Source organism: Thunnus thynnus, chromosome 3 (genome assembly GCF_963924715.1).
Source record: "Thunnus thynnus chromosome 3, fThuThy2.1, whole genome shotgun sequence".
In the NCBI taxonomy this organism is placed as follows: domain Eukaryota; kingdom Metazoa; phylum Chordata; class Actinopteri; order Scombriformes; family Scombridae; genus Thunnus; species Thunnus thynnus.
In genome coordinates, this window is record NC_089519.1 from 3684307 (window position 1) to 3756126 (window position 71820).

Sequence of the window (71820 nt, forward strand, 5' to 3'; positions counted from 1 at the left end):
CATGTCATTTCTGAACTCCTTTTAGATCCAAAGGTTATGAGTTCGAGTCCTGCTTAGGGCAGAACTCAGTAGCGATGAAGGAGTCCAGGTGATGTCAATCTGTTTAATGAGCTGAGCTGAACTGCTTTTTTGGCAATTTCATGCAATTGACAAACTAAACACCAAAATCTGGCCTGACATTACTGTGTGACATATTAGCTCAGTTCATGGCATGTCTGTCTTACAAACATGAGGGTGTAGGTTCAATTCCACCCATTGCTGATTTTAATCTTGGTAGATTTTTCAATACTCTTCAGCTTCCAGTTATGCAATCTAAATTCACTTTCAGCAATCACACGCAATTTCTACGGAAACTGCATTTTCTAGTTTTTATTGTTCTGCCCCATTTTGCTGATATGATTGTTGTTGTTTTATGATCCTATCCAGATGATTAACTAATCAGCAGTCAAATAAAATAACCAGGTCAAAAGCCCACAGGGGTTTTGGCCAGGGGGTTCGGGGGTCCACTCTCAAGAAAATTTGATGTTATTTGACTAAAAACTTTTCACATAATTTGGGACTGTTATCATTACAATATTCAGTAAAAAAACGCACTGTGTACCATAAAAATATTAATCACAAAACATTGGTAAAACAGGCTTATAGTGAATGTATTTGAACTGTGATTTTCTCATCCTCCCATAATCAGACTGTAGCCACTAGCCAGCTGTAGGGACGGCTGTGGTTAGAATTTTATCTTTATCTTATCCACAAACAATTTATTTGTCCCGTTTTGCACAGATCACAGAGAAGCATTAGACTGCATGAATGCCATCTCACCACTTTTTATTTCCTTGTTGGAATAAAACGCACATCAATTATGACCAAACTGATAAAGATTTATACCGTCTGTTAATATCTGACTTTTGTCCCAGATTCTTTGTTCTAAAGTTCAGAGCTGCTGTTCTGTGATCAGATTTCCTTAAAGAAAAGGTTAAGGTTAGGGGACGATCATAGTTGCGTTGTTTTTAATAAACAGTCTTGACTTGCGGTTGGAAAAAGGAAACAAACAGCAGTCTTGAACTGGATACCAGACTCAGAGATGGCGCCCGCTGCATTCAATCAAATGAGAATCGATCGCCTGGCGTAATACTCCCCCAATAATACACTCAGTAGTTATTGGCTATTACCTGCAGAAGAAGTATATATTTCCATCGGGACCCCCGTCCCATGCCACCCTGCCAAAACCTCTTGCTACCCCATTGCCACCCCACGTAAAATTTTCTAAATCTGCCACTGCGGATGTAAAATGGTGGAATTATTGCAACTATGTGTAATATTAGCCATGCCATATATTTTGAAAAATGTAATGTGTAATATTATTGTCATGTTCTTTGTAAAATGCTCACCTTATATACTTATATACCTTAATACTTTGAAAAAAGTGAAGACTGTGATAATTAGTCTTGTGACCCAGATGTAGTTATCATACCTGTGAGTACTCATTTTGCTGAGCGAACCTGAAGAAGCTACAGGCGAAATGCGTTGTTTGCTCCTAGTAAAGTCATTGTGTGTTGGAAAGTTGTAACTTTATATAAACATTATCTGAACTGCGCAACTTCTCTGGGTCATAATTACCACGGTCGCTAGTTGGCTTCTGTCACTCAAATGTAACTATAGGTTGTTTATGGGGACTGACATCACGACCTGTTGTGTTGTTTTTCTTGGGAGGACAGGCTCCATATTTGTAGTGCCAATATGAAGCTATGGCCAGCAGCTGGTTAGCTTGGCACTGGAAACAGGGAAGTAGCTGACCTGGCTATATCCAAAGGTAACTAAATTTACTTTAGAGTCACTGGCTTCAGCTACATATTTACCATACAGACATGAAGGCAGTATCAGTAACCTCATCTAACTCTTGGCAAGAAAATAAGTGTATTTTTCAAAATGTTGAAATGAAAATCATTGAATTTTCACTCACCAATGTGATTTTGTAATTCATCTCTCTCTTTGGTGAGGTTGTTATTAACGGCCTGTAAGTGGACGTTCTCGTTCTCTAACTGGCTTGTCTTTTGCGTCAGGTTGTGATTGAGACTTTTCACGTCACTGTAACTGCTCTGCAGCTTGTCTCGCTCGCTGGTCAGTTGATTTCTTTCCATGATCCAGTTGCTTTTGTCATGACTGGCTGCCATAGCAAGGGATTAACATAGATTTATTGTGGATTTATCACTCACATCATATATGTAATGTAATGCATCATAGTTGTCTAGGTGAATTTAGAAAACTTACATAGGACCAGCAGGATAATGACTGCAGTGAGGAGAAGACACAGCAGCCCCAGAAACACTGCAGCAGCCCTGAGAAGGTTTCTCTCTCTTGAACTTTCATTGACTGGAGTGACTGTGGAAACAAATGACCTGTGCTGATTTGAGTGAATTTGAGCCCAACTGTAATTTAGGATTTGCAGTTAAAGGATAGACTCACAATTTACAGGTGCCCAAATGAACATTGAAGCAGGTTTTTCTTGCTGTAATTGTTCCTCCTGTTCATACTGACCATTAGAGGATCTCTTCCAAATGTGTCTAAAATGTCAGTGATGGGGGGCAAAATCCACAGTCCTTTCTTGAGTAAAAAGTATTTAAAAGTTATATAATAAGATAATATGAGGCTTCAGTTTTCTGACTTAATCGAATAAAGTTGATATCGTCCACAGTTACAGTGTGGCTGTGCCATCAGTGTATGAATGTGTGTGAATGGTTAGCTTCCTCTGATGGGCAGGTTGGGACCTTGCATGGTAGCCCCTGTACCCATTCAGTGTATGAATGTGTGTGAATGGGTGAATGTGATTCGTAGTGTAAAAAGCGCTTTGAGTGGTCGGAAGACTAGAGAGGCGCTATACAAGTACAGTCCATTTACCATTTACCATTTGTTTTTAGAAAAAAATTCCCTCTTTGTGTCTCAACAGACAGTGTTTTCCTGTTAAGCTGCAGTGGAAGAATTGTAACAACAAGACTTGATTGACTTGATTAATGAAACCTCATATTATCTTCAAATAAACTTAAAGAAAACTGCACAGAATAAGGAGAATAATAGCCAGCATGAACAAGGAATGATTACAGCAAGAAAAACGTGCAAATGTTCAATTGGTTACCTGACTATTATTTTAAGACCAGCTTGAAAAACTGTGAACCTATCCTTTAATAAGTAGTTATATTATGGAGTTCTGCTTTATTAAAAATGAATCATTAGTGTACTTTTATGCATATTTAAAAATGTCATGGCCCTGTGGCCAGACTGTGGTTTTTATATCCACTTTTTAGTTGTAACTCATAATTGAAAAGCAAAATGCATTAACATAAAATGTAATGGTACAAATACTGTTAACAAATAGTTAATCTTACAGTTATGTTATCCAATGTACAGTATGTATGACATATGAGACAGACAGATAGACAGATTGATACTTTGCCGTTGGTCCTTAGTAGCGTCGTCCTGTAATTTCGGTGGCGCTGGACTGCCCTCTGTCCGGTAGTTTTCATAAATCATCACATTGTCTGTATTATCACAGAAGTCTGTGTTTCTGTCCTTCTTCTCCCTTGTCTGAAATCTAACTTTTCTGTTGAGGTCAGACATCACTGCACAGTCTCACTACACTACAGAAAATGTTTGGCTGCCAGATGTACTCTGTTCTGCTTGGACCTATCCCACAAGAACACCAACTGTATTTTAGCATTTATATAAATATACTGTAGCTTTTAGAAATAAGGAAGTAACTTGAGATTAAATTTGAGTAAAGGGAAGAAAACAGAGGAAATCAATGAGCCATAAAGTAGGACCATTAATCAACCTGGATTGACTGCAGTGAGTAAAACTGGGAGGAGGTGACAATTCAAAGCACAAAGCCAGCATGCTGTCTCATCATCAACCAGTTTCTTTTCTTTTTATACTACAAACAAAACGCCTGTTAATTCACTTTATTTATCCACTTTTTACTTTATCTCTAACTAGTTGAATCGAGCGCTGTCTAACACGTCAATCCAAAATCTCCCATAGGTGTTCAACGAGGTCGATATCTGGTGACTGCAAAGGCCATAACATATGATTCACATCATTTTCATACATATCAAACCATTCAGTGACCCCTTGTGTCCTGTGAATTGGGGCATTGTCATCTTGAATGAGACCACTCCCATCAGGATAGAAATGTTTCATCAAAGAATGAAGGTGATCACTCACAACAACGTCCCTCTAAGGGGACAAGTGGACCCAAACCATGCTAGCAAAATGCCCCCCACAGTGTAACAGAGCCACCAGATCCCCTCACTTTAGGGGTCAAACATTCAGAGCTGTACCAGTTTTTCCTTTGTCACCCGTCTGTATGGGCACCTGAGTATTGTTTAAAGACAGATATTAAAGAATGTTAACCTGTATTGACAGTAACTTGTAGTAGTGTGGACATTTCAACTTACTTGCAGAAGGTTATCCATCAGCAGCAGCAAGGTTTAATAAAAAACTGATGAAAACTAACAGTGAAAATCATTTTTATTTAATCTCTTTAAGACTTACTGCCCCAATGCTAATGGCATCAGACTTCTGTGGTCACTTCTCACAGGTCCTGGCAGGATATGACTGATAGTTTATCAATGTAGAGCAGGCTTTTGATATTAAAATGTACCAGCCCAAGGTGCTTCAAGTGTAACATAATCTTTGGAGATAGCAATGGCTACAACAGACAAGAGAGGACACAATGGATATTTATTTGAGACACCGTCAGGTCTACTACTATCGGCACATACTCAGTATTATGGATAATGGTGTTTAAGATGACTGGGCCAGGACTGATGTATTTGATTTCCCTCTGAGCAACAAACACAAGTTCTGCCTTCTACATTCAGGCGCTGGAGATGAGAGGAAACATTTCTGCAGAGGTGCTTCAGTGTTTCTGGGTCTGCTGTGTCTTCTCCTCCTGACTGGACGTGTAGTTCTGGTTTTCCTGTGTGAGTACTTAATTCACATGCTGCTCAAGGGCTGGAAGTGATGATGGTTAACGATGTTTATTCATTTATTGTTTATGCACCAAACACAGTCACCAAGGGAAACTCTGAGAGGAAAATGGAGATGGCCCTGTTACACAACAGTTACAACAACGTGACCAGAGAAAGAAATGACTTACAGATCAGTTACAGCAATCTGATGAAAGTACTGGATCAGCTACAGACCAGATACAACAATCTGGCTGAAGAACAAGCGCAGCTCCAGAAAAGGTTTGTGAACGTGACCAAAGAGACAAATGATCCTCCGAAAAAGCTCCAAGGTAAAAATGTAAAGAAATGTGGGGTGGATTAAATTATTATCATTCCACAATATGACAAAGAGCCTCAATGTGAAATGCAAAGAAATGTGATTTGCACCCACACATCGTTTCTTATCAGTCTGTTTACAGATGTGCAGACATGACAGGAAGTTAGTGGTTTTTGGTGGTTATGGTGTACGTCCCACCACCCTGAAGATCACCTTTGTGAAGGCTGGAGAGCAGCAGCCAAGAACCACAGGAGCCATGAAGCCGGCAGGTATCCTGGCAACTGTGCAGGATTGACAGCTTTCTGTGGGCCTCATGAACCAGCTGAAGGTCATCGACTGCCGGAAGCAGGGCTGCAAGCCTTGAGTGCACTGGGCATTACTGGAATGGAGAGGAGGAGAGCCATCAGGAACAGCGCAGAGGCAGTGGAAAGAGCCTCGAGGTGGCTCTGGATTAGGAGGGGAGAACCACCTGAACACAAGCCGAGGCCTGATCAACCTCGACTGAGTTGCCTTGGTAAGGGTGTCTGATAGTTGAAAGACCCGAAAGACCTGATGAGCCCAGGTTACTGATTACTGATGATGTGTTCATGTGTACTGTCAGAGGAAACATAAAAGGAAAATCTGAACAAAAATGACCGTAACTTTGGAGGATACCCACATGATTTGATTAACTCAGACTACTGAAGCCTCATAGTAACCTCAGTTAATCTTTGGATGAACAAGGATTTTGTCCCCCATCACGTACATTGGAAACATGCTAGGAAGGTATCTTTAAATGGCCAGTATGAACAGGAGGAAAGATTACGGTAAGTACAAACTTTCACTGTACATATGGGCACCTGAATATTGTTTTAAGACATATATTAAAAAATGTGAATCTCTATGGACAGTAACTTGTAGTACTGTGGATATCTTAACTTAAGAAGGTTATCCATCAGCAGCAGCAAGATTTCATAAAAAAGTGATAATATTAGTTATTTCTGTATTAATAACACCGAGGTTCATTTGTGATTTTCAAAAGCAAGTTTGATAAAAGCTACTGTTTTATATGCAAAAACTCCAGTGTTCACTGATGTTATGTTTTATGTATTAAAAACTATTAAATTATTGGCATAGTATTATTATTATTTTTTAATAATATCCCAACATGTGAATTCATATAAAATAATTGTTATTGTACTGAGTGTGTATAAATATTAACGCTTCATTAATTCATAATTTTTGGTAACAATGGATTAAATTACTCAGTGTAGTTTGAAAGAAGTTACTTTTAGTAAAGTACCTGCAGAGAATTATCACTGAACTCTGCGGTTCAACTCAGCTCCATCTCTGTTTAGCCTCTCATTTCACTTTGTTTTGGTTGTCTGTACTCTACTTGCTCAGCACTAAAGGCAGACAGAGAAAGTTATCAACTATGATGAAAACAGTAACACACTTTGCAGATAAACACCCAGATTTGATTTTTCTAAAAGGAGAGTGAATTTTAGACTAATATTCATATTGTTGGGCTGTGGCTACAAGTTTGGCTATCAGCAATAATTAATGATTATCAAAGATAATCGTTAATTATTAAAATCAATAAAATTATTAATAAGAATCAATAATAACGGGGCACCACCCTGGACTCAGGGAAAATGATAGCCAATTCAGTCTCAAAGTGTACTAATCTATGAATTTGGGACTTTGATTAATAATTAATTTAATAACTATAAACAAAATCACCATATCAATAGCTAGTTAAGGTTGAAGGATTTGGAGTTCTTTACAGAGCAGGGGTTGGCAAAACTCATTATTGTGCAACATTAAAACAGACAACAGGTATATCCAAAAGCATTTATTTAACAAAAGGGTAAAAGCAACACACAATACTAATCTAGCTAAATGTACCTGTATACAAGTGTGAGTGTGTGTGTGTGTGTGTAGGGAAGACAATAGCAAGATGGCTGCAGTCACCTGGTGACTGAGCACATGGCATGCGGACAATTTGGCTGATAAAGGGAACTACAGAGATAAAAGGCCAGACCATGTGGTGTCTTGAACCACATGTGCTGCCTGAACCAAAGTTCGCCAAACTAGGTTTTAACCTCTTATCTGTGTGGTTCTCTATTCAAGGTCAATTGGTGTATGCTAAAGGTGCCAGGTTAAAATGAGGTTAGTTGCATGCAAGGCCTAGTTACTGGACATAACATGTGTTAAGCATGCTAACATTAACCTAGCGGTGTGGCTATGCAGTAACCTGACTATAGGCAACAAGGACATCACAACAACAGTTCAATGTATAACTTTAACCAAATCAATACACGTACAGTACATTGTTTGAGTTAAACATTCTTGCTTAGCCGTACTATGCTTCACTGTGTTGCTAGGCTATGCCCAGTTGTTACCAGTCCATGAAGGAAGAGATGCTTTGTGGCGTTCTGCTTTGTAGCCGGTGAATCCGTGGGTGAGTCAGACTGAGAAGGCTTTGGCTCTGAAGCTGAAATATGCAGGTGTTGCTGGGGAGACAGCACTCCAGTCGTGCAGAGGGCCCAGGTCACTCCTTTGTGTAGAGTTAGCGGCAAGCTGTACTCCTGTACATGTTAAACTGGCCAGCAGACTTGTGTGTTAGCTGCTGGCACAAGGAAACTTAGTTTCTGAGTCTTAGGCAGGCTCTTGCGTGGATCCATGGGTGGAGCTTCACACTTTGGGTGTGAACCCCCAGGGCTCAGGTTTCTTGGAGTCTTGAAACATGTGGTAAACTGTGGTCCACATGTAGTCCCAATAATAAGACATACAAAAACATGGCTCTAATATAATGTTAATGTTCTTTGTGTCTGCTGGGTGTGTGTAGGCAATTGTTTGCTAACATGTTAGTGGTTGAATAATCAATACAAGAAATGAGCAACTGCATAAACTATATCTGGTTATCAGGCACAAGCCACAGTATCTCAATGACCTGCTCATTCAATATGAACCAATCAGAACTATGTGGTCCTCTGACTCAGGCCTTCTAGTTGTTCTGAGAGTTAAAACAAAACGTGGTGAAGCAGCTTTTGGTTTCTATGGTCCCATAGACCTTACTAGATGTGATTAAATGTGGTCCAACATTAACAGTGTTTAAAATCAGACTAAACTTTCCTGTTTTCCTGTGCATTTGATTAGTTTGATTGTGTTTGAAGCATGTGTTTGTTCTACTTGGACGCTTGGCTTGTGTGTTTTTTTTTTTTTTTGAGTGTGTGTCTTTTGAGGGAAAATGATCAAAACCTGTGTTAATATAGATTTGGGCACCTGACTGTTGTTTTAAGACTGACTTGAAAAATTGTCAACCCGTCCTTTAACCAGGAAAACCTCACTGAGATTAAAAATCTCTTTTTCAACTCTCTACTTTATCTATAGTAGATTATAAGTGACAGTGTCATTGTCAGTAATTTATATGTGGCACAACAAGGCCTCCTTACTAAATGACTAACTAACTAAATGACTACATTTTTTGTCAGTGAAACGTTCTGTATCAAGAGTCATATTAACAACAACAAATGAAACAAGTAAATAGACAGAAAAGTGGGACCAAAAACACAACCCCAAGAGGAAGACTTGAAGATAGTTATGTTTTAGAATCCTTTTCTGCAGGTAAATTTGTACATGGCTTGGAGGACTAAACATATGCTACACAATATAGGCCTTCTTCACAAAAGACATTTTTGACACATCACAATATTTGAAGCACAAGTGTAAATACATGAATTAACGATGGTTGAATTCCATTTTTAGCTGCTTCACTGTCACACTGTCATAGCTTACTGGGTCAAAATGTCTGACCTATTGTGGTAATGCAGGCAAGAGTAGCAGAATGAGCTTTCCTCATCACAACAGTCAAGGGTGTAAATGCCAAAGCGTAATTTCTCTTTTCCTCTCTTGCCGTGTTCTGAAGCTTTGCAGAAGTCATTGTGAGGCACTCTTCCCTTTTTTATACATTTCAGGAAGACTGAACCTGTTTCCCCAAACGGAAATCTGTGAGGGAAATTATTGTATGAAAATGTATAAATGCGTGTGTGAACTTGTGAAAGGTAAAATGCTTAGCAATAGTCACAGAAATCATGTTTGTGGATCTGAACAGTATGTTCCTGTGTGAAAGAAAAACAAAGAACATGTTTATTCTGAAACACATCCTGCCATGTCTGCACAGCACTAGAGTGAGTATTATTCAAACCTGTAACTCCTCATTATGAAGCATTCATAACTGACGTATAAACAATTAATGAAAACACTGTATAACATAGTTGTAATCATGTATCATCAGCAGTTTTAAATACATTTATAGACAGTAAGGATTTTGACCACACACTCCTGACAAGTAATCTGTAGTTAACATTTTCTAACATTAATAAAGCATACATAGCGCACACAGCACTTTAGTTCCCTTTCTCAGGGAAATAAATAGCTAACATCTGTGTTAACAAAGTATTTATTAGTTCATGATTCAAGTTAACTGAGTTATCAGGATAACTTGGAGTCGTCCTTTGAACAAATCCTTTTTTTTTTTTTACATGAGTCCATGTTTCAGTTTTGCTGGTGTTTTACTCAACAAAGTTATCCAGATGACTCAGTAAACCTGCTTCTTTTAAAAGACCTTTAAATATACAGTTTGGTACATTTGGTATCGATGGTGTGTCTTCCTCCTTACACTCAGTATGTACTGTAAACAGTGTGGTTTTCTGTTTTATCTCCAATATCTATGACACATTTGTGGTTTTCAGTCTGTAATTAGAGAACTTTCAGGTTGGCTCATTTTTGGGGTTATGATCTGTTTTGTTGGATTCTGTTATAATCTGCATGTATTTCATGTCTATAAAAAGTGTTTTGGTGGCATTTGTCAATATCAATCAAGATCCTTTTTAACATATCAATAACTGATGGTGATCACCCAGAAGTCTGAGGACACTCAGGTTAGAAGATGCGGTTGTTTAAAACACATGTAGGAAAAGTATTTATTCATATAAAGAGGAATACAAGGGTAAAACGATCATAGAGGCTGTAATGTTAACAGAAATTAGTACATTTGACAAGCTTTGGAAATAATAATATTACATATAATATAATAAGTATAATATATAATAAGTATTATAGTATATATATATTATATAATAAGTATAATAAGTACCACATAAAAGGAGTGAACACAACAATGTTTAGACACAAAGAAATAAAACTGGATCTGTATCAACAGATTAAAAATAGATAAAAGCAATAGAAGGTAGATTATGAGATAGCAAGCACCAGCAAAAATTCAGTCACCCTTTGAGCTTAACCTGGAGTCTGGACTGTGGGAAGATACCAGAGACCCAAAGAAACCCACACAGACACACTGAGAATGTACAAAGTCCAAAATGAAAGACGACAGTGTTTAAAACTGAATCAACCTTGTACGAAATTAGCAAGATTTTAAAAATGGATTCTGAAAGAAAACGACAACCAGTGCAAAGAAGTTAAAGTCACATTGTCCTCTACATTTTTATCAACGATGGTAGACTAAATATTACAAACACTTTTCACAATAATGCAATACAATTCAACAGGGACACAACCTACAAAATGACCATGACGTTGAGTCAACACCTCTCAAAAACAGCTTCAACACAAACTAAACATTATAACCTTCATGAAGGGTGGATTTGTTGCTGGGCTGCTGTATTACTGTATAAGTTTCAGCTCTAGGTGGACCTAATACACTTTTAGCCATGATCGTGGTTCCTGGATTTTATGGCACATGGACTCCTGCATCAATACTGTCTTTACATCAGGGACCACAATGGAAACAAGTTTCCTCCTGTCCGCACTGACTGTGAAAAGATCCCTTCTTGACACATTTCCAATGTAAGCAATGGGAGACAAAATCCACACGTCCTCGTACTTTGTAAAAATTCATTCTTAAATTCAGCTGAAGTTAATATGAGCCACTGATCCTTTGCTAATCTGCAGTTTAGGGACAGTAACACAAAGAAAGAATGTCGTACTAAAAGATTGTAACTTTGGAAGATACTCACTTGCTGCAGATTACACAGGATTTTGTGGATTTTGTCCCCTATTTTCTTACATTTAAATCACATTAGGAAGAGATCTCCTTGGGGCCGTTACAGACAGGAGGACAGGAGGATGACGGCAAGTAAAAACTGTTTCAACGTAGCCACACACACACACCTGACTACTGTTTTAAGATAGGCTTGAAAAATTGGTGGTTGGTTTCCCATCTGAAATAATTATTTTTAATTCTCTTTTTTAATCTATAGAGTCAGATTGAGTGAGATGGAGAAATGTATCAATATCTTTTTCTGGTAGAAAATCGATTATAACATGGAACATCTTCTCAGGATAAATTTCTTTAGTTCAATGCTTTTTTATCCGCCTTCTGTTGGAGAAACTTCATTGCATAATCTCACTATATTTATGGAAAGAGAAAAGGTCAAGAATTATAATATTATTATTATATTAATTATACTTTCAGGCCTTCCAGTTTGGATAATAAACTGGTTCAATTCTTTTAAGTTTATATATGTGAGACTAAGCACATATGTTTCACATGTACACATATTCTTTCTTCTCTTTATCAAAATTGAAAAAAAGAAAAGAGATTTTAAAAATTGTGGACCTATCCTTTAAGATATAGTGCAGTGTGGGAGGTGACAGAATGAAGTTTAACCTGGTGAGACTCTGCGCTGTCTGTCCCATTCTTATGATGACGACAAAACACTTTTATTTAGCGATAACATGTATTAGAAATTAATCAAAGTATGGATACATTACAGTCTATCATTTTCTAAACCAAGTTAGATATTTGTGTCTAATGCCACTTTGCCTGCAGCTTAGCAATGATCATGTTTCAGTTCTGTCTTTAGCTGAAAGTGGTAAATGAATTTTATCTTCATGTCTTAAACATACAGTAGTTATATATAGTAATAGATGCCATGGTGGTATGTAAGCTGAGTTAGAGACACATTTTCTTTTCACACATCCAGAAGTTTCTTTGTCCACATATTGAATCATTCCAGCCGTTTTCCTCATTGTCGAACCTTGTTTCTACACAGTCTTCATTTTGTCCTAAATAATTGTTAGGCTCCCCAGAGTGCCAGAAGCTGAAAACAAACCCAAAGGAAATGAGGTTTTAATAAAGAACACAAACCATCAAACATTTAATGAACAGCAACACACAGAATGTGGCCAAGTTAAACTTAAAACGATGACAAATCAATAATATTTCCCTAAAAACTGTTGACAATGTAGTCAGCTTATAAAAATCTAAAGTCTACTCAGCTGCTATTGTGATTTGAAAGAGGCTTTAGTTTCACTACAAAGATTGATTTAGTTTGAATGAATATTAATGTGTGAACCTTGTTGTCAGTGGAGTCCCATCCACCCATTTCCACGTCCCCTCTCTCTCGCTGTCAGCCAGTCCAATCCATATCCTCTCTTGGTATCGATTTATGAATTCCTTGTTTTTAAAGAGAAACATACAATAATCAATAAATATTTAACCAATTTCCGTCACCCTGTACCTTGATGAACTTGCATTCAATCAGTATTTCATTCTTTCTGTGTCTGTGATAAACACTGATTCATCCATTAGTACACACACACACACACACACACACAGACACAGACCTGTTCTTCTTCGCTGTTGACAACCACTAGGTCCGCCCCTCTTTGCAGACAGTCAGTTCTACTCTCATTCCAGGTTTTCATGTTCGAAGAAATATAATAGAAACTACCGTTGATATACTTCCATCCTTGTTGGGAGTAGTGAACTGTGAGCAAAAAAACCAAAACAAAACAAATCCTTAATACGCCAGTAACGAGAATTAACAAATACATTTCCACTGAGGTATCAAAACTGATTTATAATATTAGAAAATATGCAAACAGGGATAATAAAGAAATCTATGCAAGAACAGAAAGATGATATATTACAGGCTTGAAGTCAAAGTGTTATAAATGTTTTATACAGTAGTAGAAATCTACAGAGTCATAACAAAAAAAGATAAGTTCTTAACTTTTCAAGTCTGTCCTAAAACAATAGTCAGGTGTCAGAATGAACATTGAAACATGTTTTTCTTGCTGTAATCATTCCTCCTGTTCATATGGGCAATTAAGAGATCTCTTCATAATGCACTTTCAATGTAAGTGATGGGGACAACATCCACAGTCCTCCTTCCATGAGGATCTTTATTTAAAAATGTATGATATGAGGCTGCAGCTGCACAAATTAGTCAAATCAAGTCAAAATCTTTCAAATTTACCGTTTTTTCAGTGCCAAGTTCCCTCTTTTTGTTAAGATCCTTCCGCTGCAGTTGAACAGGAAAACACTGTCCATCGAGACCCAAAGAGGGAAACTTTTAATTAAAAAAGACTGAAACTGTGGAAGATATCTGCTTCATTTGACTAACTCAGGTGACTGAAGCATCATATTATCTTCAGATACACTTTTAAATACATCTTTGCTCAAACAAGGACTGTGGATTTTGTCCCCATCACTTACACTGTAAACACGTTTGGAGGGGATCTTCTAATAGTCAGTATGAACAGGAGGAATGATTACAGCGAGCAAAACCTGCTTCAATGTTCATTTGGGTTCCTGGCTGTTGTTTTAAGAGAGACTTGAAAAACTGTGAACCCGTCCTTTAACATCTAACTTTGACAAATATGTAACACCCTAAATAAACAATGATTACATGATCAGTTAATAACAGATTTGAAGATAATCAATCAGTTCAAATGTATATTATTGTCACTTGTTTATCAGCTATATCCCAATAAATAGACAACAGTCCATCATTACTAATGACATTGGTTTATTTTTTTAACATTAACAGTCAATATTAGGATTTTTACCATATAAATAATACAAATAGTTGTCAATCATTCAAAATAAGATTCACACCACTTTCACACTAGATGATGATGAGTCAAATGATTTTTTTATCAATCAAATCAGATTTTTTCCCTTTACATCACACAACACATAATACTGACATTGTTTCCAGAGCACGAGTAGTCAGCTAGGACAACATCACATAACATGGCCGCATATCAATCGTCTCTGCCGCTTATGTTGTCAAGTGTGACAAATGGACTGCAAAACTTTTTGTGATTGCTTAGTGCAGTTTAATTTTCACACTTACCAAAGTCAGGCAGCTTCTTCTTCAGCTCATCTCTCTCCTCAGTGAGGGTTTTAAAGCTGGCCTCAAAGTCCAGTGTCTTGTTATCTGAGAGCAGAAAGAGTAATATGAAGCTGTCATGCAACAGCATCAAAGCACGTCCACAAATAAAGAGATGATGTGAACTGTTGATAAAAGCAAGAGTCTAAATATCTCAATAATCAGCAAAGAAAGCCAAGAAAAAGACAGATTGGATAATAAAGTGGCTGTATCCTGTATATAATTTACTAACTATCAAAGTGTTGTTACTCTAACCCAATGGTGTGATTGCTGAAAACAATCACACATTGTTCTTCTCACTCTTTATTCTTATTCTGTCTTCTGTACATTTTTTTGCCGCGTTTCAACTGCTGCATACTTTGTGCTATAAAAACCATTTGTCAATCTGTCAACTGTCGATCTGTGCAACTCATTCAGCAGATGTGTGCTTGTATTTTTCTGAAATGTAACATGTTTCAGTGATTTTATATAACTTTTTAAAACATTAAAGTTTATAATGGCAGTCTATGGGACGAACCATCCAACTGAGTTGGAACCTTGGTCACTTTGACACTCAACTGCTCGGAAGAAATACATTGTCATCGTCAAAATGGAGATTTTTTCCTCTCATTTTTGTGAATGTCTGTTGGCTCAGTGGTTTAGAGTACTGTTCTCATGATCAGTTACCACTTAGATGACAAGGTTGTGTGTTCTATACCTGCTCACTGCCATGCTCCTCATAATATTGCTCTCATGTACAAAGTTGCTTCACATCTTTATCCTGTACCATAATTCAATTCCACTCTAGCGCACCTTAACATTATTACCTAAAATGTGGATTGATATGCTTGTTAAAGACATCTTTTCCTGTACTACATAGCATGTGTGAGTAGTTCAGTGGTCCAATTTCATGGCATTTCTGAACTCCTTTTAGATCCAAAGGTTGTGAGTTCGAGCCCTGCTTAGGGCAGAACTCAGTAGAGATGAAGGAGTCCAGGTGATGTCAATCTGCTTGCTGAGCTGAACTGCTTTTTTGTCAATTTCATGCAATTGACAGGCTAAATATCAGAATCTGGCCTGATATTACTGTGTGACATGTTAGCTCAGTGCATAGCATGTCTTTCTTACAAACATGAAGGTGTAGGTTCAATTCCAGCCTAACTTTTTAAAACATTAAAATTTATAATGGCAGTCTATGGGACGAACCATCCAACTGAGTTGGAACCTTGGTCACTTTGACACTCAACTGCTTGGAAGTCCCTTATCGTACAGACGCCATTCAAACTGTAAAATGTTCACAAAACTTTGAACTTTCAAAGTTATCAGATTGTTCAGTGATATCTTTTGTAGTTTTTCAGCAATTTAAACCCAAAGTCAGGGGTTTTTCAGACTTTTTCAGGTCTCACCAGTGTGTCATGTGATCAGGCACAGAGGAGAGCACAGATCATTTTAGATCGGAAATGTTTTTCTAAACTGCTGTCACTCCCACAATTTTAACTCCTCAAGCACATATCTTGCTTCAGTATGTTGCCACAAGCCTCCTCTCTCTCAAAATGTAAATACATTTCACATAGGACTTACAGTTTTTGAGATCTGAACCTTAATTGATAGAGAGTCACTGTCATGTTCTCACTGACTGCAATACAGTCTGCAGGATGTGTGTCTCCTCTCACTGCAGTTTCTTAAACTTACAGATTCTCTCTTCCTTCAAACACTTCTTACACATATCCTTCATTCTCATGTTAAACTAGTCTTGCTTTCACTAATGATGTACAAATCTCTGGGCTTCAAGCTCTTGTTTGAGACAAATACATTTTCCTCATCAAAATGGAGATTTTTTCCCCTCATTTTTGTGAGTGACTGTTGGCTCAGTGGTTTAGAGTACTGTTCTCATGATCAGCTACCACTTAGATAACAAGGTTGTGTGTTCTATACCTGCTCACTGCCATGCTCCTCATAATATTGCTCTCATGTACAAAGTTGCGTCACATCTTTATCCTGTACCAGAATTCAATTCCTGTCTAGCTTACCATACACAGCGTGTCTGAGTAGTCCAGTGGTTTAAGATCATGTCATTTCTGAACTCCTTTTAGATCCAAAGGTTGTGAGTTCGAGTCCTGCTTAGGGCAGAACTCAGTAGCGATGAAGGAGTCCAGGTGATGTCAATCTGTTTAATGAGCTGAGCTGAACTGCTTTTTTGGCAATTTCATGCAATTGACAAACTAAACACCAAAATCTGGCCTGACATTACTGTGTGACATATTAGCTCAGTTCATGGCATGTCTGTCTTACAAACATGAGGGTGTAGGTTCAATTCCACCCATTGCTGATTTTAATCTTGGTAGATTTTTCAATACTCTTCAGCTTCCAGTTATGCAATCTAAATTCACTTTCAGCAATCACACGCAATTTCTACGGAAACTGCATTTTCTAGTTTTTATTGTTCTGCCCCATTTTGCTGATATGATTGTTGTTGTTTTATGATCCTATCCAGATGATTAACTAATCAGCAGTCAAATAAAATAACCAGGTCAAAAGCCCACAGGGGTTTTGGCCAGGGGGTTCGGGGGTCCACTCTCAAGAAAATTTGATGTTATTTGACTAAAAACTTTTCACATAATTTGGGACTGTTATCATTACAATATTCAGTAAAAAAACGCACTGTGTACCATAAAAATATTAATCACAAAACATTGGTAAAACAGGCTTATAGTGAATGTATTTGAACTGTGATTTTCTCATCCTCCCATAATCAGACTGTAGCCACTAGCCAGCTGTAGGGACGGCTGTGGTTAGAATTTTATCTTTATCTTATCCACAAACAATTTATTTGTCCCGTTTTGCACAGATCACAGAGAAGCATTAGACTGCATGAATGCCATCTCACCACTTTTTATTTCCTTGTTGGAATAAAACGCACATCAATTATGACCAAACTGATAAAGATTTATACCGTCTGTTAATATCTGACTTTTGTCCCAGATTCTTTGTTCTAAAGTTCAGAGCTGCTGTTCTGTGATCAGATTTCCTTAAAGAAAAGGTTAAGGTTAGGGGACGATCATAGTTGCGTTGTTTTTAATAAACAGTCTTGACTTGCGGTTGGAAAAAGGAAACAAACAGCAGTCTTGAACTGGATACCAGACTCAGAGATGGCGCCCGCTGCATTCAATCAAATGAGAATCGATCACCTGGCGTAATACTCCCCCAATAATACACTCAGTAGTTATTGGCTATTACCTGCAGAAGAAGTATATATTTCCATCGGGACCCCCGTCCCATGCCACCCTGCCAAAACCTCTTGCTACCCCATTGCCACCCCACGTAAAATTTTCTAAATCTGCCACTGCGGATGTAAAATGGTGGAATTATTGCAACTATGTGTAATATTAGCCATGCCATATATTTTGAAAAATGTAATGTGTAATATTATTGTCATGTTCTTTGTAAAATGCTCACCTTATATACTTATATACCTTAATACTTTGAAAAAAGTGAAGACTGTGATAATTAGTCTTGTGACCCAGATGTAGTTATCATACCTGTGAGTACTCATTTTGCTGAGCGAACCTGAAGAAGCTACAGGCGAAATGCGTTGTTTGCTCCTAGTAAAGTCATTGTGTGTTGGAAAGTTGTAACTTTATATAAACATTATCTGAACTGCGCAACTTCTCTGGGTCATAATTACCACGGTCGCTAGTTGGCTTCTGTCACTCAAATGTAACTATAGGTTGTTTATGGGGACTGACATCACGACCTGTTGTGTTGTTTTTCTTGGGAGGACAGGCTCCATATTTGTAGTGCCAATATGAAGCTATGGCCAGCAGCTGGTTAGCTTGGCACTGGAAACAGGGAAGTAGCTGACCTGGCTATATCCAAAGGTAACTAAATTTACTTTAGAGTCACTGGCTTCAGCTACATATTTACCATACAGACATGAAGGCAGTATCAGTAACCTCATCTAACTCTTGGCAAGAAAATAAGTGTATTTTTCAAAATGTTGAAATGAAAATCATTGAATTTTCACTCACCAATGTGATTTTGTAATTCATCTCTCTCTTTGGTGAGGTTGTTATTAACGGCCTGTAAGTGGACGTTCTCGTTCTCTAACTGGCTTGTCTTTTGCGTCAGGTTGTGATTGAGACTTTTCACGTCACTGTAACTGCTCTGCAGCTTGTCTCGCTCGCTGGTCAGTTGATTTCTTTCCATGATCCAGTTGCTTTTGTCATGACTGGCTGCCATAGCAAGGGATTAACATAGATTTATTGTGGATTTATCACTCACATCATATATATATAATGTAATGCATCATAGTTGTCTAGGTGAATTTAGAAAACTTACATAGGACCAGCAGGACAATGACTGCAGTGAGGAGAAGACACAGCAGCCCCAGAAACACTGCAGCAGCCCTGAGAAGGTTTCTCTCTCTTGAACTTTCATTGACTGGAGTGACTGTGGAAACAAATGTGAATTTGAGCCCAACTGTAATTTAGGATTTGCAGTTAAAGGATAGACTCACAATTTACAGGTGCCCAAATGAACATTGAAGCAGGTTTTTCTTGCTGTAATTGTTCCTCCTGTTCATACTGACCATTAGAGGATCTCTTCCAAATGTGTCTAAAATGTCAGTGATGGGGGGCAAAATCCACAGTCCTTTCTTGAGTAAAAAGTATTTAAAAGTTATATAATAAGATAATATGAGGCTTCAGTTTTCTGACTTAATCGAATAAAGTTGATATCGTCCACAGTTACAGTGTGGCTGTGCCATCAGTGTATGAATGTGTGTGAATGGTTAGCTTCCTCTGATGGGCAGGTTGGGACCTTGCATGGTAGCCCCTGTACCCATTCAGTGTATGAATGTGTGTGAATGGGTGAATGTGATTCGTAGTGTAAAAAGCGCTTTGAGTGGTCGGAAGACTAGAGAGGCGCTATACAAGTACAGTCCATTTACCATTTACCATTTGTTTTTAGAAAAAAATTCCCTCTTTTTGTCTCGACAGACAGTGTTTTCCTGTTAAGCTGCAGTGGAAGAATTGTAACAACAAGACTTGATTGACTTGATTAATGAAACCTCATATTATCTTCAAATAAACTTAAAGAAAACTGCACAGAATAAGGAGAATAATAGCCAGCATGAACAAGGAATGATTACAGCAAGAAAAACGTGCAAATGTTCAATTGGTTACCTGACTATTATTTTAAGACCAGCTTGAAAAACTGTGAACCTATCCTTTAATAAGTAGTTATATTATGGAGTTCTGCTTTATTAAAAATGAATCATTAGTGTACTTTTATGCATGTTTAAAAATGTCATGGCCCTGTGGCCAGACTGTGGTTTTTATATCCACTTTTTAGTTGTAACTCATAATTGAAAAGCAAAATGCATTAACATAAAATGTAATGGTACAAATACTGTTAACAAATAGTTAATCTTACAGTTATGTTATCCAATGTACAGTATGTATGACATATGAGACAGACAGATAGACAGATTGATACTTTGCCGTTGGTCCTTAGTAGCGTCGTCCTGTAATTTCGGTGGCGCTGGACTGCCCTCTGTCCGGTAGTTTTCATAAATCATCACATTGTCTGTATTATCACAGAAGTCTGTGTTTCTGTCCTTCTTCTCCCTTGTCTGAAATGTAACTTTTCTGTTGAGGTCAGACATCACTGCACAGTCTCACTACACTACAGAAAATGTTTGGCTGCCAGATGTACTCTGTTCTGCTTGGACCTATCCCACAAGAACACCAACTGTATTTTAGCATTTATATAAATATACTGTAGCTTTTAGAAATAAGGAAGTAACTTGAGATTAAATTTGAGTAAAGGGAAGAAAACAGAGGAAATCAATGAGCCATAAAGTAGGACCATTAATCAACCTGGATTGACTGCAGTGAGTAAAACTGGGAGGAGGTGACAATTCAAAGCACAAAGCCAGCATGCTGTCTCATCATCAACCAGTTTCTTTTCTTTTTATACTACAAACAAAACGCCTGTTAATTCACTTTATTTATCCACTTTTTACTTTATCTCTAACTAGTTGAATCGAGCGCTGTCTAACACGTCAATCCAAAATCTCCCATAGGTGTTCAACGGGGTCGATATCTGGTGACTGCAAAGGCCATAACATATGATTCACATCATTTTCATACATATCAAACCATTCAGTGACCCCTTGTGTCCTGTGAATTGGGGCATTGTCATCTTGAATGAGACCACTCCCATCAGGATAGAAATGTTTCATCAAAGAATGAAGGTGATCACTCACAACAACGTCCCTCTAAGGGGACAAGTGGACCCAAACCATGCTAGCAAAATGCCCCCCACAGTGTAACAGAGCCACCAGATCCCCTCACTTTAGGGGTCAAACATTCAGAGCTGTACCAGTTTTTCCTTTGTCACCCGTCTGTATGGGCACCTGAGTATTGTTTAAAGACAGATATTAAAGAATGTTAACCTGTATTGACAGTAACTTGTAGTAGTGTGGACATTTCAACTTACTTGCAGAAGGTTATCTATCAGCAGCAGCAAGGTTTAATAAAAAACTGATGAAAACTAACAGTGAAAATCATTTTATTTTAATCTCTTAAAGACTTACTGCCCCAATGCTAATGGCATCAGACTTCTGTGGTCACTTCTCACAGGTCCTGGCAGGATATGACTGATAGTTTATCAATGTAGAGCAGGCTTTTGATATTAAAATGTACCAGCCCAAGGTGCTTCAAGTGTAACATAATCTTTGGAGATAGCAATGGCTACAACAGACAAGAGAGGACACAATGGATATTTTTATGAGACACCGTCAGGTCTACTACTATCGGCACATACTCAGTATTATGGATAATGGTGTTTAAGATGACTGGGCCAGGACTGATGTATTTGATTTCCCTCTGAGCAACAAACACAAGTTCTGCCTTCTACATTCAGGCGCTGGAGATGAGAGGAAACATTTCTGCAGAGGTGCTTCAGTGTTTCTGGGTCTGCTGTGTCTTCTCCTCCTGACTGGATGTGTAGTTCTGGTTTTCCTGCGTGAGTACTTAATTCACATGCTGCTCAAGGGCTGGAAGTGATGATGGTTAACAATGTTTATTCATTTATTGTTTATGCACCAAACACAGTCACCAAGGGAAACTCTGAGAGGAAAATGGAGATGGCCCTGTTACACAACAGTTACAACAACGTGACCAGAGAAAGAAATGACTTACAGATCAGTTACAGCAATCTGATGAAAGAACTGGATCAGCTACAGACCAGATACAACAATCTGGCTGAAGAACAAGCGCAGCTCCAGAAAAGGTTTGTGAACGTGACCAAAGAGACAAATGATCCTCCGAAAAAGCTCCAAGGTAAAAATGTAAAGAAATGTGGGGTGGATTAAATTATTATCATTCCACAATATGACAAAGAGCCTCAATGTGAAATGCAAAGAAAAGTGATTTGCACCCACACATCGTTTCTTATCAGTCTGTTTACAGATGTGCAGACATGACAGGAAGTTAGTGGTTTTTGGTGGTTATGGTGTATGTCCCACCACCTAGAAGATCACCTTTGTGAAGGCTGGAGAGCAGCAGCCAAGAACCACAGGAGCCAAGAAGCCGGCAGGTATCCTGGCAACTGTACAGGATTGACAGCTTTCTGTGGACCTCATGAACCAGCTGAAGGTCATCGACTGCCGGAAGCAGGGCTGCAAGCCTTGAGTGCACTGGGCATTACTGGAATGGAGAGGAGGAGAGCCATCAGGAACAGCACAGAGGCAGTGGAAAGAGCCTCGAGGTGGCTCTGGATTAGGAAGGGAGAACCACCTGAACACAAGCCGAGGCCTGATCAACCTCGACTGAGTTGCCTTGGTAAGGGTGTCTGATAGTTGAAAGACCCGAAAGACCTGATGAGCCCAGGTTACTGATTACTGATGATGTGTTCATGTGTACTGTCAGAGGAAACATAAAAGGAAAATCTGTACAAAAATGACCGTAACTTTGGAGGATACCCACATGATTTGATTAACTCAGACTACTGAAGCCTCATAGTAACCTCAGTTAATCTTTGGATGAACAAGGATTTTGTCCCCCATCACGTACATTGGAAACATGCTAGGAAGGTATCTTTAAATGGCCAGTATGAACAGGAGGAAAGATTACGGTAAGTACAAACTTTCACTGTACATATGGGCACCTGAATATTGTTTTAAGACATATATTAAAAAATGTGAATCTCTATGGACAGTAACTTGTAGTACTGTGGATGTCTTAACTTAAGAAGGTTATCCATCAGCAGCAGCAAGATTTCATAAAAAAGTGATAATATTAGTTATTTCTGTATTAATAACACCGAGGTTCATTTGTGATTTTCAAAAACAAGTTTGATAAAAGCAACTGTTTTATATGCAAAAACTCCAGTGTTCACTGATGTTATGTTTTATGTATTAAAAACTATTAAATTATTGGCATAGTATTATTATTTTTTAATAATATCCCAACATGTGAATTCATATAAAATAATTGTTATTGTACTGAGTGTGTATAAATATTAACGCTAATTAATTCATAATTTTTGGTAACAATGGATTAAATTACACAGTGTAGTTTGAAAGAAGTTACTTTTAGTAAAGTACCTGCAGAGAATTATCACTGAACTCTGCGGTTCAACTCAGCTCCATCTCTGTTTAGCCTCTCATTTCACTTTGTTTTGGTTGTCTGTACTCTACTTGCTCAGCACTAAAGGCAGACAGAGAAAGTTATCAACTATGATGAAAACAGTAACACACTTTGCAGATAAACACCCAGATTTGATTTTTCTAAAAGGAGAGTGAATTTTAGACTAATATTCATATTGTTGGGCTGTGGCTACAAGTTTGGCTATCAGCAATAATTAATGATTATCAAAGATAATTGTTAATTATTAAAATCAATAAAATTATTAATAAGAATCAATAATAACGGGGCACCACCCTGGACTCAGGGAAAATGATAGCCAATTCAGTCTCAAAGTGTACTAATCTATGAATTTGGGACTTTGATTAATAATTAATTTAATAACTATAAACAAAATCACCATATCAATAGCTAGTTAAGGTTGAAGGATTTGGAGTTCTTTACAGAGCAGGGGTTGGCAAAACTCATTATTGTGCAACATTAAAACAGACAACAGGTATATCCAAAAGCATTTATTTAACAAAAGGGTAAAAGCAACACACAATACTAATCTAGCTAAATGTACCTGTATACAAGTGTGAGTGTGTGTGTGTGTGTGTGTAGGGAAGACAATAGCAAGATGGCTGCAGTCACCTGGTGACTGAGCACATGGCATGCGGACAATTTGGCTGATAAAGGGAACTACAGAGATAAAAGGCCAGACCATGTGGTGTCTTGAACCACATGTGCTGCCTGAACCAAAGTTCGCCAAACTAGGTTTTAACCTCTTAACTGTGTGGTTCTCTATTCAAGGGCAATTGGTGTATGCTAAAGGTGCCAGGTTAAAATGAGGTTAGTTGCATGCAAGGCCTAGTTACTGGACATAACATGTGTTAAGCATGCTAACATTAACCTAGCGGTGTGGCTATGCAGTAACCTGACTATAGGCAACAAGGACATCACAACAACAGTTCAATGTATAACTTTAACCAAATCAATACACGTACAGTACATTGTTTGAGTTAAACATTCTTGCTTAGCCGTACTATGCTTCACTGTGTTGCTAGGCTATGCCCAGTTGTTACCAGTCCATGAAGGAAGAGATGCTTTGTGGCGTTCTGCTTTGTAGCCGGTGAATCCGTGGGTGAGTCAGACTGAGAAGGCTTTGGCTCTGAAGCTGAAATATGCAGGTGTTGCTGGGGAGACAGCACTCCAGTCGTGCAGAGGGCCCAGGTCACTCCTTTGTGTAGAGTTAGCAGCAAGCTAACTCCATTTTGCGGCTCCTGTACATGTTAAACTGGCCAGCAGACTTGTGTGTTAGCTGCTGGCACAAGGAAACTTAGTTTCTGAGTCTTAGGCAGGCTCTTGCGTCTTCTGCCGTAAAGAAGACTGTGTGTGTCTGCTTTGAGCAGGCCACACAAGAGAGTAGAGAGCTGCTCCAGCAGCTGCTGGAGGTGTGAAAGACCAAGCAGCTGCTCCTGCAGCTGAAGGAGAAAGAGAGCAACGGAATCTCTAGTTTTGATAACCTGGATCCATGGGTGGAGCTTCACACTTTGGGTGTGAACCCCCAGGGCTCAGGTTTCTTGGAGTCTTGAAACATGTGGTAAACTGTGGTCCACATGTAGTCCCAATAATAAGACATACAAAAACATGGCTCTAATATAATGTTAATGTTCTTTGTGTCTGCTGGGTGTGTGTAGGCAATTGTTTGCTAACATGTTAGTGGTTGAATAATCAATACAAGAAATGAGCAACTGCATAAACTATATCTGGTTATCAGGCACAAGCCACAGTATCTCAATGACCTGCTCATTCAATATGAACCAATCAGAACTATGTGGTCCTCTGACTCAGGCCTTCTAGTTGTTCTGAGAGTTAAAACAAAACGTGGTGAAGCAGCTTTTGGTTTCTATGGTCCCATAGACCTTACTAGATGTGATTAAATGTGGTCCAACATTAACAGTGTTTAAAATCAGACTAAACTTTCCTGTTTTCCTGTGCATTTGATTAGTTTGATTGTGTTTGAAGCATGTGTTTGTTCTACTTGGACGCTTGGCTTGTGTGTTTTTTTTTTTTTTTGAGTGTGTGTCTTTTGAGGGAAAATGATCAAAACCTGTGTTAATATAGATTTGGGCACCTGACTGTTGTTTTAAGACTGACTTGAAAAATTGTCAACCCGTCCTTTAACCAGGAAAACCTCACTGAGATTAAAAATCTCTTTTTCAACTCTCTACTTTATCTATAGTAGATTATAAGTGACAGTGTCATTGTCAGTAATTTATATGTGGCACAACAAGGCCTCCTTACTAAATGACTAACTAACTAAATGACTACATTTTTTGTCAGTGAAACGTTCTGTATCAAGAGTCATATTAACAACAACAAATGAAACAAGTAAATAGACAGAAAAGTGGGACCAAAAACACAACCCCAAGAGGAAGACTTGAAGATAGTTATGTTTTAGAATCCTTTTCTGCAGGTAAATTTGTACATGGCTTGGAGGACTAAACATATGCTACACAATATAGGCCTTCTTCACAAAAGACATTTTTGACACATCACAATATTTGAAGCACAAGTGTAAATACATGAATTAACGATGGTTGAATTCCATTTTTAGCTGCTTCACTGTCACACTGTCATAGCTTACTGGGTCAAAATGTCTGACCTATTGTGGTAATGCAGGCAAGAGTAGCAGAATGAGCTTTCCTCATCACAACAGTCAAGGGTGTAAATGCCAAAGCGTAATTTCTCTTTTCCTCTCTTGCCGTGTTCTGAAGCTTTGCAGAAGTCATTGTGAGGCACTCTTCCCTTTTTTATACATTTCAGGAAGACTGAACCTGTTTCCCCAAACGGAAATCTGTGAGGGAAATTATTGTATGAAAATGTATAAATGCGTGTGTGAACTTGTGAAAGGTAAAATGCTTAGCAATAGTCACAGAAATCATGTTTGTGGATCTGAACAGTATGTTCCTGTGTGAAAGAAAAACAAAGAACATGTTTATTCTGAAACACATCCTGCCATGTCTGCACAGCACTAGAGTGAGTATTATTCAAACCTGTAACTCCTCATTATGAAGCATTCATAACTGACGTATAAACAATTAATGAAAACACTGTATAACATAGTTGTAATCATGTATCATCAGCAGTTTTAAATACATTTATAGACAGTAAGGATTTTGACCACACACTCCTGACCAGTAATCTGTAGTTAACATTTTCTCAACATTAATAAAGCATACATAGCGCACATAGTACTTTAGTTCATCTTCTCAGGGAAATAAATAGCCAACATCCGTGTTAACAAAGTATTTATTAGTTCATGATTATTAGTATCATAATTATTATCATGATTATGAATTATCAGGATAACTTCATCTTTTGAACAGACCTTTTTACATTTCAGTTTTGCTGGTGTTTTACTCAACAAAGTTATCCAGATGACTCAGTAAACCTGCTTCTTTTAAAAGACAGTTCTTTTAAAATGTACAGTTTGGTACATTTTGTATTGATGGTGTGTCTTCCTCCTTACACTCAGTATGTACTGTAAACAGTGTGGTTTTCTGTTTTATCTCCAATTTCTATGACACATTTGTGGTTTTCAGTCTGTAATTAGAGAACTTTCAGGTTGAGTCATTTTTGGGGTTATGATCTGTTTTGTTGGATTCTGTTATAATCTGCATGTATTTCATCTGTATAAAAAGTGTTTTGGTGGCATTTGTCAATATCAATCAAGATCCTTTTTAACATATCAATAACTGATGGTGATCACTCAGAAGTCTGAGGACACTCAGGTTAGAAGATGCTGTTGTTTAAAACACATGTAGGAAAAACATTTATTCATATAAAGAGGAATACAAGGGTAAAACGATCATAGAGGCTGTAATGTTAACAGAAATTAGTACATTTGACAAGCTTTGGAAATAATAATATTACATATAATATAATAAGTATAATAAGTATTATAGTATATATATATTATATAATAAGTATAATAAGTACAACATAAAAGGAGTGAACACAACAATGTTTAGACACAAAGAAATAAAACTGGATCTGTATCAACAGATTAAAAATAGATAAAAGCAATAGAAGGTAGATTATGAGATAGCAAGCACCAGCAAAAATTCAGTCACCCTTTGAGCTTAACCTGGAGTCTGGACTGTGGGAAGATACCAGAGACCCAAAGAAACCCACACAGACACACTGAGAATGTACAAAGTCCACAACGAAAGGCGACAGTGTTAAAAACTGAATCAACCTTGTACATAATTAGCAAGATTTTAAAAATGGATTCTGAAAGAAAACGACAACCAGTGCAAAGAAGTTAAAGTCACATTGTCCTCTACATTTGTATCAGTGATGGTAGACTAAATATTACAAACACTTTTCACAATAATGCAATACAATTCAACAGGGACACAACCTACAAAATGACCATGACGTTGAGTCAACACCTCTCAAAAACAGCTTCAACACAAACTAAACATTATAACCTTCATGAAGGGTGGATTTGTTGCTGGGCTGCTGTATTACTGCATAAGTTTAAGCTCTAGGTGGACCTAATACACTTTTAGCCATGATTGTGGTTCCTGGATTTTATGGCACCTGGACTCCTGCATCAATACTGTCTTTACATCAGGGACCACAATGGAAACAAGTCTCCTCCTGTCCACACTGACTGTGAAAAGATCCCTTCTTGACACATTTCCAATGTAAGCAATGGGAGACAAAATCCACACGTCCTCGTACTTTGTAAAAATTCATTCTTAAATTCAGCTGAAGTTAATATGAGCCACTGATCCTTTTGCTAATCTGCAGTTTAGGGACAGTAACACAAAGAAAGAATGTCGTACTAAAAGATTGTAACTTTGGAAGATACTCACTTGCTGCAGATTACACAGGATTTTGTTGATTTTGTCCCCTATTTTATTACATTGAAATCACATTAGGAAGAGATCTCCTCGGGGCCGTTACAGACAGGAGGAACGATGATGGCAAGTTAAAACTGTTTCAACGTAGCCACACACACACACACACCTGACTACTGTTTTAAGACAGGCTTGAAAAATTGGTGGTTGGTTTCCCATCTGAAATAATTATTTTTAATTCTCTTTTTTAATCTATAGAGTCAGATTGATTGAGATGGAGAAATTTATCAATATGGTGGTGTGTAAGCTGAGTTAGAGAAACATTTTCTTTTCACAGATCCATGAGTTTCTATCTCCACATACTGCATCATTCCAGCTGTTTTTGTCTCTGAATTTTGTTTCTACACAGTCTTCATTTTGTCCTTCATAATCGTTAGGCTCCCCAGACTGCCAGAAGCTGAAAACAAACCCAAAGGAAATGAGGTTTTAATAAAGAACACAAACCATCAAACATTTAATGAACAGCAACACACAGAATGTGGCCAAGTTAAACTTAAAACGATGACAAATCAAAAATATTTCCCTAAAAACTGTTGATAATGTAGTCAGTTTATAAAAATCTAAAGTCTACTCAGCTGCTATTGTGCTTTGAAAGAGGCTTTAGTTTCACTACAAAGATTGATTTAGTTTGAATGAATATTAATGTGTGAACCTTGTTGTCAGTGGAGTCCCATCCACCCATTTCCACGTCCCCTCTCTCTCGCTGTCAGTCAGTCCAATCCACATCCTTGTTCGGTATCGATTTATGAATTCCTTGTTTTTAAAGAGAAACATACAATAATCAATAAATATTTAACCAACTTCCGTCATCCTGTACCTTGGTGACCTTGCATTCAATCAATATTTCACTCTTTCTGTGTCTGTGATAAACACTGATTCATCCATTAGTACACACACACACACACACACACACACACAGAGACCTGTTCTTCTTTGCTGTTGACAACCATTAGGACCATCCCTTTTTGCAGACAGTCAGTTCTACTCTCATTCCAGGTTTTCATGTTCGAAGAAATATAATAGAAACTACTGTTGAAATACTTCCATCCTTGTTGGGAGTAGTGAACTGTGAGCAAAAAAATCCAACAAAACAAATCCTTAATACGCCAGTAACAAGAATTAACAAATACATTTCCACTGAGGTATCAAAACTGCATCATATTATTCAGAGATATGTAAACAGGGATAATAAAGAAATATATGCAAGAACAGAAAGATGATATATTACAGGCTTGGAGTCAAAGTGTTAAAAATGTTTTATACAGTAGTAGAAATCTACAGAGTCATAACAAGAAAAGATAAGTTCTTAACTTTTCAAGTCTGTCCTAAAACAATAGTCAGGTGTCAGAATGAACATTGAAACATGTTTTTCTTGCTGTAATCATTCCTCCTGTCATATTGGCAATTAAGAGATCTCTTCATAATGCACTTTCAATGTAAGTGATGGGGACAAAATCCACAGTCCTCCTTCCATGAAGAGCTTTATTTAAAAATGTATGATATGAGGCTGCAGCTGCACAAATTAGTCAAATCAAGTCAAAATCTTTCAAAGTTTTTTTAGTGCCAAATTCCCTCTTTTTGTTACGATCCTTCCACTGCAGTTGAACAGGAAAACACTGTCCATCGAGACCCAAAGAGGGAAACTTTTACTTAAAAAAGACTGAAACTGTGGAAGATATCTGCTTCATTTGACTAACTCAGGTGACTGAAGCATCATATTATCTGCAGATAAACTTTTAAATACATCTTTGCTCAAACGCAGACTGTGGATTTTGTCCCCATCACTTACATTGTAAAGACGTTTGGAGGGGATCTTCTAATAGTCAGTGTGAACAGGAGGAATGATTACAGCGAGCAAAACCTGCTTCAATGTTCATTTGGGTTCCTGGCTGTTGTTTTAAGAGAGACTTGAAAAACTGTGAACCTGTCCTTTAACAGCTAACTTTGACAAATATGTAACACCCTAAATAAACAATGATTACATGATCAGTTAATAACAGATTTAAAGAGAATCAATCAGTTCAAATGTACATTATTGTCACTTGTTTATCAGCTATATCCCAATAAATCGACAACAGTCCATCATTACTAATGACATTGGTTTATTTTTTTAACATTAACAGTCAATATTAGGATTTTTACCATATAAATAATATAAACAGTTGTCAATCATTCACAATAAGATTCACACCACTTTCACACTAGATGATGATGAAATCTGAGTCAAATGATTTTTTTATCAATCAAATCAGATTTTTTTCCTTTACATCACACAACACATAATGCTGACATTGTTTCCAGAGAACGAGTAGTCGGCTGAGACAACAGCACATAACATGGCTGCATATCAATCTTCTCTGCTGCTCATGTTGTCAAGTGTGACAAATGGACTGCAAAACTTTTTGTGATTGCTTGGTGCAGTTTAATTTTCACACTTACCAAAGTCAGTCAGATTCTTCTTCAGCTCATCTCTCTCCTCAGTGAGGGTTTTAAAGATGGCCTCAAGGTCCAATGTCTTGTTATCTGAGAGCAGAAAGAGTAATATGAAGCTGTCATGCAACAGCATCAAAGCATGTCCACAAGTACAGAGATGATGTACTTTAAAACAATATGGAAATTGTGTTATACTCAAGCGGCAACCTCCGGGGCTGAAAAATGACGCCAATGGGAAAGTGCCAAAAACTGCCGTTCCTTGAATGGCCACTTGAGGCTCCAAGCGAGTCAATCTCCATAGACCCCCATGTTAAAATGACCAACTTTACAGCAGAAATAAACATGTTTACAGTCTGGTACAAAAAATGGTTTTGGTCTCTATAGCTAACTTCCCCTTTCATGACAACTGTACTGGGATGAATTTTTTCATAACTCACCTGTTTAAATGTATTAAGTCGTAAAGTTATGCATAACTAAGGGCGTAGCTGCTTTGAGTGACAGGTTGCTAGCTGCTAAGTGGCTTGTTTCATTCGACCGCCCACTTTGAGCTTCAAAACCGCTCTTCAGAAACCAATGGGTGACGTCACAGTGGCTACGTTCATATATTTTACAGGCTATGGTTTTAATCTATTAATGATAGGTGGTTTAATATTGTTGTACTGTACTGTATAAACCATTCCTTCATACAAAGCCAAGGTGATATATGTGACTTTATATCCACAAGACTAAAAGCAGAACATTTTGATTTGGGATTAATTTTTACTTTGATGGCCGAAATTAATTACCTTGAAAAGCAGCTGGATTCACAAGATCACACGAGAATCCATCTTGTCAGGCTTCAAGTTCTGCACTTGTGTCCAAACCACCGATGGTTCAGACCAATCAGCATCCTATAAGGACTCTGGCGTGATCTTGTGATCTCGCAAATCCAGCTGCCTCGCAAGGTAGGACGATGACAGAGAGATGGTTCATCCAATCACCTGCTGAGTATTTTTTTGAAAGTTCCTGCCTTTTTCCAAACTGTTTCCAAGGACGACTTCTCAGATGGTTCTGTGTAACAAACCATCTGGTGCGTGAGGTTACGAAATTAATAGCATGAACTAAAAACTTTAATGTCCCATCCTCATCAATATTACACTATACAACTTCGGATACAAGTCCTTGTTATTGGTGTAGTTCATCGCTGTACTAACCACAGTCACTCAAGTTCCTCTTCAACGTGTTGTAGCTGGTACTGTAAGAATGGTCTGAAAGAGAAGAAAGACTTTCATGCAAATTGTGCAATAAGTTGGCCATTTACAACAGAGAGATTATCATCAGTTGCAACAGAATTACAACATGACCACAACATAGGAGACACTTCATTTTAAAACTGAATTTCCATTTAATATATAAGCAAATTTACAGGCTGAAAATTCTGACTTTGGTTTAATGTCTTAACGGCCCAAAATGTGATCTACTTGATCTTACAGCTTTTTTTTAACAGTAGTTTTAATATTATTTTGCTTTTTGATTATAAAGGCCCACAAACTTGTATCTCTCTCTGAATGTCAGCCAAACACATTTTTCTCTGCAATACCAAACAGGTCAGAACTTTTAGAAACTGTTATGTTTGGACAGAAATATGTAACAGTAGACACTTAACACTTTACAGTCTTATATATAATAATCAGATGGTGAATTTCAGTGCAGGGTAGACACAGGGTGGACGTACAAACACAATTTAAAAGGACTCACAGAGAGTAAGACGCAGGGAAATGTTGAGAGCAGCTTGTAAGAGACACAGGAGTCCAAGGCTCACAACAACCACTCTGTACAGTTTTCTCCCTGGGTGCAGAAATCACACAGACTCAGAGTAATTATTACGTCTCTCAGCCTAACGATAGAGTTCTTTTAAACATGACAATGGCATTTAATTAATTAATTTTTTTTTTTAGAATTATTAAAATTTTCCTCAAATGGAAAAAATGATGACTGTCAACAGGACAGATTACTTCAAGGATGACATTCATGTACTATTTTTTAAATTGTTTTTGCTACTCACATTACACACCATAGTCTATTATAAAAGTTTGTCTTACCAACCAACTTGAGAGTGATAGCAGGTTACAGTCCTGTGCTTTGACTTTGGGTGGTGGAGTGTATTTCCAACATATAAAACTATTACTTGAAATAACATGACTGATATAAATCATATTCACATCTGTGGTTGACTAAACTCTATTTGAGAGGTGCTTCTAATCTTTAATGAAATACATTGTAAGCAATATGTAATATATAAGCCTCTTTCACAACAGACATTTTGACTTGTCATAGCAGGAAAACCACAGGTGTTACTAATAATATTAACGATGTCTCAGTAAGTCATGACAGTGTGACAGTGAGCCAGCAGGCACAATATCAGGACCCTGAAACTGAAGCAGCTAAATGTAATTCAGCCATTGTTAATTTCATTATTTACACCTGTGCTTTTTCTACTGCCACATGTAAAACTGTCTTCAGTGAAAAAGGCTGATGGGAGCTTTTTCTCCGTCTTCATGTGCCCCCCACACATCAGTGTCCTTGACAACTGCCTGCGTATGTTCGCCTCGGAGAAGTTCTCCTCTGAACACCGTTTTGATGACACACAAGCGCGGTCTTTAGTGGGAGTCACGCATTGCACTACAGTATGTGGCATTTGTACAAAAAAAAGTATAAAAAATAATTTGAGATTTATAAATTCAAATGAATGTGCCTCTAAGTAAGAATTGAGATTAGTATTTATTGAGATTAATTAAAATGAACATGTGGTAATGATGGAAACTTTATGCCTTCAAACATTTGATCAAGTATTTGTAAAATTATGAAGAAATGTTCAAACAGGTTTAGAAATACAATAACAAATTATTGCTGATGATAGCCTGAATCTTCTTTTTCATCTTCCTCATCTTTGGTGCAAATACTTTGATATGAAGTAGTAGTAGTAGTCGTAGTAGTAGTTGTTGTAGTAGTAGTAGTAATAGTACTACAGCAACAATTCAAAGATTAAATTTGTGAAAATTTGTCATAATTTAGTGATTTGAACTATAGCTCTGAAAGTTTCTGAGGAGATAGGCAGGCCCCTTCATGTCATTTAAGTGAGGGACCATCAAATAATTGACTCAAACAGATTGTACACTACATACTAAGTGAAATAAGAAGGTAGAAAAAAAATATATATAAGGTCAACACAGTTACTGAATAAATGACACCATGTTAAAACAGATCTATACATTATTTTATGCATTATAGAATGAACTCTCACAAACACTTAGCTATCAAACTTTGCATTTCTTTCACATTTACATTTTGATATTGTTAATAGAAAAGATGAATGTTTACAATATGATTACAATATTTGCCAATAAGGTTAAAACTGAGACTAAAGATGTAGTGTAGTTATAAGATTTCTGTCTCACCAGGCTCTGCAGCAGCCATCATTTCACCGTCTTCAACGTTGCGGCTCAGCACCAAATTTTATCTACTTGGGTTACACAAATATGTATGAAGATGTTTCCTTAGAACAGCAACAGATCTGATAACTGCTTCCTCTTTAATTTTTTTCTCTGCTTACACAGCCACACAGTTTTGGTCTCAACTTCCACCTTTATTTGTCAACTTTTATTTGAGGGAAATTGGTTTTGCAGCAAGACATATATAGAAGATGATAAAATAAAATTCTTACTCAACATAAACTTCTCAATATAACGGATTTTGACTGCTGCTCTTGCTGGAACTTGGTTACATTCTTGATTTCTCTTTGAAAAAAAGGAGAAAATATGTTTTGGGGATGTTTTTAAACTGTATGTATGTACTTTTTACCCACTGATATTTCCTCTTAAATTACACCAAACATGAACCCTTTTCCCATTTAAAACCTTGTAATACATAATTAGGCCCTTTGTGTTACTCAGCCCATTGTGAGTTGTTGTCATTTCATGCATACAGAGGACGGCACGCACTCCAAAGGCTGTATGCCAGAGCTCATGAACCACCCAAAACAAACTCCTTAGTGTCTCTGTGTTGGAGTAGGTCTGGGGGAGTGTTATCTTTTCATCCTGTAACTTGAATCATCAACTGATACATTTTAAATTCCTCCACAGGTTTCATTTGACACCAGTGAAAGCACATCACATGAAAAAGGTAACTAGACCAAATTGTAGCTTATGTACATCAAGTTTGATTGGAACTTATTTGCATATGATGTGGGATGATCATCAAGTTAAAACATTTTGGCTCGATGTGACTACTTTTCTCTTTGGTGTGACCGACTGTCAGTTAACTTGCAGTCCAGAATTGATGCTCCTAATCGATTACTCTTCCCGTAATATGACTCTTCATCAGAAATGTCTCTAACTCGTGGGTTGTACGGCAGCAAAGAAATTGCTGATATTAAGATGGCAGCCCCTGATTCTCTATCAATAAATCAATGGTCTTACAGCCTATTAGACATTTTAATCATTGAATATTCATCAGCAAAATTAAAAAGGGGCTACAGATACCATTGAGGCTTGGAAAAGTTATAGACATGGTGCAAGATTTCTAGATTATTATTATTTTATTTTGTTTGTTTATTGTCTTTTTCTCTTTTTAATCTAAATGTTATATGTTAATATTTAAAAATATTTGTTTTTATATTATACAGTATGTATTTGTATATGTGTATGGGTGTATGTATTAGAGGTCAAGCCGATTCTGAATACAGTATTCCGAAAAGCACAAATAGTGGGTATTTATGAACATTTATTTTGTATAAATATTTTAAAAATAATTTTCTTTCGGGAAGAAAAAGAACCATGTCAAATACCAGTGCACAAGTCAGTTACATCGCTATCTCAGTCTTTCTCCTCTGCTCAGCTGTTACGTATATCAGCAGGTCTCAACGAGGGGAGTCACATCCACCTGTTGCGTGACGCACATTTCCTAATTTGGACATCACTCCTGGAGTTGGGGGTGTTCCCCAGAGATAAAGCTGAGCTACTGACACCAAGCGGCAACCTCTGGGGCTGTAAAATGAAGCCAATGCGGAAGTGCCAAAAACTGCAGTTCCTTGAATGGCCACTTGAGGCTCCAAAAGCGAGTCAATCCCCATAGACCCCCATGTTAAAATGCCCAACTTAACTGCAGAAATAAACATGTTTACAGCCTGGTACAAAAAATGGTTTTGGTCTCTATAGCTAATTTCCCCTTTCATGACAACTGTACCCGTTTAAGTTTTATTAAGCCGTAAAGTTATGCATAATGAAGGACATGGCTGCTATGAGTGACAGGTCTGCCAGCCGCTAGGTGGCTTGTTTTAGCCATTTGGCCCGCCTCCATTTTTGATTGGCTGGGAGTTAGGCAGCATCACGCACTGCCAAGATGGCGATGGCCATAGTGGCTCGCTTTGAGCTTCAAAATCGCTCTTCAGAAACCAATGGGTGACGTCACCGTAACTATGTCCATATTTTTATACAGTCTATGACTGACATGCAAAGTGCTCTCAAGGGACTCTCCATAACCTGTTGTTCCCCATCTCCTTTCCACAAAGTTAGGTTGTAAAAAATAAGCAATAAATGAAAAGTGCAAAGCAATAATCACCTTTGAAGTTCTTCCCTTCATGTTACACAGTGTGCTGTCTCTGTATTATGGGTGTATAAATACATAGAGGTCTGTCTGCAATGACGCAATGAGTAAAGTTTTAGCTCAGTAGTCAGCAGAGTCATCTATGATCTGGGAGACTCCAATTCAAGACCCGATGTGGGGACCTCCTTCATAAGGTAGTTTACTCATGAACACTTATTGTACGGGAAAGAAATATAACACTTGACTACACCTGAGCAGGTCATACACAGGTAAGAGTATGTCCTGAAAAGCATACAGAATCAAATCTAAAAACAAAATTAATCTCTGTGTGTCCCAGGCCTTGAAACCATGGATCATGTGGACAGAACAACGATGGCTCTGACAAGCATCATTGCCGAGGTACAGTATGTGCACTGCATGTGAAAATGTTATACCTGTATCTGTGGTGCCATCGTGCTTGTTTTTTAAACTGTTATTCACTACTACAAATTAACTTGTAACTATCATTTTTAATTGTGGGTGTGTGGATTGGGGGGGTGGGGTTAATGTAATGAATGCTGTTATGTAACAATTGTGTGCATGTGTGTTTTAGACTTCACTATACTGTAATACACTTCAATAATTGTGATTACAGGTGGATATAGCTTCAGGAGGGGAAAACTTTGGTGTCTCCACCTACACTGAAGGGACAACCCTAAAAGATTTCGCATTGCAGTTTAAAGGATTAGTGGATTCCTGCCCTGAGCTGAAGAACAAAATAAAAAAGACTGCAAAGAACTGATGAACTCCTCCCACTGAAGTGGCGATGTAGAACATAAGAACAAAGTACCTGAAAATTGTTTTTTTGTTGTTGTTGTTGTTGGTCTGTTACATTTACAATTTAAACATACTTTCCTGTTTTGGTCTTGTTTTTTTTGTATTTTAACTAAAATTAATCATTTTATAATACAAATACTGGGCTCTCTGTACATCCCTAGTGTGTATGTATGAATATATTGTGAGAGAAAATTGAATACTAGGTTAACATGTGATTTATTTCTTGTATGTATCATACATGTTACAAATAGTGTTCTTATTTAAGTTTAGTGTTAGTTTATTCGTCCGTACCTGTTCCAAATACCTACATGCTGTGTCTATTCTAAACTTAGTTCCTTGCTCGGTAAAATGAGACAGTGGAGTGTTTAACAGTTTGTTTATTATGTTGTAGTTTTGTCCGAGCCAGTGGTAAGACAAATCATAGTTATGCAGAAATCAATGTGTCAATCTGATAACCCTTTAGAGGACAGTGTTGTTTGTTTTCAACTGAATGTAATAGTAATGGCATTGTCATTCCATGCAAACATTTCCACTACAATATATATGAGAATGAGGATTACCCTGGTGAGAATTTGCATTGTCTGTCCCATTCTTATGAAGACAACAAAACACTTTTATTTAGCGATAACATGTATTAGAAATTAATCAAAGTATGGATACATTACAGTCTATCATTTTCTAAACCAAGTTAGATATTTGTGTCTGATGCCACTTTGCCTGCAGCTTAGCAATGATCATGTTTCAGTGCTGTCTTTAGCTGAAAGTGGTAAATGCATCTTATCTTCATGTCTTAAACATACAGTAGTTATATATAGTAGTAGATGCCATGGTGGTGTGTAAGCTGAGTTAGAGAAACATTTTCTTTTCACAGATCCATAGCTTTTTACCTCTACATATTACATCATTCCAGCCCTGTTCGTTTCTGTAGAACATTGTTTCTACACAGTCTTCATTTCGTCCTTCATAATCGTTTGGCTCCCCAGAGTACCAGAAGCTGAAAACAAACCCAAAGGAAATGAGCTTTTAATAAAGAACACAAACCATCAAACATTTAATGAACAGCAACACACAGAATGTGGCCAAGTTAAACTTAAAACGATGACAAATCAAAAATATTTCCCTAAAAACTGTTGACAATGTAGTCAGCTTATAAAAATCTAAAGTCTACTCAGCTGCTATTGTGATTTGAAAGAGGCTTTAGTTTCACTACAAAGATTGATTTAGTTTGAATGAATATTAATGTGTGAACCTTGTTGTCAGTGGAGTCCCATCCACCCATTTCCACGTCCCCTCTCTCTCGCTGTCAGTCAGTCCAATCCACATGCTCTTTCGGTATTGATCTATGAATTCCTTGTTTTTAAAGAGAAACATACAATAATCAATAAATATTTAACCAATGTCCATCATCCTGTACCTTGATGAACTTGCATTCAATCAATATTTCACTCTTTCCATGTGATAAACACTGATTCGTCCATTAGTACACACACACACACACACACACACACACACACACACACACACACACACACACAGACACACACACAGACCTGTTCTTCTCTGCTGTTGACAACCACTAGGTCCGCCCCTCTTTGCAGACAGTCAGTTCTACTCTCATTCCAGGTTTTCTTGTTTGAAGAAATATAATAGAAACTACCGCTGAAATACTTCCATTCTTGTTGGGAGTAGTGAACTGTGAACAACAACAAAAAAAACCAAATCCTTAATATGCCAGTAACAAGAATTAACAAATACATTTCCACTGAGGTATCAAAACTGAATTATAATATTAGAAAATATGCAAACAGGGATAATAAAGAAATCTATGCGAGAACAGAAAGATGATATGTTACAGACTTGGAGTGAGAGTGTTTTATACAGTAGTAGAAATCTACAGTCATAACAAGAAACTTGAATTGGCTGCAGTTCTCACATACTGACAGGGTTAAAGGATAAGTTTGCAATTTTTCAAGTCTGTCCTAAAACAATAGTCAGGTGTCAGAATGAACATTGAAACATGTTTTTCTTGCTGTAATCATTCCTCCTGTTCATATGGGCAATCAAGAGATCTCTTGCACTTTCAATGTAAGTGATGGGGACAACATCCACAGTCCTCCTTCTATGAAGATATTTATTTAAAAATGTATGATATGAGGCTGCAGCTGCACAAATTAGTCAAATCAAGTCAAAATCTTTCAAAGTTACCGTTTTTTTAGTGCCAAATTCCCTCTTTTTGTTACAATCCTTCCGCTGCAGTTGAACAGGAAAACACTGTCCATCAAGACCCAAAGAGGGAAACTTTTAATTAAAAAAGACTGAAACTGTTTCCTTTACATCACACAACACATAATGCTGACATTGTTTCCAGAGCACGAGTAGTCGGCTGAGACAACAGCACATAACATGGCTGCATATCAATCTTCTCTGCCGCGCATGTTGTCAAGTGTGACAAATGGACTGCAAATCTTTTTGTGATTGCTTGGTGCAGTTTAATTTTCACACTTACCAAAGTCAGTCAGCTTCTTCTTCAGCTCATCTCTCTGCTCAGTGAGGGTTTCAAAGCTGGCCTCAAAGTCCAGTGTCTTGTTATCTGAGAGCAGAAAGAGTAATATGAAGCTGTCATGTAACATCATCAAAGCACGTCCACAAGTACAGAGATGATGTGAACTGTTGATAAAAGCAATAGTCTAAATATCTCAATAATCAACAAACAAAGCCAAGAAAAAGACAGATTGGATAATAAAATGGCTGTATCCTGTATATAATTTACTAACTGTTGAAGTGTTGTTACTCTAACCCAATGGTTCTCAACCTTGTTTGGACCACCGTCCCCCATCAATTAAAATATAGGCTCATTATCTTCCCTCAATATTAATGTTGATTATTATTTTGTGTTATATAATTTAATGAGCATGTCATCGGATGCTAAATAAGTTGGAATATCATTATCATTGGTTTCCCAGAGAGCCATGTGAATATAAATTATATTTATGAGTGTTAAACAAATGCAACGGTTAGAAAACTTTAATTAGGTCTTGTTATTGATCACAAACAGCAGCCAATTAGAAAGCTGTAATTTGGTGCCAATCAAGAAGCGTTCTTATCAATTGTACTAACAGAAAACAAGAGCAGCCTACCAAAGAGAAAGCCTGAGGCTACTGGGGAAAAGCAGAAGGCTATGGTATTTTTTATTGTTCTGCCCCATTTTGCTGATATGATTGTTGTTGTTTTATGATCCTATCCAGATGATTAACTAATCTGGGTTTTGGTCAGGGGGTTCGGGGGTCCACCCTCAAGAAAATTTGACTATTTGACTAAAACCTTTTCACATAATTTTGGACTATTATCATTACAATATTCAGTAAAAAACGCACTGTGTGCCATAAAAATATTAATCACAAAACATTGGTAAAACAGGCTTATAGTGAATGTATTTGAACTGTGATTTTCTCATCCTCCCATAATCAGACTGTAGCCACTAGCCAGCTGTAGGGACGGTTATGGTTAGAATTTTATCTTTATCTTATCCACAAACAATTTATTTGTCCCGTTTTGCACAAATCACAGAGAAGCATTAGACTGCATGAATGCCATCTCACCACTTTTTATTTCCTTGTTGGAATAAAACACACATCAATTATGACCAAACTGATAAAGATTTGTACCGTCTGTTAATATTTGACTTTTGTCCCAGATTCTTTGTTCCAAAGTTCAGAGCTGCTGTTCTGTGATCAGATTTCCTTAAAGAACAGGTTAAGGTTAGGGGACGATCATAGTTGCGTTGTTTTTAATAAACAGTCTTGACTTGCGGTTGGAAAAAGGAAACAAACAGCAGTCTTGAACTGGATACCAGACTCAGAGATGGTGTCCGCTGCATTCAATAAAATGAGAATCGATCGCCTGGCGTAATACTCCCCCAATAATACACTCAGTAGTTATTGGCTATTACCTGCAGAAGAAGTATATATTTCCATCGGGACCCCCGTCCCATGCCACCCTGCCAAAACCTCTTGCTACCCCATTGCCACCTCAAGTAAAATTTTCTAAATCCGCCACTGCGGATGAGCCAAAAAAGTTTCTAGCTTCTGTGTTGTGTAAAATGGTGGAATTCTTGTAACTCTGTGTAATATTAGCCATGCCATGTTTTTTGAAAAATGTAATGTTGTGTAATATTATTGTCATGTTCTTTGTAAAATGCTCACCTTAAAAATACTTTGAAAAAAGTGAAGACTGTGATAATTCAGTCATGTGACCCAGATGTAGTTATGATAGCTGTGAGTACTCATTTTTCTGAGTGAACCTGAAGAAGCTACAGGCGAAATGCATTGTTTGCTCCTAGTAAAGTCATTGTGCGATGGAAATTTGTAACTTTATATAGACATTATCTGAACTGCGCCACTTCTCTGGGTCATAATTACCACGGTCACTAGTTGGCTTCTGTCACTCAAATGTAACTATAGGTTGTTTATGGGGACTGACATCACGACCTGTTGTGTTGTTTTTCTTGGGAGGACAGGCTCCATATTTGTAGTGCCAATATGAAGCTATGGCCAGCAGCTGGTTAGCTTGGCACTGGAAACAGGGAAGTAGCTGACCTGGCTATATCCAAAGGTAACTAAATTTACTTTAGAGTCATTGGCTCCAGTTACATATTTACCATACAGACATGAGGGCAGTATCAGTAACCTCATCTAACTCTTGGCAAGAAAATAAGTGTATTTTTCAAAATGTTGAAATGAAAATCATTGAATTTTCACTCACCAATGTGATTTTGTAATTCATCTCTCTCTTTGGTGAGGTTGTTATTAACGGCCTGTAAGTGGTCGTTCTCGTTCTCTAACTGGCTTGTCTTTTGCGTCAGGTTGTGATTGAGACTTTTCACGTCACTGTAACTGCTCTGCAGCTCGTCTCGCTCGCTGGTCAGGTTGGCATTGTCCGCCCACAGTTGATTTCTTTCCATGATCCAGTTGCTTTTGTCTTGACTGGCTGCCATAGCAAGGGATTAACATAGATTTATTGTGGATTTATCACTCACATCACATATGTAATGTAATGCATCATAGTTGTCTAGGTGAATTTAGAAAACTTACACAGGACCAGCAGGACAATGACTGCAGTGAGGAGGAGAAGACACAGCTGCCCCAGACACACTGCAGCAGCCCTGAGAAGGTTTCTCTCTCTTGAACTTTCATTGACTGGAGTGACTGTGGAAACAAATGATCTGTGCTGATTAGAGTGAATTTGAGCCCAACTATAATTTAGGATTTGCAGTTAAAGGATAGGCTCACAATTTACAGGTGCCCAAATGAACATTGAAGCAGGTTTTTCTTGCTGTAATTGTTCCTCCTGTTCATACTGACCATTAGAGGATCTTTTCCAAATGTGTCTAAAATGTCAGTGATGGGGGGGGGGGGGGGGGGGGGGGGGGGGGGGCAAAATCCACAGTCCTTTCTTGAGTAAAAAGTATTTAAAAGCTTATCTTAGGATAACATGATGCTTCAGCCACCTCAGTTAGTCAAATGATGCAGATATCTTTCACAGTTTCAGTCTTTTTTAAGTAAAAGTTTCCCTCTTTGTGTCTCGACAGACAGTGTTCCTGATCAACTGCAGTGGAAGAATTGTAACAACAAGAGGGAATTTGGCACTAAAAAGAGTTACTTTGAAAGATATTGACTTGATGAATGAAATCTCATATTATCTTCAAATGAAACTTAAATAAAAAAAATTGCACAGAATAAGGACAATAATAGCCAGCATGAACAAGGAATGATTACAGCAAGAAAAACGTGCAAATGTTCAATTGGTTACCTGACTATTGTTTTAGGACAGACTTGAAAAAATGTGAACCTATCCTTTAATAAGTAGTTATGTTATGGAGTTTATTTATTTATTAAAAATGAATCATTAGTGTACTTTTACGCATGTTTAAAAATGCCATGGCCCTGTGGCCAGACTGTGGTTTTTATATCCACTTTTTAGTTGTAACTCATAATTGAAAAGCAAAATGCATCAACATAAAATGTAATGGTACAAATACTGTTAACAAATAGTTAATCTTACAGTTATATTATCCAATGTACAGTATGTATGACATATAAGACAGACAGATAGACAGATTGATACTTTGCTGTTGGTCCTTAGTAGCGTCGTCCTGTAATTTCGGTGGCGTCGGACTGCCCTCTGCCTGGTAGTTGTCATAAATCATCACATTGTCTGTGTTATCATAGAAGTCTTCGTTTCTGTCCTTCTTCTCACTTGTCTGAAATCTAACTTTTCTGTTGAGGTCAGACATCACTGCACAGTCTCACTACACTACAGAAAATGTTTGGCTGCCAGATGTACTCTGTTCTGCTTGGACCAATCCCACAAGAACACCAACTGCATCATTTAAATGACTATACTGTAGCTTTTAGAAATAAGGAAGTAAACTGAGGTTTAATTTGAGTAAAGGGAAGAAAACCACTAAGTGACCTGGATTGACTGCAGTAAGTAAAACTGGGAAGAGGTGACAATTCAAAGCACAAAGCCAGCATGCTGTATGATCAAAACCAGTTTTCTTTTCTGTTGCTACAAACAAAAAGCCTGTAAATTCACTTTATTTATCCACTTTTTACTTTACCTCTAACTAGTTGAAACTGTTGTAATAATTTTTAAGTCAGTATCTCTTTATGAGTAATAAAATACCATCTATTCTGTGAAGGTTACTTTCTTTTTTCCTGTTTTTCGGAAACAAAGAGATATTCATCCAAAAATAAAAAACTGATAAGCAAATGGCAGAACAGAAACTACATGTGGTTACACAGTTATAGAAGGCAATTCTCACCTTCATCAAGTGTGACAATACAATCCACCCTCATGCAGCTGCAACGTATTATATATAGTAATGGTGGCAGCTAAAGTAGCTAAGCAGAGAGTCATGTGTGTGAGTAGTGTGCTAAAGCTGTTTTACTAGGTGCGACTTTGTTTGAGCATATAATCTATCATTTCAGAGGTGCACTCTCCAGACTTTGACAGTATCAGGCACCAACAGACCACATTGAACCTGCAACACAGCTCATCAACTTAATACCACAGCAAGAGGAAAAGAATGGATAAAAGATCAGACGCTATTTATGAAAATGTGATGATCCGTAAGCTGGAGCCAAACAGGACCACACGTGCACACTCAGGTAATGAACACATACACACAGAGTCATGACTGCAGGTTCATGGAAATAAAAACAACTTGCATAAAGGAAAGACTAATATCAGGAACAAAAATGTGGAGGGTCAAAGAGCTTTTGAGAAATGTGGGACGTGTTGGGGTTTCTGTCGCTGACGGTTTTTGCTTAAGACCATAAGAAACTGGCACTAATAAACAAGATGTTAAATTCTCTCCGTATACCAAGAAAACACGACAGTGATCACTAACATAAAGGGCAAAAGCTCCATATGGTAGGGCCTTTGTGTGGTTTGTTAGTAGGTATAATATCTATTAATGTTGAGTTAAGTGGATTTTTCAAATTTAGTCTAATGGATTTGGATATAAGCTGAAAAGTTCCAGGTATTGTTCTTTTTTGTTATTAGAGAGACAGTCCAGGTTAAGATCCCCCACCCCTTACAATGAACTGTACCATTACAAGGATCCAGCACAATATATTTACTTACATATATAGAGTCCAATTTAGAGAGCAGGCTTCTGATATTAAAATTTTCCAGCCCAAGGTGCTTCAAATGTAACATAATCACTGGAGATAGCAATGGCTACAACAGACAAGAGAGGATGGAGACACTGTTAGGTCTACTACTATAGGCACATGGTAAGTATTATGGATAATGTATATAGTGTTTAAGATGACTGGGCCAGGACTGATGTATTTGATTTCCCATTGAGAATTGCATTAAAACCTCTCCAACAACTAAGTACAATTAACTCAAAAAAGTTGCTTAAGCACATGTTAACACACAAGTAAAAAGAGATCTGCTACTGTAGGAGAATCATAAGTTGAATTAAGCAATCTGTGTTGTTGTGGCATATGATGGAAATAAAATTAACCGTAGTTAAGACAAAATTTTGGACCCTGTTCTATGTATTAATTTATGCATGCATGTATTTTGCACATACATGTGTATTGATTTTGAGCAGGATTACTGAAGTGTGAGAATCAAACCGCATTTTGCAGAAGAACAAAATGGGCATAACATATCCGGAAAAAAAAAGCCTAAACAACCACCTTTCAAAACTGATCCCACCAGCCCCCAGCCCTCAGTTTCCTGTTAAGCAGAGAATGTGAATGTATCGCAGTCTGCAGTACAAGGTGTTCACAGAGTCAGAACGATAACATAAATTCAGAAGCACATTGTCCAGGACGATACTGAACTGACAGTACAGCTGAACGTGATGGATCAACTCTATGTCAATGTACAGAAACCCTCCGGTAAACCCAGCAAAAGAAAGGGTGTAGTAAAAGAAAATATTTATGCAAATGAAGAAGTGATCCACACTCTGGTGCCAAACACAACTGGAATAGCACTCCCAGGTAATGAACACATCCAGATTATATTTTCTAAAATAACTTGTCTAAGGGAAAAGACTAGAAATTACTTTTGCAAGAAAAAAGTGTGAAATAAAAGAGTGAGAAAGCCAAGGGTCTGGCTTCCTGTCCACTGAAGGTTTTAGCTAAAGAAGAAACTGCAATTAAATACAAAGTTACAGTATGTCCACTCATACAAAAATGTAGTTTCTAGTTTAATAGATGTTGCAGATGGATCTCAATTGATTGAGGAAGATGATTTTTCAATTTTAGAAGTTGTTAAGTACAGTTGTTACTTTGGGCATGCCGTGTGATATGAATCGGGGACATAATGGAACCTTGCACAGTGTGAACACTATGAACATAACACTTGTTTGTTAGACCTATTATTCAGTTCGCTGGAAAGGATATTTGTCTTTAATATTTAGCGACTGTATATAAGTCTCAATGAGAAATGCAGTTATGGCATTTTGTCAATTAACATGTAACATGATCTTTGGAGATAGCAATGGCTACAACAGACAAGAGAGGATATAATGGATTTTTATAAGAGACACTGTTAGGTCTACTGCTATAGGCACATGGTCAGTGCTATGGATAATGTAAATAGTGTTTAAGATGACTGGGCCAGGACTGATGTGCTTGATTTCCCATTGAGAAAAAAACATATGACAAGTTCTGCCTTCTACCTTCAGGTGCTGGAGATGAGAGGAAACATTTCTGCAGAGGTGCTGCAGTGTTTCTGGGTCTGCTGTGTCTTCTCCTCCTGTCTGGACTTGTAGTTCTGGTTTTCCTGTGTGAGTACTTAATTCACATGCTGCTCAAAGACTGGAGGTGATGATGGTTAACAATGTTTCCTCATTTGTTGTTTATGCACCAAACACAGTCACCAAGGGAAACTCTGAGAGGAAAATGGAGATGGCCCTGTTGCACAACAGTTACAACAATGTGACCAGAGAAAGAAATGACTTACAGATCAGTTACAACAACGTGACCAGAGAAAGAAATGACTTACAGATCAGTTACAACAATCTGATGAAAGAACTGGATCAGCTACAGACCAGATATAACAATCTGGCTGAAGAACAAGACCGGCTCCAGAAAAGGTTTGAGAACGTGACCAAAGAGACAAATGATCTTCAGAAAAAGCTCCAAGGTAATTACCTATTTCTTAATTCTTGCAGACCCAAGTTAATAGACATGTTTTTCGCAAATATTTTGCAGGTTCAGCCATTATGGGGAAGTTCAGACTTCTCTGAAGAGTGCTTGCATGCAGCTGCTATGACTAAGTTTACATTTTCACACCTTGAGTTTAAATTCAACACTACAGCTGTTCATCATCATTTTTAGATATTGGTGAGAACGTTTTCACATTTTTTTCTCATTCAAGGTGAGGGGCTAAAGAAAATATGAATATTGTGAAAAGCAAGTTTGATATCCATTATTGATTAAATAACACCTGTTAAACTTAAGGGGATTACACCTACACAAAAACTATATTATTAATTTTATCAATTAAAAATGCAAAGAAATGTGGGGTGGATTAAATTATTACCATTCCACAATATGACAAAGAGGCTCAATGTGAAATGCAAAGAAATGTGATTTGCACCCACACATCGTTTCTTATCAGTCTGTTTACAGAAGTGCAGACATGACAGGAAGTTAGTGGTTATTGGTGGTTATGGACATACTGTCTGAGGAAACACAAAAAAGAAAATCTGTACCAAAAAGACTGAAACTTTGGAAGATACCCACATGGTTTGATTAACTCAGACGACTGAAGCCTCGTAGTAACCTCAGTTAAACTTTGGACAAACAAGGATTTTGTCCCATCATGTACATTGGAAACATCATAGGAAGTCATCTTGAAATGGCCAGTATCAACAGAGGAAAGATTACAGCAAGTAAAAACTTTCAATGTACATATGTGCACCTGACTATGGTTTTAAAACAGATATTAAAAAATGTGAACCTCTATGGACAGTAACTTGTATGACTATGGATGTCTTAACTTAAGAAGGTTATCCGTCAGCAGCAGCAAGATTTCATTAAAAAAGTGATAATATTAATTAGTGTTATTATAGTGTTATATAGTTTATTAATAGCACTCTAACAAAATGTGGTCCATTTTTGATTTTCAAAAGCACTCCAGTGGTCACTGCTGTTATGTTTCATGTATAAACAAAGCTATTATTAGTTCTGTTTTCTTTAATGGATGAAGTTACTCAGTAAAGTTTGAAAGAAGTTACTTTTAGTAAAGTACCTGCAGAGAATTATCACTGAACTCTGCAGTTCAACTCAGCTCCATCTCTGTTTAGCCTCTCATTTCACTTTGTTTTGGTTGTCTTTACTCTACTTGCTCAGCACCAAAGGCAGACAGAGAAAGTTATCAACTATGGTGAAAACAGTGACACACTTTGCAGATAAACACCCAGATTTGATTTTTATAAAAGGAGAGTGAATTTTGGACTAATATTCATAAGGCATACAAAAACATGGCTCTAATATAATGTTAATGTTCTTTGTGTCTGCGGGGTGTGTGTAGGCAATTGTTTGCTAACATGTTAGTGGTTGAATAATCAATACAAAAAATGAGAAACTGCATAAACTATGTCTGGTTATCAGGCACTAGCCTGTGTACATAAAAACTTTGGGGGAGAAGTTCACCACAACTACCAGGATGCATTTCAGCAGGAAACATCCAATCACCAAGCTTAAAAATTCTGTCATGTTTGCCGCTATTGGTGGGTAAAAACTGACAATACAATCTGCAGCTTAAATCAATTTACTTCTGGATTCTGGGTCAATTTTGGATTAATTCAGAAACTATGGTGCCATGTCTTGTTCACAAATTCAACAAAGCGTTTTGAATCCTCTACCACTCTGATTCTTACAGAGCCCCGAAAGTCCTGTAAGGTTATATTAATCAGTTAATTAACTTGTGCAAACAGCATGTTCAACAAACATAAACACGTAAAAAAAAAAAAAAGTAGAGCTATTGCATGCTTAAGTGTCAAGAGAAGGACAAAATGCACTGTTTTCTGAGTAAAAGAAGTAAAAGCAGTTAGTAGAAGTAAAAGAAAACCGAAGACGACCATCACATAGGCTATTACATAGAAAGCCAGTGCAATGCAAGATCAAGTAAACCCCCCTGACAGACACAATGTTTCAGCATCAAGGACAGCACATATTACTTTACCTGCACCATACCCGGTGAATGGTTCAGGACTGAACCTGAGGGCAATTGGATCTCTCTTGCGACATAACAGACAAGAGCCTCTAATGATAAAATCATTCAATTCAATTCAATTTTATTTACATAGCGCCAAATCACAACAAAAGTAATCTCAGGGCACTTTTCACATAGAGCAGGTCTAGACTGTACTCTTTAATTTACAGAGACCCAACAAGCATGGCCGGCCCTAACTACAAGCTTTATCAAAAAGGAAAGTTTAAAGCCTACTCTTAAACATAGAGAGGGTGTCTGCACCCCGGCCCGAATGTGGAAGATGGTTCCACAGGAGAGGAGCCTGATAGCTGAAGGTTCGGCCTCCTATTATACTTTTGGAGACTGTAGGAACCTTCAGTAAACCAAGTGAGTAGCAGACAGCTGTCATCAAACAGCTCACCCGCCAAAAAAATAGCAAATTGACTGTTCAAATAAAGCAATGAACGCTGCCATGTTTCAAACATACTTGAGAAATCAACAAACTATAAAAATCTATAAATGCAACTTACGCCTGTGGTCTTCAAAGCATAGACCTATCATGCCTTTACTGTGCAGATATTAGCCTGTTCCCACGAGATAATCATCTTGTACGTGCAAGATAATTACTTGTTCCCACAACATAATTATCTTGCACACACGAGATACTAACTTTTTCCCCAAAGATAATAACTTGTGTGCACAAGATAAAAAAATATCAGCTTTCAGGACTTTAGGGGCTCCGTAGATTCTCACCACTGTCTGGTCATGTTTGCTCTCCATAGCAAAAGCGGAAAATGCTCATTGGTATTGTAATATTTGGAGCCATCCACAATGCCAAGTTGATGGACAAAACGTTTTCTCAGAAATAAAGTTGAAGTAATTAAAACTGGTCTCCATAACATAAACCCACATGATCATTACACTCTCTGAGGGAGTCCTGTTTTTCTGTGTTAACTAACCAATATTGAGGATTTGGTTTAAAGAAAAATACAGAAAGGAGAAAAACACTTGACAACTAGTGTAGATTCTGCTGTCGCACACATACAGCCTGTTTGGTCCATTATACATAATCTCTGCCGTTCATTGTTTTTTCAAGTTTTTGTTCACATTTCATTTCTTAATGATTGATATTAAAGTTGTTTTTTTTCTATTTGAAACAGATCACAAACAATGGGTGTATTTCAGCGGTAGTCTCTATTACATTTCCTCACAGCAGAAATCCTGGCAACAAAGTAGAGACGACTGTCTGCAAAGAAATGCGGACCTGCTGATTATTAACAGCAAAGAAGAACAGGTGGGTGACTGTGTGTGTGAGTGTGTGAGATGCAGTTGTTTGCAATGTAGTTATGTTGTGTTGATGAATGTTTCTCTCTGTAAACAAGGACTTCACAAGACGATTCAAACGACTCCTGTGGATTGGACTGACTGACCGCGAGAGAGAGGGGACATGGAAATGGGTGGATGGGAGTCCACTGACCACAAGGTTCAAATGTTACTTTTCTATTGCTGCTGCTGCGTTGCTTCTATTAGTGCACTTTCCCAATGTATCCACTCACTCTATTTAGTTGCATTATGGGAGGTATATCCAGCATTTTTGGAGGTTGATCCACAGGGACTAAAAGTCAGGATGTCTCAGTCTCAGGTCCACAAATTTGACAACTATCTTTTAGCTGAGAAACTGCAATGTGTAATCAGTCACTCAGTAAAATTTGGGGATGCTGTGTTTCACATTCCAAAACACCATCTACTGTAGAGAGAAGAGTTTTCTCCGTCACTGCAGCATCTGACTCTGCTGCTAGTGTTTTTATTGACTGCAGAAAATTTGTGATTGTTCACAATTCTATACAGATATCATATCATGTGATAGACTAGAGATGGACAAGAGTTATTATTATGAGGACTGATACAGACTGTCTTATTTCAGTGTTTTTTATGTAAATATATTAAGCACAGATGAAAGCTGTTACAGCACAGTACTGGACAATTTAGGTAACTTTTACACCTGAAGTTCAATTAAGTTGGGCCGGACCAATGAAAGAAATGATACACTGTTGCCATTAATTTCTGATACTTCAGTGATTTAGTATTGCACTTCCATAAATATGGGAAAAAACCTGTATAAGTCAAAGGTGCATGTGTGCATACTATGTGCAAGACTCATTTGCTCAACAGTAAAATTGTGCAACAAGACAATATGGCAGCAACATAATATCTTGATATTTTAGATCTTGATGAAATGGCTTTACAAAGGGATTTTTCTGTTAGAACAATAATTAAATATTGGGATTTCTGTCTGCATGCTTGCTCATCCCCAAATCACAAAACAGTCAGGGCTGGGGCTCTTCATTAGTAAGAAAAAAAGTGAATGCAGTTTCTTGCATTTATCTAGTCATTATGATGAAATTGGTCTTTATTCCTTCCACAATTTGACAACATTTTTTGTATTATTAATCCACCAACTTCTCTGAACATAACATACTCTATATTTTCACTTACAGAGACCTAAGACTTATTACTTCTAGTACACAAGTACCTGACTAGTCCCTATATTTCTAACATAGATTCATAAATGAGTCCGTATCACTCTTAGTAAGGGAAATATCTTGATTTCAAGCTGATGTTGGGTTTAAATTTATTGTGGCAGTGTTGCTGTCGGCGAAATACCTCTTGGTGTGTGTTCTTTGAAAAAAGCTTAATTTTTGTTTTTGGGTTTCAGCTACTGGGACTCTGGTGAACCTAATGGTATGTCAGGTGTCAGAGATGAAGACTGCGCAGAAATAAAGTACCCTGAAAAGGAAAACAACTGGAATGATGAATGTTGTGACTTTCAAAGATTTTGGATCTGTGAAAAGACAGTGGCTCTATAACTCAGCATCCAAATCCACCAGACATAATATTAAAGACAGGAAGATATGTTGCATCTCCCAGTTTCAACTAAAATTGCCAAGACAGCGCTAACTTACTGCTAAGCAAGCTACTGAATAGAGACGGTGTCTCCTTAACATACATAGAATCACATACAGCATGAGAATGAGCTCACAGCTGAACGCTGAAAATGATAAAGACTAATATATTTGTTGTTGTTGGCTTACCAAGACTTAAGAAAATCTGACCTTGCCAGTCACCATGGCTACAGTCAGAGTTCAGGTTGATTCTAGGCCTCATGGTTAGGGAGTCAAAATATAAGCGCTTTATAAATGGCCACATGGTGGTGTGGTCTGCATCAAAAATGAATTAATTTCTTCAAAGGAATTTCTTTTATACTTTGCCACAATATCATTTTAATCATTTTATCATTTTTCGTACTGTATTGAAGATTGAATAAGAGGGAATATCCAAGTCTATATTTTCCGTGTTTCTCAATCCGTAGCCTAGAATGTAAGCTGTGTTTCAACTTTTAACAGCAGCAGAAATACATACATAACATACTGTAGGCTTAAGTTGTTAGGTTTTTTTCAAGTGATGCTTCTTTAAAGTTTTTAGTTAGTAAACCTAAACTATAGACATGCTCTATACAATATAGTGTTAATATTTTATGTCAAAGTGTATATTTTTTATGGGTATTTCATCATTATCTGATACGGGAAGAAGATAATCTGTGGTTGAAACACTGTCAGTTGTGTCCACATAAAACAAACTCCATAATAAAATAATAAAATCAAATGAATCATTTTTATGTCCATGAGTATAATTTACTGTCTACTTGTTCTCTATTGTTTCATTACAGGCACCAGAAATGACCATGTGTACTTAGTTTAATCAGGATAGAAAAGTGAACAAAGCAAAGATAATTGTTTATTGTACAGATGTCAAAAGTCTGTTTAGAAGCCATACTCATATGGTGGAAAAAGAAAATGAGGTCAGGGTTGTTTCATCTCATCTGTTTTGCTGTGGCCTTATTCCACATTATTTTTCTACGTAAAAACAATCTCACAAGGTCAATTCAGTAGCTGTTCTGGAGCTTTCTATTATATCACACAATCTTCTTCAGCAGATGGAACTCCAGAATACCTACTGAATGTACCTTGTGGTGAGATGCAAGAATAACCTTTCAATCTCAATACATGTACTAAAATAGCACAATAGTGTATGCACATGTAACAAAGTAAGAGTTTGGATTTTCCCCAAAAATATACTCTTGCCAGGCTGTTTAACAGTGAGCGGAGCAGGTGGACCCAAATGCAGGAGACAGCAGGCACAGGAACTAAAGAATTTCTCTTTATTTAATACTCAGGAGTACAGGCAAAGCAAAACTAATCAGAACAGGGGATCCAACAAAGACTGACCTAAATAACAGGACTTAATTACAAACTGGACTAACGAGGGAACAGGGAACAGGTGACTGGACAGGAGAGCAGAAAAGGAGCTGATTGGCTGGGGGAAACACTGAGAGCAGGGAAGGACTGATGTAGGGCAGGTGTGGAGGGAAAAGCAGGCTGGGGGAGGAGTACAGGAGGCTAGGGACCACAAGAAAATCACACAAAAAAGGACAGTGACAGGATTGTGACATGGTGAAAGAAGCTGCGTTAAAACCTCTCCAACAACTAAGTACAATTAACTCAAAAAAGTTGCTTAAGCACATGTTAACACACAAGTAAAAAGAGATCTGCTACTGTAGGAGAATCATCAGTTGAATTAAGCAATCTGTGTTGTTGTGGCATATGATGGAAATAAAATTAACCGTAGTTAACACAAAATGTTGGACCCTGTTCTATGTATTAATTTATGCATGCATGTATTTTTGCATATACATGTGTATTGATTTTGAGCAGGATTACTGAAGTGTGAGAATCAAACCGTATTTTGCAGAAGAACAAAATGGACATATCCAGAACAAAAAAGCCTAAACAACCACCTTTCAAAACTGATCCCACCAGCCCCCAGCCCTCAGTTTCCTGTTAAGCAGAGAGTGCGAATGTATTGCGGTCTGTGGTACAAGGTGTTCACAGAGTCAGAACGATAACATAAATTCAGAAGCACATAGTCCAGGACGATACTGAACTGACGGTACAGCTGAACGTGATGGATCAACTCTATGTTAATGTACAGAAACCCTCCGGTAAACCCAGCAAAAGAAAGGGTGTAGTAAAAGAAAATCCACACTCTGGTGCCAAACACAACTGGAATAGCACTCCCAGGTAATGAACACGTCCAGATTATATTTTCTAAAATAACTTGTCTAAGGGAAAAGACTAGAAATTACTTTTGCAAGAAAAAAGTGTGAAATAAAAGAGTGAGAAAGCCAAGGGTCTGGTTTCCTGTCCACTGAAGGTTTTAGCTAAAGAAGAAACTACAATTAAATGCAAAGTTACAGTATGTCCACTCATACAAAAATGTAGTTTCTAGTTTAATAGATGTTGCAGATGGATCTCAATTGTTTGAGGAAGATGATTTTTCAATTTTAGAAGTTGTTAAGTACAGTTGTTACTTTGGGCATGCCGTGTGATATGAATCAGGGACATAATGGAACCTTGCACAGTGTGAACACTATGAACATAACACTTGTTTGTTAGACCTATTATTCAGTTCGCTGGAAAGGATATTTGTCTTTAATACTGAGCAACTGTATATAAGTCTCAATGAGAAATGCAGTTTTGGCATTTTGTCAATTAGCATGTAACACAATCTTTGGAGATAGCAATGGCTACAACAGACAAGAGAGGATATAATGGATTTTTATAAGAGACACTGTTAGGTCTACTGCTATAGGCACATAGTCAGTGCTATGGATAATGTAAATAGTGTTTAAGATGACTGGGCCAGGACTGATGTGCTTGACTTCCCATTGAGAAGAGAAGAAAGGAAGAATTTCTGCAGAGGTGCTGCAGTGTTTCTGGGTCTGCTGTGTCTTCTCCTCCTGACTGGACTTGTAGTTCTGGTTTTCCTGTGTGAGTACTTAATTCACATGCTGCTCAAACACTGGAGGTGATGATGGTTAACAATGTTTCCTCATTTCCTCGTTTCCTCATTGTTTATGCACCAAACACAGTCACCAAGGAAATCTCTAAGAGGAAAATGGAGATGGCCCTGTTACACAATAGTTACAACAACGTGACCAGAGAAAGAAATGACTTACAGATCAGTTACAACAATCTGATGAAAGAACTGGATCAGCTACAGACCAGATACAACAATCTGGCTGAAGATCAAAACCAACTCCAGAAAAGATTTAAGAATGTGAGCGAAGAGAGAAATGACCTCCAAATGATTCACAGTTCAAAAGTGCAACATTTTCCTTTCATTTTTCCAGTCAAAAATTGACACCATCTACAGCAACCTGACCACACCCACCCTCTGCCCTCTCCACCTCCCCACATGCCTCCCCCCCATACCACTCAGCCCCTGTCTCAGTTCTCCCTTGTGTCTCCATTGGAGCTGTCCAACTTTATGGCCAGAATGAGAAGCTCCATTTATATTCTGGATCCCATCCCATCCAATCTTGTCAAGGATTGCCTAACAGGTATCTCCTCACTCATCACAGAAATCATTAACTCCTACTTTAGCTCAGGTTCAATTCCCCAAACACTCAAACTGGCAGCTGTCACGCCCATCGTCAAAAAACCTGGACTCAACCCTGATATCCTCAGCAAGGATATCTGGCCCATCTCCAATCTCCCCTCTCTGTCAAAAATACTGGAACGTATTGATGCCTCCAAACTCAAAGCCCACCTCATCTCCAACAACCAGTTTAAACCATTTCAATCCAGTTTCTGCTCACAGCACAGCACTGAAACAGCCCTCCTCAAAGTCACCAAGACCTTCTCCTCTCCTCAGACTCTAGTCACCTCAGCATTCTCATCCTACTCCACTTCACAAACGACACCCATCTGCCCTCTCCTGGCTAAAGTCATATCTCACAAACAGACAACAATTCATCAACAATAAACAACTGCACCTCCTCCATTTGTCCTCTTTTCCAGGGTGTCCCCCAGGGCTTGGTGCTTGGTCCTCTCCTCTTCATCCTCTACATGCTCCCCCCTGAAGACCATGATGACCATACGTCATCATGGTCTCCACTTCCACTGCTACGCTGATGATGTCCAGCTCTACATCTCCACTAAATCCATCATCACAGGAACTCACTGACCAACTGCCTCAATGAAATTAAATCATGGATGCAAGCCAACTTCCTCAAATTAAACTGTGATAAATCAGATATGATCATCATCAGTCCCAAATCCCTCACTAAAACCATTCACAACTTCTTCCTCAACCTCTGCCTCAACTCCACTCTGTCTCCCTCCCCACACATCTGCAACCTCTGAGTCATTTTTGACAGCAACCTCTCCTTTGAACACCACGTCAAACAAATTACCAGAACTGTCTTTTTCCACCTAAAAAACATAGTTCATCTCCACCCATCACTCTCGATCTCTACTGCTTCTCTACTGCTACTTTGATCCAAGCCTTCATAACATCGAGAATTGACTACTCCAACAGCATTTTTTATGGCCCATCATCAAAAGTTCTAATTAACTCCAGTACATCCAGAACTCTTCTGCTCACCTGCTCACCCACTGCTGCTCCCGTGCCCACATCAGCCCTGTCCTCCAGAATGTCTACTGGCTCCCTGTCCTACAATGGATCCAATTTAAAGTTCTTCTTCTCACTCACAAAGCCCTCCATAACCAGGCCCCCTTCTACCTTAGTGACCTGCTCCACCACCACACTCTCTTCCACAGCCATCGCTCCTCTGATGCCAATTTCCTGTCTCCACCACTCAGGACCTCTGGAACTCTCTCCTCTAACACATCTGCAGCTTAAATCAATTTACTTCTGGATTCTGGGTCAATTTTGGATTAATTCGGCAACTATGGTGCTGTGTTTTGTTCATAAATTCAACAAAGCATTTTGAATTTGCTACCACTCTGATTCTCACCACTGATTGACCATGCTTGTTGTCCATAACAACAGCGGCAAAGGCTCATGGGTATTGTAAGATTTGGAGCCATCCGCAATGCCAAACTGATGGACAAAACATGATTTCAAAGAAACAAAGTTAAATTAATTGAAACTGGTGGCCATAACATAAACCTATAGGATCATTGCACTTTCTGGGGGAGTCCTGTTTTTCTGTGTTAACTAATATGGAAGACTTGGTTTAAAGAAAAAAAGATGCAGTTGTTTACATTGTAGTTATGTTGTGTTGATGAATGTTTCTCTCTGTAAACAAGGACTTCGCAAGATGATTCAAACGACTCCTGTGGTTTGGACTGACTGACAGCGAGACAGAAGGGACATAGAAACGGGTGGATAGGAGTCCACTGACCACAAGGTTTGAGCATTACTGCTGCTGCTGCTGCTGCTGCATTGCTTCTATTAGTGCACTTTCACAATGTATCCACTCACTCTGTTTAGTTGCATTATGGGAAATATATCCAGCATTTTTTGAGCTTTAATCACAGTGACTAAAAGTAAGGATGTCTCAGTCTCAGGCCCACAAATTTGACAAATTTCTTTTAGCTGAGAAACTGTCATGTGTAATCACTCACTCAGTCACTCAGTAAAATTTGGTGGATGCTGTGTGTCACATTCCCAAAAACAATCAACTGTAGAGAGAAGAGTTTTCTCTGTCACTGCAGCGTCTGACTCTGCTGCCAGTGTTTTTATTGACTGCAGACAATTTGTTATGGTTCACAGTTCTACACACATATCATGTCATATGATAGACTAGAGCTGGAGAAGAGCCCATTACTATGCTGATACTGTTATGACCCTTGGTCATTTATTTGTTTTTGCTCCTGTATTAACTGCTCTCTCTCTCTCTCTCTTTAGTGTGTGCATTTAGTGTGTGTGATGAGTTGCAAGTGGTGCTCCCTGATTGGCTCAGGTGGCAGGATAGCTGCTGGCTTATTGGCAGACGCAGATGATTTAAACACCAGCTGATGCTTCCACACCTGTCCCTCCTATTCCCCACAATGGAGGCCCTCCTGCTTAATCTCTGAATTGTGTATTAGTCAAGTGTATTTGAGTAGGTTTTGGACTTAAAGATGTAAGCTAAGTGTGTTAGGCAACTTTCCTACCATCAGATATTTAGATCATTGTACAATGTAAATATTTAAAACCAAGGTAGCAGTCACAGTCAGTGGGAGTGAGAAGCCCTTTTCTTTTTTGTAAATCATTTTTCTCCTGTTTTTCAATTAGGAGTTAGGTTAGAGCTTTGCTTTTTTTGTTTCAACTTTGGATTTTTTGTTTGTTGTTTTGGTCATTGCTCAACTCTGAAGTGTTTGCAAATAAACTGCTACACTGTAAACTTTGATAGTTGTTGTGCTGACCATTCTTGAGATTGAGAGGAGCATGCTGTGTCCAAGTTTCCCTTAGACTAGAGACATAACAATACAGACTGTCTTGTTGTCACTATTGCTGGAATTTTAATACTTTTACATACGAATATATTAAGCACAGATGAAAGCTGTTACAGCACAGTACTGGGCGATTTTGGTCACTTTTACACCTGGAGTTCAATTAAGTTGAGTCGGACCAATGAAAGAAAGGATACGTTTTTGCCTTTAATTTCTGATACTTCAGTGAAGTATTGCACTTCCATAAATATGGAAAACCTGCACAGGTCAAAGGTGCATGTGTGCATATTATGTCCAAGACTAATGGTATGCCAGGTGGCGGAGATGAAGACTGCACAGAAATAAAGCACTATGAAAGGAAAACAGCTGGAATGATGAATGTTGTGACTTTCAAAGATTTTGGATCTGTGAAAAGACGGTGGCTCCAGACAAAAAATAAAAGACAGGAAGATACGCTGTATCTCCAAGTTTCAGCTAAAATTGCCAAGACAGTGCTAACTTAATGCTAAACAAGCTACTAAATAGAGTAGATGTCTCTTTAACATACATTTATTTATATATTTATCAGTTGCACAAAGTAGCTATAACTGTGTTCACATTACCTCAAATTCATTGCTGTTTTTTATTCTCAATGAGATTTGCTTATTTTATTCCTTCATATTTAAGTTTTCACTGATGTTATTATGCATTGTTGCATCAGCTTTTATTCAGAATTTCTAAAATGTGAGCGTCTACTATGAATCGATACATGGATCTCTTTCACACAACCAGCGCCGCTTTTGTCCACAGGGGGCGTCATTCCAGCTGGCCAGCACTGGGTTGAAGTGATACATCTCCACACAGTCCTCTCTGTTGTTGGGTCCACCATAATCCGGCTGGCCTCTCTGCCAAAATCTGAAGGATAGTATACAATGATGAGAGCAGAGAGATGCAGTTTAAATATTCATGCTGAATAATTGAGCTGATCAGTATGAAACCCACAGGTATTTGCAACCAATAAGCCAGGTTTACAGGATGTTTACATATACATGTATTTCTCCTTCCACAAACTGAAATGAGTAATCACCTATGGCAGTATTAACACTTTTGCCAATATGTCAGGACTGACACAATAATCATGATATCATATTGGATCAACAGTGTTAATAAAAGGATCAAACCTTTTGTGCCTGCCTGGTCCTTACAGATTCATTTGGTTCTTAATAACAAGACCAGACTCAAGTCCAAATTATATTCAGGCTAATTATAATTTGGATGACCCCATGCCTTATTGTGTAGAGTACTGTTGTAATGTTGTGGACTCGCTATCCTCTCCAATCAGGTAGTGGTCATAGGCACCGTAAAAGAAAAATGCAGGTTTTTTACATGAAAATTACATGAATTGCTACTCCTTTCAACCAAGGCTGCATGTTATTTGACAGCCCGTTCTCTCTCCCAACTCGTCACATATCGAAGCTTGGTCAGGACCCCGTGGCGTCACTTTTTAACGCATTGGATACCCCTTTAGCACCATTTTTTAATGTGCAGGGTAGTCTGATAGACCTCTGCTGAACTCCCACAACGTCTGAAATAGTCACCATGAGACCGATGACGTCTATATAAGGTGACAGGTTTCAGCCTGGTCGCCAGAATAAAATGTTGGCATTGTATGGTTCTGCAAACCACAGATACATTTCTGAAGTGAGGTACTTCACATGACATCTATATAAGCTGACTTTCTTATTAGGAGGTGGAGGGGTTGGTGGATGACTTGTGACGTTGTGGGCAGAAAGTTGGAAATCAGCACAGAGTCAGCACAGAGCACAGTTCGAGACAACCTTGCTGTTTTTATTTTATTATTTATTTTAACCCAAACCATGATCTCTCCCTAAACCTAACCAAGTGGTTTTTGTGCCTAAACCCAACCAGACCTTAACCACCGTGTTGTCACACCATAAAATATAATTATTTTTTTAACAGTTATTTTTTACCGTGATACTGCGCATTGAAAAATGATACTAAAGGGGTACCCAGTGCATTAAAAAGTGACACCAGGGGGTGCTGACCAAGCTTCAATATGTGACGAGTTGGGAGTGAGAACATGTATTTGGGGGCAGATCATGCCGCTGGCACTGTTTGTTTTCTTTTGCTAATTGGGAGTATTCAGGTTGATTACATTTCAAATTGGGTCCTTTTTCAGATTGGGTCCTGTGAACATCTCTAGAGCCAAGCACTGATACATGTAGACCTGGCTAAAAAGCATTTCTTTCTGTGATACTGGGGTCCTATTTGCATTACTAAATGAAAAAGTCTGGGTTATTCTGAAGGCCTTACGGTTTGGTCAGGGCAGATCCATCCACCCATTTAAAGGTCCCAGCTGTGTAACGCAGACCAATCCAGAACAGAAGATAATTATCCCCATCCAGACGGTACAGTTCCTTCTGTTGAGAGAATGTTACTTGACTTTAGCATATCAAGAATGGCAAACACACAAGCACACACAAATACACACAAATGCAGATTCATTGTGCTTGACCTGTTCCTGTTCGCTGTTGATCACCACCAAGTCAGCACTTTTATTCTGACAGTACTTTCTGCTTTCTTTCCATGTCTTACTCTCGCTGGAGAGAAAGTAACATATGGAGTTGATCTCCCTCCATCCTTCAGGACACTGCTGAGAAGACACACAACCACGCAGCTCTGTCAGAATTCAGTGAGGACAAGTGCAAATGAGAGGCAGGACAGTGAAGAAACAGTTGAGGAGATTTATTCCCTTGGCAAAACAAAAAAATGCTACAACCAACTAAGCTATCTAACTAAATCACTGGGCAACTGTCAAACTACGGCAGAGAAAGTAACAAACAGAGCTAAGATAAACTCCTCTGGGATACTCACACATGAAGGCTGAGGAGAGCGCATCGGCACAGTTCTGACAAGCTCTGGAGGACAAAATAAAAAAAACGACACGTCACAGATTAGACTCTGAGGCGTTAGGATGGGAAGCTGTAACTACAAATATGACTCCAACTTTTACAATTAATTAATGTAAAGGACCAGTGTGTAGGATTCAGTGGCATCTAGTGGTGAGGTTGCAGATTGCAACAAACTGAATACCCCCATCCCCTCCCAAGCATGTATGAGAACCTTCGGTGGCCGCGAAACTTGCGAAAAATGTGACAGGCCCCCTCTAGAGCCAGTGTTGAAACATGGTGATGCAACTTGGCAGCCTCTGTGGAAGAGGACCTCTGTCTACCTATGTAGATATAAAGGACTCATTCTAAGGTAACAAAAACACAACGATTTTTATTTATTTTCAGGTGATTATACACTAATTAACACACACTCATGAATATTATATTCCATTTCTACCAAGTCTGTTCCGTTAGATGATAAAACACATAACAGAATATTAACCAACGGTGTACAGTCAATCAATTACAAAGATGCATTAATCCTTGTGTTTTGTTGACATTGGCTTTACTTCCTCATTGTTTGGGGTCTCACAGACTGCACTGCTGTATCTTTAATAATAATAAATAAAAAATAAATAGCAAAATCAAAATATTTTCCTTTAAATACCTCAAATTCTTTTTCTCAAACCTTATTAAAACTTAGCATATAGAAAGTATTGAAGTGGTAACTCCTTCCTTTGCTACAATTCAGCTTCCACATTTGATGGTAACAAAAAATATGGAAATTACCATAAAGTAGTGTTATTACATCTAGTAAGGAAATATTTTGTATATTATACATTATGTTATATGGACTATGCATGAATAAATGCATAGTAATTTTTTGCCAGTAAGTTAACATAGACAAAGAAATGTACAGTATGTTATCCTACATGGTGATATTATTCATGTTTGGGGTCGATTAGACCACAGAATCGTCTAACTCCCTGTTTACTGCTCTAAATTCTATAGGTTATTTAAAAAAATAAATGTGATGACCAAGAGTTGATTCCTTTTAACTCTCGCAGCAGAGGCAATGTTTTTTTGTAGAAACCACAAGAAGCACGTTGATGTTATCATGAGAAGTCAACAAACACACAAAGAAGAGTTTGTCATTCAGAAACAGTCAAATTTCATCAATAGAAAATAGGTAGAGAGATCACAGGGAGGTGCAGTACAAAAATACCAGAAAAATGGCCACTTGCAGTATCAACTAAGATGTTCAAAACCGCTAAATAATAACAATTATAAATGTATCTGTCTCATGCTGTGTAGATACTTTATCAGAATGAAAGAGGAATTGACGTAAAGGTCAGAAGACTTTACTGCCTTATTTCTTCTCACCTCTCAGCCTCATGCTCAGTCTGTCCCTCTCCTCCTCCACATCCTTTATCTTGTTGGTGAGCTCACTGTTTCTGTTTTGAAGCAGGTCTCTGTCTCTGGTCAAGGCGTTGAATCTTTCTTGTAATTTGTTGCAATTATTAGTCATCATTTGCTCACAATTAATCTGCACCTCCTTCACCTTGTTGTGGTCACCAAAATGAGTTTTGTTGCAGTCCGAGAAAGTTGATTCCTTGCTTGAGTTCGCTGATAGTATAGAAACATTAAAAATGTTAAACTCAAGTTATGTTTTGTAGTTACATTTTTTTTTAAAAAAATACATTTTTCATGGTTTGTTTGACAGCAACATGTGGAATTACACCACAAAGAGGCCCTGCATTTGCAATATTGAGGTGTGGTCTATGCAACTGTCTTAGCGCATTTTAAGTTATACAATACCATGTTTTTGACATACATACTCACTCGTGAGGCGTAGGGAAATATTGAGAGCGACTTGTATAATACACAGAAGGCCAAAGCTTAGGAGAAGCAGCTGGCAGGGTCTTCTCTCTGCTAAAACAACACACATAGCAAACAAAGATAAAAAGTCTATAACCACAGTAGCAGCTTTGTGAGGCTGTAATGTATTCTTGATGTATCAGAAATGGAGAAACAGATATTCTTATGCTTTTTCTTTAATGTGTTAACTTTTAGTATGTAAAGTTTTTCATGTAAGCTTTTTAACACTACAAGCAATCATTAAAATGTTGACATCATAATGGTTGTTTAAAGGATAATTACATTTTATTTCAACACGGGTTACATCATAGTTTCTACAGTGTCATTATTAGTATTATGATATTATGGTGTTATGATTACATTGTACTGTCCAGCGTCATTACTATGATCTGGGAACATGCTGATAATTGCTTAAATTAAGTCCAGTGGGGCAAGAAAGTCACTTTATTTGGTGGTAAAAGCACAAGTGCACCATAATGTTTGAAGATTCTCTCTTTGCACAGGGAGACTGTGTGTGCCCAAAAAATAGCAAGTAGTTCAAAGTTAAACCATTAGGTGCTCTGTAAACTGTGATGGATGTTCATAATAGATAGTTTGGGGTATTAATTTTTCCATTTGCATTTGTTTTGTCTTCCAGATAAATTTGACTAACCTGAAATTTGTCACTGACCTTCTTCTTGGCGATATTGCGGATTCTAAGAGGAATTAACTTGAGCACAGTTTTATCATTACATGGTCTGTGGTCAAACCTACAAAAATATATACCCTGATAAAAGTACTGTGTCGAAACAGGTTTGTTGAATAATGAGCAGACAATTTCAGTTAGTGAGTTAATGTGATTAAGTTATTTTTCAAACATCCCAAAGCCCAAGGTGATATCTTCAAATGTCTACCTATATCGCAACCGTTGGTCCCAACAGTCTATAACCTACAGATGTTCAGTTTACTATCATAGAATACTAAATAAACCAGAAAATATTCACCTTTGAGAGGCTGGAATCGGAGAATGTGGATATTTCTTCTTTAAAAATGACCCAAATTGATTAATCGATCATCAAAATAGTTGGTGATTAATTTTCTGTCGATCCACTAATTGATTAATTGACTAATTGTTGCAGTTCTAATCTTGAGCCTCGCATTAACATTAGGTTTAGGCAACAAAGAAACATCTTTTAGTGTTAGGGAAAGATTGTGGTTTTTAGTTAAATGTTAATGAAGTAAACATGTCCAATCTTGTGCGTCAAGTTAGCGTTGACTTTTTCAGTGTTTAACCAAGACCACAATCTTTCCCCAACATTAACAAAGTGCTTTGTTTGCTATGAGCGTGTACTGAAAACATGTTTTTTGGGGATACACTCTGTATCAATATTTTATGACTTTACTGATAAGTTTATTAAAAATGTTTCCTCATTATGTTGACATATAACCTATTAAGGTATTACATTTATCTCAAAAGATATTTGTAGTTACACATTAGTAGTATATAAACAGGCTACTTTAAACACCAGTACAGTATTTGTACAAGTACAAATATCCATTTGTGCTGTTTGAAGGTTTGAGGTTAATTTTATTGTCATCATGCAATACATTATTGCACAATGAAATTCAGTTGTAGTACATATACAATAAGTATATAATACAATAATTGTTATTACCTGATTGATTTGTTTCCCCTCTGTGCTCCTCATGTCTTGGTCGCTCATTAATATAATCCGGCATCTCTATGTCCTGCATCGCCTTGGTTGCCTTAATATCTGGTGAGAAATCAAGTTGATCAGTAAACTGTGTGTTCTCCCTTTTAGTGTCTTTCTCCAAGAGTGAGCTGACACACTCATTACGACATGGTTACCTAATTTAAAAGGGGAAGAAACAACTATGTGGAAATACAACTTGTGACACAAACTGAAAGAATAAGCTGTTTAATTTTCTTGTTGAGGAGTTGTTTGAAACTTAAAACCTTTAATGCATGTCATTTCCCTTTTACCTATGAAGTTATATTCGAATATGCCGCATTTGTCTCAGAATTGCCTTACAAGTCATCTTCATGCAGCCCTGGAATAAAAGTAATCAAAGTAATTAAAAGGACAATAGACGTGGAAAGAGTCTTCTTTGTTACTATAGTCCAGCTAGTGGACTGATGTACAAAATCAGAACAACAATCCAGTCAGAAATAATCTTATACATGGCAGGAGAATGTGCCAGTGATTATTGGGCAGCTTAAGATGATTTCACTGTGGTTCTTGTAGTTTCTTTTTATACACAGTATATTTTTGTATTAAAATAATCGAAAAAAAAATTTGAAAAAAATGAAACAAAAGCAGTTATGAGCAAGGGTGCAGAACTATGAACTCAGGGATGATGAAAACTAGTTGCTTAATGGTATATGTTGCAGTTGATGAAATGTACAGGCAAATTGGTCAACTCAGAACCAGTGTTGCACCTCAGAAAGGAGGGACCAGATGCATAGATTCACACATAAAGCTGAGATATGCACACACATTCTTGTCAGATTTAAAAGCCGTCCATACACAAAGGTATAATCTCACAATATGTGAATTATAGTGATTTGCACTCTCAATGTTAGCCAAAAATGAGTGTACACAGGTTTTTAAATAGCTGTTTGCATATCAATATTTTGTCTACTCCACTGGTCTTTAGAACTATACATAAAAAAAAGAGCATAGAGGGATGATTTTGTTGCATCACTGAGTTTCTACAACAGTGCCACAGCAGCTGTCATTACACACAGCAGCTGTCATTACATACACTAAATGCAACCATTGTGTATTACTGTTATTTATATCAGCTGTATTATCATTAATTCATCACCCTATAAACAATGATTGGGGGTGATATCTTAGCTTTCAACATCAAATTTCAAAACGCAATTGATTATTTAGTTTATAGTTCTAATATCCAGACTTTACAAAGTGCTTCAAAATCAAGGATTAACTTAAGTAACATAACAACAGGCTAATAAAATGATGCCTCTAATAAAAAAAGAGAATACAATTGAGCAGAGAAAATTAATTTATCACATTTGATATAAATTAGCCTTTGATTGGCATTTTAAACTGCAAACAGCCATTCTCCGCTATCAGTGAAACTGGCTGATACCATAAACCAACAGTGTTTCATTATTAGATTACATCCGTATTTCCATTTCATCATCTTTGGCTTGCATACTCATGGCCAGTGTAAGTGTGGAAAATGACGTCTGCATGGTTTTTTTTTACACATGCTTTGTTTATACATCTGACCTCAGTAGGTGTGAGAAAACAACAGTATATATCAGCTTAGATGAAACTACCATATTTGTACAGCTGACAGACATGTGTGTGCATGTGTGTTTTGCTCCTGCCTGCTCCTTGTTAGATACGTTAAAGGTTTGATGAGTTAAGTATGTCTCGAGGTCTCACATGCTTTATATTCATTATGATTTCACTTCCTTAGTTAGCCAGATGTCTAACTTCCTCCTCTTTTTTCTCCTAAATTGCAAGTCTTGGTGTTAATTCCTGACAGTGACAAGGGACAAAAGCTTGGAAGGAAAAGCGTTGGTGAAGAGATCAGATCTGGTAAAAATGGATCTGGCATCAACTGATAACTGTCATCTGAGATAAGCCTTTGAAAAGGTTGATTTTTTAATGCACTTTGTTGTGAACACGGCAAACTTCTGCTTTGTGTTAGGAAACAGTTCAGATCACAGCTTTGGCTGCAATTATGGAAATTTGGGTTTGTCACTTCGAGCTCCACCAACGTTCATATTTAGTGTTTCAACAAAGCACATTACTGTGGTTCTGTTGTCATATGACTGTATGACTATAGAAAACTGGATTATTACCTTTTTTTAATCCAAATGGCTCACATAGGCCCAAATTATATTGTTTAATATATTAAGACAGATTTATTGATGAGGATGCGACTGTTCCAAATGTCCTTGATAAATCCTCTCCAGTAAAACGTAAAACTAATTACTGTGTTTCCTTCTCATGACTAATGTAGTTTAATTAGTAATTCTCATTTGTAAATTTGAATTAAGTGGATTTTGTCTTGGTTGGTCTATAATTAATGTGAACCATTTCATTTTAGTTTACGCTGTGTCAGATAACATTCTTATTTAAATACATTTTCATGAACTGAAGGCTCATACGGTATTAGATAGTAATTCAGGAATGTTTTCAGGTGTAATATTTGTGTAATATTAAAAAGAAAATGAGAAGATGACTTTGGTGTAAAGGTGAGAGTTTGCTTCAGCTGCTGGAGGCTAATGAACCCCTGATGTAAAGCTGAGGAAAGAAGAGAGGTGTTGAGATCACCTTGCAGGCCAGGAATCTCCCCAAGTACAGCTGGGCACTTCTAAGTAAGTACAACCTCTAACGTGCAGAAGTATTTCACACAAAGGAAAAATGACAATCACTGAAAAAAGAGGAAGAGCAAAAGAAAAAGAGAAAAATATGAAAGAAGAAGTTGATCACACATCAGAGTCATTAGGAAATAAAATCACCACCACCACCACTGTAACTCTGAAGTGGATAACATACGATGAGGGTTGTTCATAAAGAGCAGTCTGAGATCACTATGGACTATGTAAACCTCCCCGATGCTTCTGCCAGAGGTCTTGCCTCAAACAGCCGCTCTGGTGAACACGGTGAAGTGACTTCTGCAGCATCTGGTGAGACGGAAATCCTTTAATTCAACAATTTGAAAAACGCAAGCTGGATACAATTATTTTTTAAAAAGGTCACGTATATGAGAAAAAAAATCCTGTGTAGAAAAGCTGAGAAAAAATATTTTTCTCAGTACTTAATTGTATAAGTGAGCCATTTATGCAGTTCTGTAGACAATTTATATGCAATGTTCATGTTAGACTTGTTTTAATTTATGTAATATGATGTTTTACTTATTAATTGTTAAAACACATGTTAAACTGAAAGACGTCTCTCTAAAAAAGCAGACAAAATTATTTAGGAAACATTAACCTGACTTTGGTCTGACTACATACTCAAATTCAGTAAACACTGAATTTCGCAACTTTGGAAAAGATCTATGTGGCTGTTAGTCCACATCAAGTCTTCTTGTTAAGCCAGTGGATGGATATTTAAAAATGATGGAGCACATACAATATCAACAATCACTTATCTGTCGTAAGTGCACAATTTAAAGTATGAGGCTGGCAATGTTCTACATTTTACTAATTTTACTAACATTTTAAAAAGCAAAATCAACAATGAACCGATCTTATTAACAAGTATTTTCTGTGAAGCCAAAGCCTGATATCTTACTGTCCTCTGAGAGCCACAGTCAGGGTAAAGAGTAAGTAAAAGGCGGACTAACCGATTGTTATTTTTGGTCTCTTCATGGATTTTTTGACAGTAATAAAAAATATAGAATAACAAGCCTTATACTTACTTATACTTATAAATTACTGAAAGGAAACCATTCTTGTTTAGGTACATTTTTCATTACCACTATTATTCTTTTATTTATTGGAAACCCAAGCAATAAGCACTTTTATGGAGTTATTAGGATAAACCCAGAACGGATCTTTTTACATCTTGCTCCAGATTAGTCAGTGTGTCAAGTTTTAAGTAATTAATGTTAATAACTATCAACCAGGCTGCTGGGCACCTGATAATTATTCTGTGTTCATGTCTGTTTGTCTTTGTGATTTCTGCACAAAGGGAGAAAACTGTACAGACTTGTTGCTGTGAGCTTTGGACTCCTGTGTATCTTACAAGCTGCTCTCAACATTTCACTGCGTCTGGCTCTCTGTGAGTTGTTTAAAATGGTCTTTAATTGTTGTTTTAAAATCTCATGCACCACAGTTTGTACAGTTCTTATTCTGAGTGGTTTCAAAGTATGTTTTTGTCTAGATATTTCATCTGATTGTTTAATTAATGATAAATTTAACGGTATTTCTGTGTTTGTGTTCTCAGGCTCACTCATCGTTTCTGTCCAATTCATTAACATTCAGTTAAATTGCAGTTTCTGATCTATGTTAGTTATTGCAGGAGAATTTCTGGTTGAAAGAAATTCAGACCAGACAGTTTTCAAAAGTTTGGAGAGGTTTAGAAACAGAACAGAAACAGAAACAATCACAAACAGCACAAGACAGCTAATGTGATACTTACAGACTAAGCAAGGGGATGCCCATAAAACAAAATGAAACCTAAGTCACAAATTTCAAACTTGCTTATAGTTCAGTGTATTCAGTTACAGATTTTACAGCATCTTGGTTTGATCCCAGAGCTCCTCCTTTCTTCTCAATCCTTCCCAGTGTGTTCGTTTGTGAAATAAGTCACTTTGAACAAAATGGTAAACTAAATGAGATGTAATGTTTGACACAAAAACTCTCACTGAAGTCTTTCTGCTCTTTCAGACAGTTCAGGTAGTAAGACAACAGGTACTGAGGCCAATTGCAAAAACCTGACTGATGAGCTGAAGAGAAAACTCATTGACTTTGGTAAGTTTGAGGATAAAACTAGTCATACCAGTAATGAGGGATTTCATCCAAAGGGGCAGTAAGTGCAACTGTGGGTAAATCTGGGTATCATTTACAATACGTAAGAGGAAAACACACACACATCTTACTTTAAATTAAAGCACTCACAAAATGTAAAAGCAGGAAACTATGTAAGATGGGATGTGATGAGCATAGACATTAATAAATGGAATTACAAAAGTTAAATTTACAAAGCTTTTTAAAATTAATTTTTCTATTCCACATTAAAATTCAATATTAATTCGTAATTTAAAGACAGAATAAGGACAAAGATTTATTAGTGGCAGCTGTAATGATCTTTTTTAACTTTGAGTTTAAAAATGCATAATTACATTTTTATTCTTATTCATTAATTTATGATAACTATAATAACAAAGTCTGGTAATTTATTAACAGGTTATACTTAAACACTGTTAAATTCTAAATTATTCTGGTGACACACTTCAGGCTCTATAGCCTTTTTTTTTTCTTATTTGATGATTTCTGAGATATTATGCTTCTTTTTATATTATTATTCTAAACAGATCACTATTTCCAAGAAGGGTGGGTGTATTTCCATCCTAGTCTCTATTACATTTCCTCTATCAAGAAAACCTGGCAAGAGAGTAGAGATGACTGTCACCAAAGAGATGCAGACCTGGTGATTATCAACAGCAAAGAAGAGCAGGTTTGTGTGTGTGTGTGTGTGTGTGTGGGGGGGGGGGGGGGGGGGGGGGGGGGGGGGGGTGTTATTATGTTATTTTATGGGTGTGAAGGTTAGGGTAAGGATTAGGGTTATGCAAGTGGTGGTTGTGGTTAGAGTTAGTGTAAGTCTGCAGGAAATGAATGTAAGTCAATGCAATGTCCTCTGAAGTGATGGAAACATGACTGTGTGTGTGTGTGTGTGTGTGTGTGTGTGTGTGTCTTTTTGAGTGTATGAATTTGTGGTTTGTGGCTGAGAGATGTAATGACAGAAAGAGTGGAAAATGTACTGGAGGTGAGTTCGCTGAGGTGGAAGATGAATGGAAATCATTTCCATTTCTATTGATTACTGTTTTTCTCTGTTAACAAGGATTTCACAAGAAAATTCCACAAGCTCACATGGATCGGACTGACTAAGAGAGAGACTATATGGAAATGGGTGGATGGGACTCAGCTGACCAAAAGGTTCACACATTACTCTTTTTAAAAAAATATATGTTTATGCTAGATTAATAAATTAATCTGTAATGAATCACATGAGACTTTTGAATATTGCAGTTTAAACCTGACCATGTTTTAGCATGTTGCTGTCTATCAAATGTTTGAATTGTTTTGTTTTTTTGTTGTTGTTGTTGTTGTTGTTGTTGTTGTTGTTAAGATTATTTGTTTTTGGGTTTCAGCTACTGGAGCCCTGGGGAACCCAACGGATATGAAGGCAAAACTGAAGACTGTGTAGAAATAAGGTTCCATGACAAGGAAAACAGCTGGAATGATATACCATGTAAAGATCAAAACTTCTGGATCTGTGAAAAGATGGTGTCTCTGTAACGCAAGCTGGAAAGTCCCTCAGAGGAGGATGATGTAACAACTTCACTGCAGCAGACGCTAATTTCTTATTTTATGAACACAGCCGTAATGCTTGCCTGAATACACTGCCATGCTTGTATGGTTATCTTACTGAAAAGTGATAATTATTGGGCTGGATGTAAATTGTGAAAACTCCTTCCATCTGTAATTTACAAAACCATAGAGCTGAGAGTTTTGATGGAGGCTCAGTCTTTATTTAGCCACTCTGACTTGTTCTTACGTCGGTTTTTCATCCAGAACAGCAGCTCTCACCAGCTGTCCAGCTGCTAGCTTGTAGTTCTTGTCCTGTTTAACAGAAAGCATTACGGCCAGGTCTGCATTGTAAAAAAAAATGTATCTCAAGAGGCTTCCATGTTAAATGAAGGTTAAATTAGAAAAAAATTACTGCTGCCTACTTCTCCTTAAAATCTCTAAACTGTTCTTCCTCTTCTGCACCTAATGTGTGGTGAAAGAATCACCACCAGTTAAGACTTAGATACACTTGTCACCATGAGGCCTCATTGCCTACAACCTTAACCATTTCTTTGTATCCATTTAGTTAGATTTGCATATACAAAGTTATTTTATGTTATTATTTTGTCTATTTTTTTGCATTTCGCTCATGTCTTTTTGTTTTGTTTTGTTTTGTTTTTTCTTTTTTTTTTGTAAGCCAACTTCAATGTCATGCCATTACTGTTATTATCTGTTGTTGTTTTTCTGTGCTTGAGAAATAAAATAAAATGAAATGAAAATAATTATGCTTGTTTGTCCTACTTATCAAATGATGTTATAGTCAAACAGATTAGGAACAGGTTAGTAAAGCCTGTGTGGTATCAGGGTCTGCAGTGCAGCCGTCTCTCAATATAATTCGTCGACTCGACAATCAAGTTTGCACAACAATAACCCTAACCATATTTTGTCTGCAGTGTTTTATTTCTCTTGTTCTTCCTTTTGAATGTTTTTGCCAATGGCTTGATCACAATGGTAAATATTAATTGCATGTGGGGATAGCCAAGTCTCTGTGGGAGATGCATTCCTTATTCAAGTGAATGATCTTCTAAATCTGAACCTTTCCAGTCCATTAAACAAGCAGTCCCACTCCATTTAGTCGAATACCTTTTCAGCATCAAGTTAAATGACTACCTCCAAATGT

At 37.5% G+C, this 71820-nt stretch overlaps 5 protein-coding genes and 1 long non-coding RNA gene across 8 annotated transcripts; 3 read left to right on the top strand and 3 right to left on the bottom strand.

Annotated features, from left to right (window-relative positions):
• Positions 1–11960: 11960 nt before the first annotated feature.
• On the bottom strand, positions 11961–14558 carry LOC137175486 (CD209 antigen-like protein E). Its single transcript, XM_067581120.1, has 4 exons — positions 14433–14558; positions 12916–13058; positions 12645–12745; positions 11961–12389 (listed from the first exon to the last, which is right to left on the bottom strand). The coding sequence occupies exons 2-4, from the start codon at positions 12994–12996 to the stop codon at positions 12242–12244; spliced, it is 330 nt and encodes a 109-aa protein (XP_067437221.1). The 5' UTR covers positions 12997–13058; positions 14433–14558; the 3' UTR covers positions 11961–12241.
• Positions 14559–26583: 12025 nt separating this feature from the next.
• On the bottom strand, positions 26584–33952 carry LOC137175572 (CD209 antigen-like protein E). Its single transcript, XM_067581324.1, has 8 exons — positions 33882–33952; positions 32182–32271; positions 31638–31691; positions 30451–30534; positions 28935–29077; positions 28664–28764; positions 28028–28408; positions 26584–27961 (listed from the first exon to the last, which is right to left on the bottom strand). The coding sequence occupies exons 1-7, from the start codon at positions 33901–33903 to the stop codon at positions 28264–28266; spliced, it is 639 nt and encodes a 212-aa protein (XP_067437425.1). The 5' UTR covers positions 33904–33952; the 3' UTR covers positions 26584–27961; positions 28028–28263.
• Positions 33953–45223: 11271 nt separating this feature from the next.
• LOC137180647 (CD209 antigen-like protein C) lies at positions 45224–52146 on the top strand. Its single transcript, XM_067586007.1, has 6 exons — positions 45224–45362; positions 46052–46153; positions 46243–46512; positions 49728–49861; positions 49950–50050; positions 51284–52146. Exons 1-6 carry the CDS (start codon positions 45224–45226, stop codon positions 51432–51434), a joined length of 897 nt encoding a protein of 298 aa, XP_067442108.1. The 3' UTR covers positions 51435–52146.
• An 860-nt stretch (positions 52147–53006) lies between these two features.
• On the top strand, positions 53007–57425 carry LOC137175504 (uncharacterized). Its single transcript, XR_010925632.1, has 3 exons — positions 53007–53705; positions 56742–56842; positions 57343–57425. It is a non-coding gene; the product is annotated as an uncharacterized lncRNA (long non-coding RNA).
• A 478-nt stretch (positions 57426–57903) lies between these two features.
• LOC137175490 (asialoglycoprotein receptor 1-like) lies at positions 57904–64440 on the bottom strand. 3 transcript variants are annotated; one of them, XM_067581152.1, is made up of 7 exons: positions 64294–64440; positions 62603–62689; positions 62144–62386; positions 60744–60787; positions 60385–60522; positions 60183–60289; positions 57904–58763 (listed from the first exon to the last, which is right to left on the bottom strand). In XM_067581152.1, exons 1-7 carry the CDS (start codon positions 64370–64372, stop codon positions 58604–58606), a joined length of 858 nt encoding a protein of 285 aa, XP_067437253.1. In that variant the 5' UTR covers positions 64373–64440; the 3' UTR covers positions 57904–58603. The 3 variants fall into 3 exon arrangements, with proteins under 3 accessions (XP_067437253.1, XP_067437244.1, XP_067437235.1); XM_067581143.1 differs by having other exon boundaries at positions 60385–60519; positions 62603–62692; XM_067581134.1 differs by having other exon boundaries at positions 62603–62692.
• Positions 64441–67181: 2741 nt separating this feature from the next.
• Positions 67182–71429, top strand: LOC137180523 (CD209 antigen-like protein C). The gene is made up of 6 exons (XM_067585915.1): positions 67182–67310; positions 68320–68409; positions 69018–69101; positions 69665–69807; positions 70192–70286; positions 70502–71429. Exons 1-6 carry the CDS (start codon positions 67217–67219, stop codon positions 70647–70649), a joined length of 654 nt encoding a protein of 217 aa, XP_067442016.1. The 5' UTR covers positions 67182–67216; the 3' UTR covers positions 70650–71429.
• The last annotated feature ends 391 nt before the right edge of the window (positions 71430–71820 follow it).

Coding starts and splice junctions, on each gene's coding strand:
- LOC137175490 (XM_067581134.1), bottom strand. CDS start 64,372: ATGCAGGACATAGAGATGCCGGATTATATTAATGAGCGACCAAGACAT. Junction 60,523..60,743: donor GCTCTCCTCAGCCTTCATGT/GTGAGTATCCCA, acceptor GTGTCTTCTCAG/CAGTGTCCTGAAGGATGGAG. Junction 58,764..60,182: donor GGATCTGCCCTGACCAAACC/GTAAGGCCTTCA, acceptor ACTATCCTTCAG/ATTTTGGCAGAGAGGCCAGC.
- LOC137175486 (XM_067581120.1), bottom strand. CDS start 12,996: ATGAAAACCTGGAATGAGAGTAGAACTGACTGTCTGCAAAGAGGGGCG. Junction 12,746..12,915: donor TCAACAGCGAAGAAGAACAG/GTCTGTGTCTGT, acceptor TTTAAAAACAAG/GAATTCATAAATCGATACCA. Junction 12,390..12,644: donor GGGACTCCACTGACAACAAG/GTTCACACATTA, acceptor GTTTGTTTTCAG/CTTCTGGCACTCTGGGGAGC.
- LOC137180523 (XM_067585915.1), top strand. CDS start 67,217: ATGGACTATGTAAACCTCCCCGATGCTTCTGCCAGAGGTCTTGCCTCA. Junction 69,808..70,191: donor TCAACAGCAAAGAAGAGCAG/GTTTGTGTGTGT, acceptor TCTGTTAACAAG/GATTTCACAAGAAAATTCCA. Junction 70,287..70,501: donor GGGACTCAGCTGACCAAAAG/GTTCACACATTA, acceptor TTTGGGTTTCAG/CTACTGGAGCCCTGGGGAAC.
- LOC137180647 (XM_067586007.1), top strand. CDS start 45,224: ATGGATCAACTCTATGTCAATGTACAGAAACCCTCCGGTAAACCCAGC. Junction 46,513..49,727: donor TCTTCAGAAAAAGCTCCAAG/GTAATTACCTAT, acceptor TATTTGAAACAG/ATCACAAACAATGGGTGTAT. Junction 49,862..49,949: donor TTAACAGCAAAGAAGAACAG/GTGGGTGACTGT, acceptor TCTGTAAACAAG/GACTTCACAAGACGATTCAA.
- LOC137175572 (XM_067581324.1), bottom strand. CDS start 33,903: ATGATGGCTGCTGCAGAGCCTG. Junction 32,272..33,881: donor GATGGCTGCTGCAGAGCCTG/GTGAGACAGAAA, acceptor TTCTGCACCCAG/GGAGAAAACTGTACAGAGTG. Junction 28,409..28,663: donor GGGACTCCACTGACAACAAG/GTTCACACATTA, acceptor GTTTGTTTTCAG/CTTCTGGCAGTCTGGGGAGC.